The sequence below is a fragment of the Saccoglossus kowalevskii genome, unplaced genomic scaffold, assembly GCF_978046115.1.
Source record: "Saccoglossus kowalevskii unplaced genomic scaffold, keSacKowa6.1 SCAFFOLD_100, whole genome shotgun sequence".
Lineage (NCBI taxonomy): Eukaryota > Metazoa > Hemichordata > Enteropneusta > Harrimaniidae > Saccoglossus > Saccoglossus kowalevskii.
The window spans coordinates 82,331-154,419 of record NW_028188636.1 but is presented as its reverse complement, the minus strand read 5'-3'; the positions used below and the strand labels follow the sequence as shown (position 1 = coordinate 154,419).

Sequence of the window (72,089 nt, the reverse complement as noted above, 5' to 3'; positions counted from 1 at the left end):
AATTCATAACCATTTTAACACGTAGCCAGGGTAATGAAATTAAACGGTACCCACCGAAAAATACACAGGGTCTGAACCCTGACCAACATATTGAAATAAAGTCCAAGATTGGTCGGTTATGTACGTACTTATCCAAAATGAATTCATAACCATTTTAACACGTAGCCAGGGTAGTGAAATTAAACGGTACCCACCGAAAAATACACAGGGTCAGAACCCTGACCAACACATTGAATTAAAGTCCAAGATTGGTCGGTTACGTACGTACTTATCCAGAGTGACTTCAGACCCATTTTAACACGTAGCCAGGGTAATGAAATTAAACGGTACCCACCGAAAAATACACAGGGTCAGAACCCTGACCAACATATTGAAATAAAGTCCAAGATTGGTCGGTTACGTACGTACTTATCCAAAATGAATTCATAACCATTTTAACACGTAGCCAGGGTAATGAACCAATGCATTGCCTGATATTAAATGTTAACTAACGTTTTAGTACATATGTATAAGCATAATGTCCACAGTTATGTCTGTAGGTGTACCTTACCTGCATGCAAAATAAAGTCCAAGATTGGTCGGTTATGTACGTACTCATCCAAAATGAATTCATAACCATTTTAACACGTAGCCAGGGTAATGAAATTAAACGGTACCCACCGAAAAATACACAGGGTCTGAACCCTGACCAACATATTGAAATAAAGTCCAAGATTGGTCGGTTATGTACGTACTTATCCAGAGTGAATTCATAACCATTTTAACACGTAGCCAGGGTAATGAAATTAAACGGTACCCACCGAAAAATACACAGGGTCAGAACCCTGACCAACATATTGAAATAAAGTCCAAGATTGGTCGGTTACGTACGTACTTATCCAGAGTGACTTCAGACCCATTTTAACACGTAGCCAGGGTAATGAAATTAAACGGTACCCACCGAAAAATACACAGGGTCTGAACCCTGACCAACATATTGAAATAAAGTCCAAGATTGGTCGGTTATGTACGTACTTATCCAAAATGAATTCATAACCATTTTAACACGTAGCCAGGGTAGTGAAATTAAACGGTACCCACCGAAAAATACACAGGGTCAGAACCCTGACCAACACATTGAATTAAAGTCCAAGATTGGTCGGTTACGTACGTACTTATCCAGAGTGACTTCAGACCCATTTTAACACGTAGCCAGGGTAATGAAATTAAACGGTACCCACCGAAAAATACACAGGGTCAGAACCCTGACCAACATATTGAAATAAAGTCCAAGATTGGTCGGTTACGTACGTACTTATCCAAAATGAATTCATAACCATTTTAACACGTAGCCAGGGTAATGAACCAATGCATTGCCTGATATTAAATGTTAACTAACGTTTTAGTACATATGTATAAGCATTCAGTAATTTTAATGAAAAAAAAGTACATTTATCTTAGTAATAGTGACACCTGTTGTTTAGTGTGATGAACCCCCACGGTTGGGTACAGGAGCATAGAAGTTTTTAATTAAAATTGTTTTCCATAAGAAAAATGAAACCATCATACATGGCCTTATAAACAGCCTTTTACTTCATAGTGGGGTGGGTGGAGTAAAGCTGTGATTATTTTTATTACTTTCTGACCATCTAGTTTGCCATTTACCATGTCCATATAAACTAAAGCTCCAGCCAATATCAGATTTGACTACTTGTTTCAAGCTATGGCACTTGGAAATGAGTGTTGTGACATGTGGCAAATGTCCAACTGTCTTGGTTAATAAGATTGGCTATATTTCAACTAGAAACAGGTAAACCAGTATACCTGTATGTACGAAGCCAGTGATCGTTATTCAAGCCAAAGAAACTGCATCTATTTATATAAATACACATGGACAGAGAATATTTTCTTGGAGCACTAAATGTGACAATTGCCCTACTGTCTGTGATAAATATACCACACCAGCTACATAGTGCCCGACGAGGAGTTGGGTAGGTAGTGAAGAAAAACATTGACTGAAGCCTGGCAGAGGACTGAATTGTTGTCAACAGCAACAAACATACTGGGAAAGTCAAAGACAGTGAAAAAACAAACAAACAAAAAACACACAGGCATATAAATACTAACTTTCTAGGATCTTTATTGACTCCAAGTAATCCAGAGTAGAACGAGATGAATCAACGCTATACTCCGCCATCTTTATTTTAATATTAGATGCAACCATTATTCTGTAGGGGACAACGGGTCATAACTTGAGGGGAGTTAACACCCATGATTTTTAAAATGCCTTGATCAATAAGAGTCTAAGTTACAGGGAACATTATTTTCATTTTTCAGTGGACCAATAAATGCATTTGACAGGAAAATAGAAAAACTCTACCACAACAGCAATTAGAACAGCTTGCTGCATTATAAGTATCACTTCCCTGTCAAATTAGTGGTTCATGCTTATTTGAATCTGAACATAACAGGCCAATTCTATCACACCTTGCTAGGCTTGAACTTCCATCCAATCAGAGCATTCCAAATGAACATGATTCTCCACAAAACTAGAGGGCGCTCTGACCAAAAAATTGCCATGATCTAAATAAAAAGAACTGAATGTCCACAGTTATGTCTGTAGGTGTACCTTACCTGCATGCAAAATAAAGTCCAAGATTGGTCGGTTATGTACGTAACTTATCCAAAATGAATTCATAACCATTTTAACACGTAGCCAGGGTAATGAAATTAAACGGTACCCACCGAAAAATACACAGGGTCTGAACCCTGACCAACATATTGAAATAAAGTCCAAGATTGGTCGGTTATGTACGTACTTATCCAGAGTGAATTCATAACCATTTTAACACGTAGCCAGGGTAATGAAATTAAACGGTACCCACCGAAAAATACACAGGGTCAGAACCCTGACCAACACATTGAAATATAAAGTCCAAGATTGGTCGGTTATGTACGTACTTATCCAAAATGAATTCATAACCATTTTAACACGTAGCCAGGGTAATGAAATTAAACGGTACCCACCGAAAAATACACAGGGTCAGAACCCTGACCAACATATTGAAATAAAGTCCAAGATTGGTCGGTTATGTACGTACTTATCCAAAATGAATTCATAACCATTTTAACACGTAGCCAGGGTAATGAAATTAAACGGTACCCACCGAAAAATACACAGGGTCAGAACCCTGACCAACACATTGAAATATAAAGTCCAAGATTGGTCGGTTATGTACGTACTTATCCAAAATGAATTCATAACCATTTTAACACGTAGCCAGGGTAATGAAATTAAACGGTACCCACCGAAAAATACACAGGGTCTGAACCCTGACCAACATATTGAAATAAAGTCCAAGATTGGTCGGTTATGTACGTACTTATCCAAAATGAATTCATAACCATTTTAACACGTAGCCAGGGTAGTGAAATTAAACGGTACCCACCGAAAAATACACAGGGTCAGAACCCTGACCAACACATTGAATTAAAGTCCAAGATTGGTCGGTTACGTACGTACTTATCCAGAGTGACTTCAGACCCATTTTAACACGTAGCCAGGGTAATGAAATTAAACGGTACCCACCGAAAAATACACAGGGTCAGAACCCTGACCAACATATTGAAATAAAGTCCAAGATTGGTCGGTTATGTATATACTAATGGCATATAATATGGTAATTCTGGAACGCCCATTGGCCAATTCAAGACGTGAATGATACTCGTCCTCTGGCTGAAAAAATCTTCGTTGTTCGATCTACTCACACATAGATTCTTATATTATAACATTATATTTCGTAAACTTACCATTGCATTGTTTAAGCTCATTTCATCATTCTTCCGTTCTCGTCTGGATTTGACTTCGCACACAAAGTAAGCAATTTAACGACTAAATTGGTTGACAGTGCAGCAGTGCGGCAATCAATTTGCCTCTAAGTTTGTTACTAGTGTTTTCCTGAAAGCTGCATTGCTTTTAAAACTACTGTCTTGTTAGCCAATACCATTGCTGACGTAGTGTACAAAACAAAAGTAACCCAACTGCGTCTTGGTCAGTCTGAGCTTGTTGTGACGTTCGTTTGTTTGTTAATGTCTTCTCGCAACTAGTCAATCATACTATTTAAGGTTTTTTTGTGTAAACATTTATTTGATCAAATTATCGTGAATAAAAGACTTGTATGTATTTAATTTGTTCATTTTCGTGATTTGTCGAAAGTTGACGAAGGGCGTATATGCATGCGAAATCGAGGCTCATTATCGTGCTAAGAAAAGCATACGCGCATGCGTATTGATTCAGCGACAATCGGCTACCCAAGCCGGAGGGAGATCGTAGTATGAAGATAAAACAACTCATTTAGATCTAAATTAATTAATCACGGTTTGCATTTTATCCGATGCATATTGGAATTTATAATGATCACTCCGATACCAGAATACCGGTGGCTATACAGTATAATTTAGTAATGTCCGCCCTCTCACACAGTGGGGGAGATTGTGCCCTGTACCAGTAAGTTCCAGGTTCCAGGGAAAGTTACAGAATACTACCAGAGTCAATAAAAAAATAGTTGTGGCCAAACAACACGGGCAGCTGACAATTTGTGTCCTGACTAAATGATTTCGTGCTGCTGGTTACATGAGAGTACCAAACATGACACTCACAATGTGATTTTAGGGCACGTTTTTGTTAAAATATGTAACATCTGCTCTACTAATCTGAAAGTGACGATTGATAGCTTGTTTTAATGGTATTCAACTAATATCCACGACAGTGCAAATTAAGGGATGGTCATGAATTTCGGTTTTCAATTCAGAATTGTCTCAAAGACAGGAAACAGATGTTGCTATGTCAAGAATTCGAAAAACGCTTGTCGTCTTTGTCAAGGACGGGTAGGCGTTAGATTGACTTAAAACATATGTGATATGTCATGTCCCATTGGGGGGTAAAATATATATTTTGACTTTGTATATAAATAATGTTGTCAATGAAATAATCAAGCAATGTTAGGGAGTTACAATTACAGAAATAGTTTGACAAATGCAACATGGAATACTTCAAATGGGTATGCTAATCATTATTACAAATTATCGTGATTCGTTGAAATGATATATGGGTCCTTCTTGACAGGGGTGAACGTAAGTGTGTTTACAAAGTATACCCGTGAAGAAACATATATAAAAAATAAGAAAACTTGTTCGTCTACATACATGTATTTATTTAAAATAGTGAGCACTTCTCGCAAATTACCAACCTCTACAATTATCATTTAGTTTTTGGTAAAAATACAACTAATTTGTCATATATATAAAACTTCTTATTGTGTTTCCTTCAAGTCACACAAGTCCCATATAGTGGTTGCAATGCCCATTGATCAGTAGACTGCGTTACCGGGTCTACTAAATATTAAAATTACTATTTGCAAAGATAAGATCAGAAAATTTCACGTACAATGTTATTAAAAATAACCACAAATACACACATTTGTATATGCAAATATTTACGATTCCGTGACTTTTGGCAAAGCCTGATACCATTCTTGTGCGCGTGGGGATAAATATTTTATCGCCAATTCATTCACGTCTTGAAACATCTTTCCAGGCAATGGTTTTAATTCTCTACTAAGAGTATGTAAATGACAATCTGTTATTCTTGTCATTTGCTTAATTTTCCTGAACGACACAACAATCGGAGTTTCTTTCGGATCAAGAGTCTTACGCACCCAGGCTGTTTCCGGATGAGAAAATGTTTTGACAGTACCATCAATTAATCGTTCACCAATTCCAAAATTAAAATAGTGAGCCTCGTCAAACGAAAATTTGATTCCGTTGACATCTTTGTACCTGTATGTAAACTCATTTTTTAAGTATGAAGAATAATCATAAATGTCATCAATTGTCAACAGTTTGGCTTTATAGTGGCCCGCAAATGACGACTGTTCTATCACATTTAACCAATCTGTAGGAAGCTCTATGACATCGTGTTTCCGTGAATTCTTTTCAATCAGCCCAAAGTGACGATCTGCAAAGCTGTATGAATGTCCCTCTAACAGCGTTTTATAATCTATTCGCTGGAAAGTTCCCTGGTCAATTAAACTCTGAAGATACCACATAAATTTATTGTTTAAACATTCACCTGCAAATGGCAAAAAAGAAAGTCAGGAAAGACAAACTTGTCACTCAATGCCCGAAATTATTGTCTAGCACAAATATACTATATATAAAAAAGATATTCACCTGGATGGTTATCCGAACTCAAAATAGCATGCCGTGAGGTTATATTCTGTTGCACGAGAAGGCTTTGGAATGCAGAGATGATTTCATTTGGACCTTTACCTCCGTTCATTTCATCCCAAAGAAAACAATGAAAAGTTCTTGTCTTAGCAACGTCCACTCCAAGACATCTCAGATGTAATTTACTGCGAAAGTGCCAGTCTTGAGTGGAGACCTAGTGGTTGAAATAAACAAATAGATCAGATAAGGCACTAGATATGATATATCGTCTATGAACGGTAATTCGAATCATCAATTTTGGTCAGCTGAGGAAAGCAGGGATCGATATGATATCAATAATTTATCGACTGTTTAAATATGGAAATTTACGTCCGATATTAGATCGATATTAGACAGGCTTGATGTTGGGTCTTAATCAGGATTTTTGGAATCGCGAGCTCCCTGATAAACATATGGTACTATAATCTATAATTATCAAATTATCCGATAATAAAAAAAAATAAGCAATATCCCACCTTCATGCTAGAATTATTTTATATGAAGTAATCTAAATCAAATTCTATGTGAAGTAATCTAGATAACAACATGAAAGTGTACGGCATTATAGAGAGCATGTAATTTAACATTAAAACTAATATGTCTTACCTTTGGACATGGAAGGCTTTTTGAGAAATCTAAGTGAAATACAGCAACGTCATTCGTTGAACAAAAATTATCCATCTTTAGTTCCGACAAGCAAGATGTCTGTTTCCAACTAACCACCACGCATTTATATTGCAGAGCAAGTGGTTCGTCTTCTGTAACATAGTGCCCTCCCTCGGCGGTTGAACACATGATGAGATCAAATTCAGTCCGCTACGAAAATACTTCGGGAATTTCCCAGTTTTGTGTGTCGGGTGGTTTCATTGCCAAAACTGTAAAATCGTAATTTATATTACCATAATGTGTTTCGGCAATTGACAAATGATCCTGTAGGGCCTTCTGGAAACGCCGTTTGTCCTCGGTCGTTCTTGCATATTTAATTTTTTTGGCCATCACATCACATCGCTGACAAGTATCTCGCCGAGGCCGTTTAAAATGGATATCAATGTTTTTTAAAACGTGTGTTCGAAAAGTTGAAAAGGAAACGTATCGTCTGTTATTATTTCGTTGTTTCTTCAGATAATCGCGATAGCAACTACTAATACTATTTGAAGCTGGCATATATTTTGTTTCAGTGTTTCCAATATTACAATAATGGGGGGATTCGAATGTATAACTTGCCATATGATTGTCGATGTCCATAACGCATTGTCTGTCAACAGATCTGTGGTGCAGTCCGTGTTTTCCGCGGCGGTCGGATTGAATTGTCGAAAGTGGTCTTCTTTTCCCCATAAGAGTTGCAATACGTTGCTTGCTGATTCCGAAGATTTTCAAAAATCCCAGACGGCAGATACGCTTTCTGTTCATTGTAACATCAATAATATGATAAGTGCGTGAATTGTATCGGCGTACCGTCCGTATATCCATTAGTTGTATTAAAATGAGATTCTGCTCATCATAGCATTTAAGGTCAAAATCACGGCGAATCATTCTGATATTTCGAACGCCTGTTTGGATTAAACAGTCATTGTTACACGAACAGGAGAGCGACATCCGGTCAACAAAAGGAAATGCTCTGTTTTTCCTCGCTGTAGTAGATTTTGCAAACTTTCTCGTGATAGTTACTTTTCGTTTATATAACCCTTTACGAGGTAGTCTTTGAACTGTTCTATGAGCCCATGGTTGTTCAAATGACCAGGTATTATAACAGAATCCTCCACGTACGGCCATCGTTCAATACATATGCGTACTAAGTGTAGCGTGGCACAAAGATTCACATTCCTTGACAGAGGAAGTTGACGTTGCATTTGTGTACGACCTTGTGAATATATTAAAGAAACAAATATGCAACCTGAGGTTCGCGGTTCCACAATCCCAGTTTAGCACTGGTGCATCATGGGAGACATAATTAAATGGGCTGTTCAACTCACAGATCAATTTATATAGTTGTTGATAATGACGATAACTTTTCCTCGACCTCGTGTAAGTTACAAAATTCTGATTCCAACAACGTAGTTTAGAATTATAGACCCTACAATAATACGAAACCAGTTTAATCTCGAAGTACTGTAGACTATATAGTACTAGTCAAAAGTTTAATGTAAACTATAATTTGCATGTGTATCGCTAACCACAGTTCCTCCACTGAGATGAACATCTCCTCGGCACTTATGCATAAATTAATAAATATTATCCAACAATTCAAGTATTAAATCACAAATAAAGAATGTGATTGTTTTGGGTGTGGTAACGCGATTTACCAGGGTTGAAACTTTCCGTCGTGGTATAATGAATATGAATTTTAAACTACACGTGCATTTTCATGAAACCGATATGATCACATAGAGACTTGTAACTTTAAATAAAATTTACCGACTTTACTTAAAAACACGCAATATTTGTAGACGTGACACAGAACAGAAGTGCTCCCAACGAGAATGATATGACGTCACCGCTGTCTCCCCACTGAAGAGCAACGCGCACTGTATGCGATTCACACCTTAGAACAACAGCGTTCCCCAACTGGCTGTTGGGTACTGTGCGCTAACTATGTCATCTGGCTACACCAAGCACGGGCTAAAATTTAAGCTAATCTCATATGTTTTCATATAGGCTAGTCCGAGTTGCGTCCATGTAAGGATGAAACAGTGTTTAGCACTGGCTAAGAGACGCCCAAACTCATTGTTCGTCGTGACTATGAGTACCAATCACAATCCTATCCTCATTCTCAGCGTGATTACCATATTGATAATTTTTCAAGTCACTATAACTATGCATATGATTATACAAGTCCATGCTACAATGACACTCGCTCTCATAAAGAATCAAATCTCAATCATTTTAACTATGATTTACGGGAGTTCGGACCAATTTCCCGTGTATTAATTTTACGATCTGTCACAGCGGCTTACAGTGATATATTTTGAGTTTGTTCTTTGTTTGATACATACCAATCAACGTGAACATTATACTAGTGTTTGGCAAAAGAAATAGAAAAAGAAAAAAACGTCTACATCTAAATGCTTGGTTCATGTTGAATCCGTAGGACTCGTACAGTTACGATCACACGGTAATCGCGGAACTTTCACACTCAGGCAATAACACAAGAATGCATTTAATAAACCCGTAACGAAACGTAACTTAAATCAATTTACATACAAAACATATGTTTGGCGGTATTAACAATTATCAGTATCGATCATCGGTTCCATATATTCGGACACATTCAATGACCTAATACGTGAATGCAATTTTGACCCTTTATCATATTCGATGCGTAATATCACAAGATTCTTTCGTTTAAATTATATTTCTAACGAAACAGTACCAGTTGCTGAATGCAAACCCTGTTCGGCATTTGTTTGAGCTGCTTTCGTTGACATTATCTAATATAGAAAGACAAATTCACGGTTGACGAAAATTCAGGGCGATGTGTTCGTGTAAAATATAGCGCCCGCACTCAGTGGGGGGGGGGGAAATAACGCACACATACAAGTTTAATTGTTGTATTTTGTACGCAGTTCAAAATTGTTAATTATCATTTGCATACTTTTCATTTGCATAACTTCGTTTGTTTGTTTAATTGCTCCACTGCGCATGTTTCTTGTAGCCAATTCGCTTCGTTCTGTTTACATGCACTGTTTACATCGCACGCTGTTCGTGCCCAGTCATTTGTGTTCGGGTTATTTTCAATTTACTTTCTCGCTATGCCAAGAAGTAAGCGGCGCTCAACATGCTCTGGCTGCAAGCTCGATGTGGAAGCTCACAACTGGGGCAAGCACGGAAAATTCTGCACCGGTCCACCGCCGGAGGAAGAGAATTGCCGTTCACCGAACAGCTCAACTGCCGTCCACCGACGTCACTCGCCCACAGTCTCACACGCGGAACCACATGGATATTTTGACGAGTTTTCAGACGGGGATGAAGACGACCAAGCCGAGTTAGCTATTTTGCAGCGCCGGAAACAATCCTTGTTGGCGAGAATCGCGAAGCAAAAATTACAGGCGGAAATCTCCCAGCTAGAAACGGAATTCAAAAGTTGTTCCTTGAACGCACATCCACCAACCGCAGGCCTATCATCCACGCGCCATCAGGGCACATCATCTTCTGATCACCAAATCTCTGACATTTCACTAGCGGAACTTCGCAAAATGACTAATCTCCGATCGCAGGTTGATCACGATTCGTCACCATACTTCGACGCCATTGGAGCGAACAAAGGACACGAGGCTGAGAACAAAGGACCAGCCGGTGAGTACATTATTCGCGACAGTCTCGTTAATTCCCCCGGGCGTCACGCCGGGAAAAAGTTGCCTGGTTTGAAATCTCCAGAACAGTTTGTTCCATCATTCTTTTCTTCACATGAACTGAAATACGACGACTTATCACTTGAACAATTTCTACAGGGCTACACGCTCTTACTGCAGGACCCATCCATGCCCAAAGCAGAACAAAAGGGCCGGTTACGTCTCCTGCACGATTTGTTTGTTAAACTACCATTGTACAGATGGCCCATTGTCCGGAGCTATCACGCGGCAGTGGCTCGTTTAATCGATGATAACAGACGTACATGGGACAGCGATTACTCAGACGTGAAAGATCTGTTTTTCGATTTCTCAGCCGACAAGTTGAAATCAGTCACCCAGAAACGGACGTCAAACAACGGCAACAGAAATACCCCCAACCCGGACGATTCGCCCGTATTAGTGTGCACAGCTTTCAACGAGAAAGGTTCTTGCTCATTTGATCCATGCAAATTTAAACACATTTGCAATCATTGCTATGTCACCCGCAATCGTTTTAATAATCACAGCGAAAAAGACTGCAAACAGAAGTCCATGTCACCTCTGCACCGCGACAAACCAATCTCCTCGTGACTCCACGCGCAGCCCTCAGACAGCACGTCAACCACCTGTGACCTCCCCGTTAGATTAACGCCTTTACACGTATCTCCGGACGATAGTGTTATCTTGCTCGATTCGGTTAGCAACAACATCACCGGGTCTGACCCAACACTTTCAGTCATCACAAGTGTGTCAGGGGGCTCCACACCTACGCCACCAGCAGCTACATCACCGCTGTCTCTTACGCACACAGCATTACCCAAGCTCAGCACCACAGTCTTCATCAATAATAACAAGTTCGAATCCCTCGCTCTCGCCGGTCAGTCAACAACCACACTGACATCAAGCATGATCAAAGCGCCAACATCGCAGGCGGTCCTCAGCGACATCAACTTCGACCCCACACCTCTTCACAACACAAGCAGGTTGAGGGCTACACACTCGTCATTGACATCATCATCAACTACAACAACAACAACAACTTCTCCATCATCAGCTGATCATTCGTCACCGTCGCCCAGAAACTCTGTGCCGCCAGATCACATTATTTCTAACATTGACGGCAGTATTGCACAACATTACATTGATTTACATCGCAGAATCTCCGCTTCAGGCCTTTATAACTTTCAAGGTTGTCGCATCCCGGTCTCTTCCGGTCTGAACATTCAGTCATGGCGCCATCTTCTACGCAATTACGACGATGACATCTGCGACTTCTTAGAATTTAGTTGGCCCATCTACTACTCGCGCGACTTTCTTCCTACTTCGCATGCAACGAATCACACCTCGGCTTTACAGTTTGCTGAGCACGCGGACAGTTTTCTGGAATCGGAGCTACCTCTCGGCGCATCTGTTGGACCGTTCGACACTCCGCCATTGTCACACCCGCTCATTACCTCACCATTAACGACCGTGGCTAAGAAGGGCTCATCTTCCCGTTGCGTGGTCGTGGACTTAAGTTTTCCAGAAGGCTACTCGGTCAACGACGGCATCCCAGGGGACAGTTACATCGGGGATGATTACAAGCTCAGATATCCTACAGTTGACTCCACGTTAGATCACATCCGTACACTTGGTTCCGTTTGCCTCCTTTATAAACGAGACCTCAGCAGGGCATACCGTCAACTTCGCGTGGATCCGAGAGACTACCACCTTCTCGGCTATTCTTGGAAAGGGAAATACTACTTTGATGTTTCACCACCTTTCGGGTTATGCACAGCGGCCTTAATGTGTGAACGGTCAACCAACGCAGTGCGTCACATCCTACGCAACCGAGGGCACGAGGTGATCAATTATATTGACGATTTTGGCGAAGCCCGCTCACTCCACTCAGCTTTTGCTTCTGGTTCATCGCGCAACATTACAACTCAATGGCGTGCTTTTTTCCTCTTCTGCCGTTTCTTTTGCACCCAGCCAGTTCCGGCCACAACACGATCGATTATTCGCTACACACAGTTCCTCGCCCACTCGTTTTCAAGCACGGCATCTATCCGCAACTACCTCAACGGTGTTCAGCTGCTGCATCTTTTCGTCACCGAGACCCCATCTTCACTCGACTCATTCGAACTGCGCCTTGTCCTCCGGGGATTACAGCGTATAACAGTGCACCAGCCTCGCCGCAAGTTGTCTATCACACCGGATATCCTTCTTCGAATTCATCGTCTCTTGGACTTTACACGCGCGCTGCACGCTACGCTGTGGTCCGCTTTCCTCATCGCATTTTTTTTTCGTTCCTGCGTAAGTCCAACCTGGTGCCCCCTTCAGATACAGCTTATGTCGCCCGCATTCATCTCTCGCGGGGCAGCGTCGGATACAACACCACAGGTTAGATCATTCGTATCACATGGTCCAAGACCATACAGTTCGGCGAACGGGTTCTGCACATTCCCATCCTGGCTATCCCTGGCTCCGCCCTCTGCCCAGTATCAGCCTACAAGCAGATGGTGGACATGTTGCCAGCACCTTCAGAAGCTCCCCTGTTCCTCGCGCCGTCATCTACCAGCAGACTGCATCCTTTGACCTACCAGTCTCTTGTTCGACATCTGCGATCATTGCTCAGCTCCACAGGGCTGGACCCAAACAGCTACTCCGGTCACAGCTTTCGTCGCGGCGGTGCCTCCTTCGCATTTCAGCCGGGTGCCGACCCTGAAGCAATTAAAGCGCAAGGCGACTGGCGCTCACAAGCTTACCTGCTCTACACGGAATCTTCATTCGGTCGTCGCCTCAGGACGGCATCATGCATTCGCGCTGCTATCAAGTCTGGCCAAGTCGATCTGACACTTTGAACATTTGCTTTTGGCGGCTTTCATTTTTGGCCTTTTAATGCTGTATTTCACTGTATGCCAGAAATGTAATTTTAGATTCAACAGAATTAAACTAACTTTTTATTTTCTTTTGCCGCCAATTCGCTTGAGTCGGGTTCGTTCTTTGCCAGTGAATAATTGTTGTATTTTGTACGCAGTTCAAAATTGTTAATTATTCATTTGCATACTTTTCATTTGCATAACTTCGTTTGTTTGTTTAATTGCTCCACTGCGCATGTTTCTTGTAGCCAATTCGCTTCGTTCTGTTTACATGCACTGTTTACATCGCACGCTGTTCGTGCCCAGTCATTTGTGTTCGGGTTATTTTCACCCACCCACCCACCCATTTTTCTATCATTTTGTATTAGTATCACGCTTTGTTTTGTTTCGTTCTTGTTTTTGAGTGCTTTTTATCGTTTTGACACAGTTCTGTTTTTGCCTTTTAATGCTGTATTTCACTGTATGCCAGAAATGTAATTTTAGATTCAACAGAATTAAACTAACTTTTTATTTTCTTTTGCCGCCAATTCGCTTGAGTCGGGTTCGTTCTTTGCCAGTGAATAATTATGATTACATCGCGTTCTACCTTATCTTCATTTTGGGTCTCGTGGAGACCACAGTCTATTGATCAGATCAAACATGACGGGCGGTGCCAGCAAGACGATCCACTCACGCAACTCTTACGGCTATTATTCTGGATTCGGCTTTCTAGTACAAGATGGAAAGGGTTAAAACACGCCCGAGTATGGCACAGGTGTGACACTTCTAAAGACAGATTTAGCATTCCACCATGCACAACGAAACTAATTTGATGGACAGTACGAACTGCTCCATTCGGAGTTATCCTACAAGTCCCGTACCCTCTGCTTGTAGAACCACTCCAAACCCAACACCCATACTTGCCACAAACTATTCGTTTTTCCAAAATTTTGAGTTTTAGAGCAGATTTTTCGTTGGCTGAGAGATCGCTGATTGAGGTTGCCATATCTATTGCGCTCATACGCGAGTGCCCTACAAGAGTTTCAGTCTTGTAGTAGTAGCGGTGACAGTATTATGCAAATGCATGGGATCGACGTCTCAAATACTAGTGAAATTGTAGCAATAAGAGAGACTGTCAATTATTCGATTTACGGAGATCGTATTACAAAAACATCGAAATACGAAAAATGACCACGCCCAAATATTTCATCACCACAGCAATAAGATAGCATTGCATTAGAAGGGAGGGGGCAATTTGAAATTAAAACTGGGCGATTTGCACGAAACACCTTGTATATTGTTTGTTTATGAAAGCTTCCCTATTGTTATGTATATTAGTAAACACCACGGTTACATTGTTATACAAACAGGTTAACCAGTGTAACTGTAAATGTTTATTAGTTTGCATATGAGAAATGAACGATGAGAACTATAGAGCACCTGATATTGAGTGGTATAATCGAATGGAAAATGTTACCCGAGATAGAATGTTTCCGATGGACAATTATGACCATAGGTGAAACCCGTATTTTTAGCATCAAAATAAGTTTGAAGGTTGCCCTCGTGTTTTATAACATTTTTCGTTTGAAAATTGTGGCATAGGTCTGCTTTCCAAATAAGAATTGCGTGCAAAATTGTTTACAAGACTCATTGAAGGATTTCAAATGTATAAGAAATGGAATAAGTTTCTAAACCAAACACTATTACCCGACCCTCCTGCGTTTCCCAATTTGATTGCATATGCCCTCCCAAGTATATCTACAGTTATATCTAGAGTGGACGTTCACAAATTAATTGAGGGGTGAAAGTTAGTGTTAGGATTAGTGGTGGGTGCAAAAGGTACTCTTTCCTGAGAAATTCCTTAAAATATATCACATATCTATATGTTTTCTCAAGAATCGTGATCAGTCATCATGACCATCGTATTGCTATTAACTGATAGAAACATTGTATTTCTAAGGATGCAATAAAGTTATTATTATTATTATTATTATAATGACCCACAATAATCTATATTACATACCACATAACACACCCTTTATTGCTTTAAGTATTGTTGGTTTTATCAATGTAACGCGATTCCATCTGTTCCCTTTGATATATAATGAATAACGTTAAAAACATTTCGTTGCATGGACGTATTTAGCCAAGCAAATAGAAAACAACGTCACAACCATATGTTGACGTGACCAATTATTTTGATAACAAATACAAGGTCATGATCGGTCAACCGTAGGACACTTTCGTGAACATCAACGTTAGGAGATGGACTTCATTTTCGTATAAAAGTGATTACTTGCAAATTTCTACAGGATGAGTGAACGAGTGTGTATTGATATTTGTTTTACTGATTTTCAAAATGCTCGTAAGTGCGTTATGCATTATTTGATCTTAATTTTTCCCGATCCTTATACGACGGCAACGATTGGTCACGGAGTTTTAAGTCCTAGTCGAACTCTTCTGATATGAAGCCCTCGCCGATGTATATTACAGAAAATCTCTCGTAGTCTTACTTCATCCTATGCACGGAGTAGCTGGTGTTCAATTTGATCAAGTCTAAAAGTAGCCCAGGTCCAGTTGACTCACTGTTAGACTGATAACTTTGTCTGGGTAATATTATAATGGAAGCTAACTTTAGCAAATCGGAATTGTCACCACACACTCGACTCGACAAATTATAGTGATTCTTTTTTCATAAATTTGTTTTTTGGAGAAATTAAATAATGCATTTTTTTTATCATTGCGTACCAAGGAATTGTTCTAAAAGAAGTGATTTTTATGACAAGTTTCTCAAAATACATTACTGTAACACACACAAGAATGTTATTTCAAGGTGCCATCTTAAAAATTATGTGTAGGCTCTACTATAACGCTTCGAGTTCGAGCCGAATTCAAAGTTCCACTACCAGCGGGGAAGTGAGCGGCAGTCGCGCCCCCCAAAAATGCGCGACCACTTGCGCCTACTGACTACCGAGCATGTTGCAGCACATATACATATATATATAATCTTTAATTCGGTTCGGACCTCGTTACTATCATAACGGGTTATTATTCATTTTATAAAAGCTAATTTTCTGCGCACTGTTGTGTGTGTGTTTGCAAATATGTTGATTTGAAAAAAAAATATTTGATCATTTACTAGTAAACTAACGGTCCTGTGGAGTGGCTAAATTGAAAAGTAATTACGTGCTGGTGCACGGACGCGACAACTTTTGTCTCTTGTCGTACACACGTGTAGATGTTGTGCTAAAAATAGGTCATCATCTAGGTGACGCAGACCAAAATAGAAATTTGCAACAGTGTTTAAATTGCGTTGAGAACGAACGCGAATGTATTAGACCATTTCAGAAATTATATGCCGTGGTTTCTGAAACCCAAGGTCATTCAATTATGTGTGTCGTTCTGAATGTAATCACGTGTGAAAGGTATACAACCATTATCCTTTCTAGAGTGGGTGACAAATTGAAGGCAAAATTATGTTTTTAATTGAATTTGCATTTATATATTTATTATGCGAAGAAAATAAAATGAACATATATACACATGAATAGTAGTAACATTACATTTTATTTTATTTATTTATTGAATACTCGTGTATATTTATCACCCACATTCTGATTTTTACGCAAATCGTTCCACCCAGTCAAATTCATGACAAGTGAGTCTTATTATTTCAAGATGGCTAGCAAAGGCAACGTACGCAAACTCATCAACGGAGTAAAAATAGGAATCAAGTGCCCATTTCTGAGCTTATTTGTAGAGGAGTATTTGTGCTTCACACGAGAACCTGGTGACATCATTACATCAAAGGAGCTGTTTTTTCATTATGAAAATTTTATATCATTAATGACAAAAAATGATCGCCAGACACAGTCAATGATTAGTGAGACTCGTTTTCATAAGGTACGTGCTTTTGTGTGGCCGGGTGATCGATGATTGAATTTGTCATATCACCACAAATTAAGGAAATACAGACGAGAAATATTTCACAATGACAAGTTTCTTTCTTTTTTTCATTGTGTTTGGATTTGTTACATAAATATTGTAAACGTTATACAAATTCAGAAAACTATACATTGCTTACATCGGTTATACATGTGCAGGGAATATTGTGAAACGCTAGTGTAATTCGGGATCAGTCTTATATATTATTTGTGTTTTGTAAAGAAACTACACACCAGATTAAAAGTACGACAATTGATTAAAACTAGTCAGCTATAAAGAAATAAAATACATGCGTTGACATAACTACTAATGGAAAGATTACACAATAAAAAAATGGGCAAGGGGTCACCCTTCATAACTTCCACTGGTGTTTAAATTTTATAATTATATCATAAATTGTATCTCATTTGACATGTGGTATTTTACAGCAAATCAAGGTTACACTTGTCCATAATGGCATATCGCCAGTCACCTCGGGTGGTAAGCGAGGTTATCGCGGGTTGAATATGCGGCAACATCGGCTAAGAAGGGAACAATCCTCGATGTCTATTAAAGAAAAAACAGAACACTTTTTGAAACGAAAAAAATGGGATGAATATATACAGGTACAATGCGGAACGTAATTACAAAAAAATAAGCAGAGTTATTAAGCAAAATATATTAAACGTGGAGATCCACATCTGTGGAAAGTTCACACCTTTATATTTAAATTTGACGAGTTCTCTCCTGATAATGAGGGAATATCTCAATCTAGAATAAAAGTCTTAGTATTTGTAATGGTTTAATATTTTGTACATCCATAGTATAATGATTTAACATCTCACTATAATGAGATTATATATATTGTTATGGGGTGCATGTTGCTATACTGAAATATAATTACTATGTCACATGTAGCTCATTTTAATCAATGCATAATCGTTTGCAATTTCAAAATATGTTTGCATAGCATAATTGACGAATCCTTCCTTGCTCTGTATATTCCTGAACGAGTTTGTCCCGAAATTATTTAGCATTTCTTTTCACCCATGTTTTCATTAAAATGAGTTACACTTTCATAACAAAATACTCTGTTTATTATAGGAGTTTCTATCTCGAATTCGAAATAGGAAATAAATGAGTAAATTAAACATGTTTTACGAATCAAATGCTATTATACATGAGTGTTATCTCATGGAAAACTGACAACGAGTTAATAATAAGAATACATTATTTGTGTTAGAATATAGAGAGCTGCTAAGTTGTTCGAGTTACGGACATCGAAGTACGAACATCGAATTACAAAAAAAGTTACATTTTGGAAACCACACCCACTTTTGTGAGACCTCGTCCAAACTGTAACTCGATTAACTAGTCAACAGAATTCCGAGTTACAGGTAAAATACATTTTTAGTTGTTGAAGGTCCACATTTAGTAACTTGAACTTTAAGTAACAGTTAACCAAACATCGAGTTACAGGCAGCATGATTTTTTTTAACGTTCAACTATTAAGTATGTTGCCCATAACGCGAAGTTTTGTTACTAGTAACTGTTGATTGGCCATAGTTACAATTTGGGTGTGGTTTCGCAAAAGGGGCGTGATTTATAAAATATGGGCGTGGTAATATTTGTAACTCAATGTTTTCGTAACTCGATGCTCGTAACTCTAACAGTTCAGTATATAGAATAGATATTTTGTTGTTTAATGTATTATGACGATAAGATTTGGTACATGATCTTCCCAGGGGATCACTGGTAAAACTCACGGAAAAGCGAGGCACCCAAGTGTTCTAGAAATTATGCTTCATAACAGGGTCCCTTTTCGACATTCTCAGAAATCAAAAAGAATGATATCGTTGCTAGCTTTATATATTGTGTAATATGCGGCAATGATAGTTTAATTTAACAATTATTTGTAACTAGTATAGTGTACATGTAATAAAAGAGTGTTTTTATATCGAAAATATATTTCGAGGGCCGATTTTTGAATTTGATTTTTACTAAAAGACCCCCAGAATAGTCTAGTGAAATCAAAACAAAAAACAATATTTGTTTACATTGAAATTAAGGTTGAAGTCGTTAACAGAGATTTTAGAGAAGCGGGAAAGTGCGCCTTTGCAAAACAAGATATAAAAGCAAATGAGATAATTGGGGTGTACGACGGAGAAATAATTGACAGAGCAGAGGCTGAACAACTAGAACGACAGTATGCGGTAACAGGTGAACGTTGTGGCATGTATCACCTGGAATATTCCGGCATGGTGTGAGTATATAATCAGCCACAATATTTGCCATAATATTTTCTTAGTGTTAGTAGTTATATGTAACACTACTTTCATACAATTTAATGTAAAACTAATGAAATGAATTATGCACTTGCTGTCACACACTCGCTCTTATCAACTAGCTCGCTCACACACACACACACACACACGCACAATGGCAATTCACCCATTCTCACGCACTCGCTTACCCTCTCCCACCCCAATTCATTGAACTCAAACACTCCACCCACTGACACACACAAACTCGCACACAAACTCACTCACCCACCCATTTGATCATCCTCCAACAAACTCACTCACAACTAAATCTAATTCACCCACAACTCTTACATTATCAAGCCACCCTTTCATTAGGTCAACCGCAATTCACTCATTACTCTCAACTGATTGACTAAATGAGTGACTCATTGTTTAATAAATTCCTTTCTACTCACCCACTTAACAACGAAATAATTCAGTAACAATCAGACATATATTATTAACTCACCAACCAAATGACTTGCTGAGTGAAACATTGATTTCTCTCTGACTTGCCCACATTTCATTAACCCATTTTAACTCGCACACGCTATAACTTAACTGTCCCACCTTACCACTAGCTCACTGATTTGTCAACCCAAAGATAGCTTCATTCGCTCACTTAATCAACACTAAATCTAGTTAATTCACTCAGTCATATGTACATTATATCAACTTACTCATTACACACTTGCCAACTCAAGCACCCATTCGCTCACCAACAGATTGACTCACTGTTGTATATATAAACACATCCATCCAACCAACCACCCACCCATCCATTCACTGTCATACTCAAATGACGCATCAATTAACCCTTTCACTCACTCACACACACATCTTCACTCACTCACCCTCACCCACTCAGCTTTACTCCCTCAGCCTCACCTTCACTCACTTTCTCACCTTCACTCATCTTCATTCACTCACTCACTCACTCACTCACCTTCATTCACTCACTCTCACCCACTCACCTTCATGCTCACCTTCATTCACCCACCCTCACCTTCATTCACCCATCCTCAGCCTCACCTTCACTCACTCACCTCACCCACTCACTCACTCACCCTTACCTTCACTAACTTACCTTTACCTTCACTCACTCACTCCTTCACCCACTCACCCTCATCTTCATTTACTCACTCGCCCTCATCTTCAATCACTCGCCTTCTCAAACTCACTCTCACCTTCACTCACTCACTCGCTCACCTTCGCTCACTCACTCACCTTCATTCACTCACCCTTACCTTCACTCCCCCTTATCTTCACTCACTCTCATCCACACCTCCATTCACTCACCCTCGTCTTCACTCACTCACCTTCTCTAACTCACTCCCATCTTCACCCACTCACCTTCACTCACTCATCTTTACTCCCACTCACTCACCCTCAGCTTTACTTACTCACTCACCCTCAGTCTCATCTTCACTCACCCTCATTCACTCACTCACTCACCCTCATTCACTCACTCACCTTCAGTCACACACTTTCACTCACTCACTCACCCACCCACCCTCACCTTCACTCACACTCAGCTTCACTTCCATCAGCCTCACCTTCACTCACACACCTTCACTCACTCGCTCACCTTCACTCACTCACTCACCCACCCACCCTTACCTTCACTCACTCGCCTTCTCTAACTCACTCTCTCCTTCAATCACCCACCCTCATCTTCACTCACTCGTCTTCTCTAACTCACTCTCACCTTCAATCACTCGCCCTCATCCACACACCTTCACTCACTCACCCTCACCTTTTCTCACTCGCCCTCATCTTCACTCCCTCACTCACTCACCCTCATCTTCATTTACTCACTCGCCCTCATCTTCACTCACTCGCCTTCACTCACTCACTCACTCGCTCGCTCACCTTCGCTCACTCACTCACTCACCTTCATTCACTCCCCCTTATCTTCACTCACTCTCATCCACACCTCCATTCACTCACCCTCGTCTTCACTCACTCACCTTCTCTAACTCACTCCCATCTTCACCCACTCACTCACCTTCACTCACTCATCTTTACTCCCACTCACTCACCCTCAGCTTTACTTACTCACTCACCCTCAGTCTCATCTTCACTCACCCTCATTCACTCACTCACTCACTCACCCTCATTCATTCACACACTTTCACTCACTCACTCACTCACACACCCACCCACCCTCACCTTCACTCACACACTCACCCTCAGCTTCACTTCCATCAGCCTCACCTTCACTCACTCACCCACTCCCACCTTCACTCACACACCTTCACTCACTCGCTCACCTTCACTCACCCTCTCCTTCACTCACACACCTTCACTCACTCACTCACCTTCACTCACTCACTCTCACTCACCCTTACCTTCACTCACTCGCCTTCTCTAACTCACTCTCACCTTCGCTCACTCACTCGCTCACCTTCGCTCACTCACTCACTCACCTCATTCACTCACCCTTACCTTCACTCCCCCTTATCTTCACTTACTCTCATCCACACCTCCATTCACTCACCCTCGTCTTCACTCACTCACCTTCTCTAACTCACTCCCATCTTCAGCCACTCACTCACCTTCACTCACTCGTCTTTACTCCCACTCACTCACCCTCAGCTTTACTTACTCACTCACCCTCAGTCTCATCTTCACTCACCCTCATTCACTCACTCACTCACCTTCAGTCACACACTTTCACTCACTCACTCACCCACCCTCACCCTTACCTTCACTCACACACTCACCCTCAGCTTCACTTCCATCAGCCTCACCTTCACTCACTCACCCACCTTCACTCACACACCTTCACTCACTCGCTCACCTTCACTCACCCTCTCCTTCACTCACACACCTTCACTCACTCGTTCACCTTCACTCAATCACTCTCACTCACCCTTCACTCACTCGCCTTCTCTAACTCACTCTCTCCTTGAATCACCCACCCTCATCTTCACTCACTCGTCTTCTCTAACTCACTCTCACCTTCAATCACTCACCCTCACCTTCAATCACTCACCCTCATCCACACACCTTCACTCACTCACCCTCACCTTTTCTCACTCGCCCTCATCTTCACTCCCTCACTCACTCACCCACCCTCACCTTCATTCACTCACACTCACTCACCCTCACCCACCCTCACCCACCCTCACCTTCATTCACTCACCCTCATCTTCACTCACTGCCCTCATCTTCACTCACTCACCCACCCTCACCTTCAATCACTCACCCTCATCCACACACCGTCACTCACTCACCCACCATCACCTTCATTCACTCACTCACTCACCCTCACCCACCCTCACCTTCATTCACTTACCCTCACTCGCCCTCATCTTCACTCACTTGTCCTCATCTTCACTCACTCACCCACCCTCACCTTCATTCACTCACTCACTCACTCTCTCATGTTAATATCATCATGGCCATATATTTTCAGAATAAATCCACACAGTGAAAAGAAGATGTGGGAAACAAGTGGAATTACCTTTTTCCTGAACCATTCCAAAAAGCATTCCAACATTGTCACAAAACAACTGAAGATTAATGACAGGCCGTGTGTGGTTATGATTTCCAAATATTACATACCAGAAGGGGCAGAATTGTTATATAATTATGGTGATGAGAAAGCACCATTTTTTGCAAATTCACAAACTTTTCCAAATTAAAGTAATTTATGATCTATGTTCGAGTTGAGTTGTGTTGTGTTGTGTTGTGAACATGTAAAATAACAATAAAATTCAATATTTCCTTGACAAGAAATTAAAACACAGTGAACATGCTAAAAACATCAAAACATTAAAATTAAATGTCAGTTAAATTAAATAGTTTTACAGCATTCAAAAGTCAGGAAATACACAATTGAATATATGAAGTTTCACACGCAAGTGCCACATGACAGACTAATTGCTGAACATTTTCAAAATCGCTAAATAAATGAAATTTATGGTATATGCAAAATAAGGTTTATGTAAACGTAATGAAACTAATTTTCTTTTAAATTTACAACTATTCCCCATCCCAGTAATGAACTACTAGTAAATACCTTATTATTTTGACACAGATCAATGTATTTAAAACACCTTCATCTCTTTTTTTAACTTGCAGGTCATTACTACAGTAATTCATATGACAGGGGTTCCAGAGAAATAATTACATTCAAATGTGGGAAAATATTAGTTAATTAATAAACACAAATTATTTGTTTCATTATTTTAACAAACTAAAAATGAATGGTGCATAGTACTACTGTAGAACATATTATTCAAGCTGTTAATTGAATAATTTAACACAAAAAGGTGCCAATTGGGCAAAAGCAATGTACATATCACCAGTGGTATGTTGGTATCCATTGTCAGGTATATTTACTAATCTATTAACAATCAATTGACAAGTTTCAAACAAAACTATTTTTTTAATTAACAATGTTGATTCATTTTAGTTTCAATAAACATTTTCAAATTATTGAAAAAACACTTCCCAAGATAGAATTTAAACACAGCTTTACATTTCAACTTATAATAAACATAGTCATGCACAGAGCATACAATTTCTAAGCACATGTCCTTGTAAGTGTATATGATCCACTGTTGACGCAATTCTTGTATTTTATTCATCAGCCAATGACGTCCTGGTTTGTGTCCTGATTAATTATAGAGTAATAATACATCATATTGGATACTGGCACTATAAAAATGGACACCCTAAAGTACATTCCAGGGTTCTTGCGTTCCTGCGTTTTGCAAAAGAAAAACAATATATCAAGTACAATTAGATTCATTTAGCTTTAGTCAGATATGAATTTTAAATATAAAACAAAAGTCAATGAAAATATAACATTGTTGCAAACACAATTAAAGTAGGAATTTGGAAGGTAAGTCATGCAATGATCAAATAAGATTGAGACAGTTGGGGATTTCCAAATTACAAGGCCCCCATGAATTCAGACCCATTTTAACACGTAGCCAGGGTAGTGAAATTAAACGGTACCCACCGAAAAATACACAGCGTCAGAACCCTGACCAACACATTGAATTAAAGTCCAAGATTGGTCGGTTATGTACGTACTTATCCAGAGTGACTTCAGACCCATTTTAACACGTAGCCAGGGTAATGAAATTAAACGGTACCCACCGAAAAATACACAGAGTCAGAACCCTGACCAACACATTGAATTAAAGTCCAAGATTGGTCGGTTATGTACGTACTTATCCAGAGTGACTTCAGACCCATTTTAACACGTAGCCAGGGTAATGAAATTAAACGGTACCCACCGAAAAATACACAGGGTCAGAACCCTGACCAACACATTGAATTAAAGTCCAAGATTGGTCGGTTATGTACGTACTTATCCAGAGTGACTTCAGACCCATTTTAACACGTAGCCAGGGTAATGAAATTAAACGGTACCCACCGAAAAATACACAGGGTCAGAACCCTGACCAACACATTGAATTAAAGTCCAAGATTGGTTGGTTACGTACGTACTTATCCAGAGTGACTTCAGACCCATTTTAACACGTAGCCAGGGTAATGAAATTAAACGGTACCCACCGAAAAATACACAGGGTCAAAACCCTGACCAACACATTGAAATAAAGTCTAAGATTGGTCGGTTATGTACGTACTTATCCAAAATGAATTCATAACCATTTTAACACGTAGCCAGGGTAATGAAATTAAACGGTACCCACCGAAAAATACACAGGGTCAGAACCCTGACCAACACATTGAATTAAAGTCCAAGATTGGTCGGTTATGTACGTACTTATCCAGAGTGACTTCAGACCCATTTTAACACGTAGCCAGGGTAATGAAATTAAACGGTACCCACCGAAAAATACACAGGGTCAGAACCCTGACCAACATATTGAAATAAAGTCCAAGATTGGTCGGTTATGTACGTACTTATCCAGAGTGACTTCAGACCCATTTTAACACGTAGCCAGGGTAATGAAATTAAACGGTACCCACCGAAAAATACACAGGGTCAGAACCCTGACCAACACATTGAATTAAAGTCCAAGATTGGTCGGTTATGTACGTACTTATCCAGAGTGACTTCAGACCCATTTTAACACGTAGCCAGGGTAATGAAATTAAACGGTACCCACCAAAAAATACACAGGGTCAAAACCCTGACCAACACATTGAAATAAAGTCTAAGATTGGTCGGTTATGTACGTACTTATCCAAAATGAATTCATAACCATTTTAACACGTAGCCAGGGTAGTGAAATTAAACGGTACCCACCGAAAAATACACAGGGTCAGAACCCTGACCAACACATTGAATTAAAGTCCAAGATTGGTCGGTTACGTACGTACTTATCCAGAGTGACTTCAGACCCATTTTAACACGTAGCCAGGGTAATGAAATTAAACGGTACCCACCGAAAAATACACAGGGTCAGAACCCTGACCAACACATTGAAATAAAGTCCAAGATTGGTCGGTTATGTACGTACTTATCCAAAATGAATTCATAACCATTTTAACACGTAGCCAGGGTAATGAAATTAAACGGTACCCACCGAAAAATACACAGGGTCAGAACCCTGACCAACATATTGAAATAAAGTCCAAGATTGGTCGGTTATGTACGTACTTATCCAAAATGAATTCATAACCATTTTAACACGTAGCCAGGGTAATGAAATTAAACGGTACCCACCGAAAAATACACAGGGTCAGAACCCTGACCAACACATTGAAATATAAAGTCCAAGATTGGTCGGTTATGTACGTACTTATCCAAAATGAATTCATAACCATTTTAACACGTAGCCAGGGTAATGAAATTAAACGGTACCCACCGAAAAATACACAGGGTCAGAACCCTGACCAACATATTGAAATAAAGTCCAAGATTGGTCGGTTATGTACGTACTTATCCAGAGTGAATTCATAACCATTTTAACACGTAGCCAGGGTAATGAAATTAAACGGTACCCACCGAAAAATACACAGGGTCAGAACCCTGACCAACATATTGAAATAAAGTCCAAGATTGGTCGGTTATGTACGTACTTATCCAGAGTGAATTCATAACCATTTTAACACGTAGCCAGGGTAATGAAATTAAACGGTACCCACCGAAAAATACACAGGGTCAGAACCCTGACCAACATATTGAAATAAAGTCCAAGATTGGTCGGTTATGTACGTACTTATCCAGAGTGACTTCAGACCCATTTTAACACGTAGCCAGGGTAATGAAATTAAACGGTACCCACCGAAAAATACACAGGGTCTGAACCCTGACCAACATATTGAAATAAAGTCCAAGATTGGTCGGTTATGTACGTACTTATCCAAAATGAATTCATAACCATTTTAACACGTAGCCAGGGTAATGAAATTAAACGGTACCCACCGAAAAATACACAGGGTCTGAACCCTGACCAACATATTGAAATAAAGTCCAAGATTGGTCGGTTATGTACGTACTTATCCAAAATGAATTCATAACCATTTTAACACGTAGCCAGGGTAGTGAAATTAAACGGTACCCACCGAAAAATACACAGGGTCAGAACCCTGACCAACACATTGAATTAAAGTCCAAGATTGGTCGGTTACGTACGTACTTATCCAGAGTGACTTCAGACCCATTTTAACACGTAGCCAGGGTAATGAAATTAAACGGTACCCACCGAAAAATACACAGGGTCAGAACCCTGACCAACATATTGAAATAAAGTCCAAGATTGGTCGGTTACGTACGTACTTATCCAAAATGAATTCATAACCATTTTAACACGTAGCCAGGGTAATGAACCAATGCATTGCCTGATATTAAATGTTAACTAACGTTTTAGTACATATGTATAAGCATAATGTCCACAGTTATGTCTGTAGGTGTACCTTACCTGCATGCAAAATAAAGTCCAAGATTGGTCGGTTATGTACGTACTCATCCAAAATGAATTCATAACCATTTTAACACGTAGCCAGGGTAATGAAATTAAACGGTACCCACCGAAAAATACACAGGGTCAGAACCCTGACCAACACATTGAAATAAAGTCCAAGATTGGTCGGTTATGTACGTACTTATCCAAAATGAATTCATAACCATTTTAACACGTAGCCAGGGTAATGAAATTAAACGGTACCCACCGAAAAATACACAGGGTCAGAACCCTGACCAACATATTGAAATAAAGTCCAAGATTGGTCGGTTATGTACGTACTTATCCAAAATGAATTCATAACCATTTTAACACGTAGCCAGGGTAATGAAATTAAACGGTACCCACCGAAAAATACACAGGGTCAGAACCCTGACCAACACATTGAAATATAAAGTCCAAGATTGGTCGGTTATGTACGTACTTATCCAAAATGAATTCATAACCATTTTAACACGTAGCCAGGGTAATGAAATTAAACGGTACCCACCGAAAAATACACAGGGTCAGAACCCTGACCAACATATTGAAATAAAGTCCAAGATTGGTCGGTTATGTACGTACTTATCCAGAGTGAATTCATAACCATTTTAACACGTAGCCAGGGTAATGAAATTAAACGGTACCCACCGAAAAATACACAGGGTCAGAACCCTGACCAACATATTGAAATAAAGTCCAAGATTGGTCGGTTATGTACGTACTTATCCAGAGTGAATTCATAACCATTTTAACACGTAGCCAGGGTAATGAAATTAAACGGTACCCACCGAAAAATACACAGGGTCAGAACCCTGACCAACATATTGAAATAAAGTCCAAGATTGGTCGGTTATGTACGTAACTTATCCAAAATGAATTCATAACCATTTTAACACGTAGCCAGGGTAATGAAATTAAACGGTACCCACCGAAAAATACACAGGGTCTGAACCCTGACCAACATATTGAAATAAAGTCCAAGATTGGTCGGTTATGTACGTACTTATCCAGAGTGAATTCATAACCATTTTAACACGTAGCCAGGGTAATGAAATTAAACGGTACCCACCGAAAAATACACAGGGTCAGAACCCTGACCAACATATTGAAATAAAGTCCAAGATTGGTCGGTTATGTACGTACTTATCCAAAATGAATTCATAACCATTTTAACACGTAGCCAGGGTAATGAAATTAAACGGTACCCACCGAAAAATACACAGGGTCAGAACCCTGACCAACACATTGAAATAAAGTCCAAGATTGGTCGGTTATGTACGTACTTATCCAAAATGAATTCATAACCATTTTAACACGTAGCCAGGGTAATGAAATTAAACGGTACCCACCGAAAAATACACAGGGTCAGAACCCTGACCAACACATTGAAATATAAAGTCCAAGATTGGTCGGTTATGTACGTACTTATCCAAAATGAATTCATAACCATTTTAACACGTAGCCAGGGTGGTGAAATTAAACGGTACCCACCGAAAAATACACAGGGTCAGAACCCTGACCAACATATTGAAATAAAGTCCAAGATTGGTCGGTTATGTACGTACTTATCCAGAGTGACTTCAGACCCATTTTAACACGTAGCCAGGGTAATGAAATTAAACGGTACCCACCGAAAAATACACAGGGTCTGAACCCTGACCAACATATTGAAATAAAGTCCAAGATTGGTCGGTTATGTACGTACTTATCCAAAATGAATTCATAACCATTTTAACACGTAGCCAGGGTAATGAAATTAAACGGTACCCACCGAAAAATACACAGGGTCAGAACCCTGACCAACATATTGAAATAAAGTCCAAGATTGGTCGGTTATGTACGTAACTTATCCAAAATGAATTCATAACCATTTTAACACGTAGCCAGGGTAATGAAATTAAACGGTACCCACCGAAAAATACACAGGGTCTGAACCCTGACCAACATATTGAAATAAAGTCCAAGATTGGTCGGTTATGTACGTACTTATCCAGAGTGAATTCATAACCATTTTAACACGTAGCCAGGGTAATGAAATTAAACGGTACCCACCGAAAAATACACAGGGTCAGAACCCTGACCAACATATTGAAATAAAGTCCAAGATTGGTCGGTTATGTACGTACTTATCCAAAATGAATTCATAACCATTTTAACACGTAGCCAGGGTAATGAAATTAAACGGTACCCACCGAAAAATACACAGGGTCAGAACCCTGACCAACATATTGAAATAAAGTCCAAGATTGGTCGGTTACGTACGTACTTATCCAGAGTGACTTCAGACCCATTTTAACACGTAGCCAGGGTAATGAAATTAAACGGTACCCACCGAAAAATACACAGGGTCTGAACCCTGACCAACATATTGAAATAAAGTCCAAGATTGGTCGGTTATGTACGTACTTATCCAAAATGAATTCATAACCATTTTAACACGTAGCCAGGGTAATGAAATTAAACGGTACCCACCGAAAAATACACAGGGTCTGAACCCTGACCAACATATTGAAATAAAGTCCAAGATTGGTCGGTTATGTACGTACTTATCCAAAATGAATTCATAACCATTTTAACACGTAGCCAGGGTAGTGAAATTAAACGGTACCCACCGAAAAATACACAGGGTCAGAACCCTGACCAACACATTGAATTAAAGTCCAAGATTGGTCGGTTACGTACGTACTTATCCAGAGTGACTTCAGACCCATTTTAACACGTAGCCAGGGTAATGAAATTAAACGGTACCCACCGAAAAATACACAGGGTCAGAACCCTGACCAACATATTGAAATAAAGTCCAAGATTGGTCGGTTACGTACGTACTTATCCAAAATGAATTCATAACCATTTTAACACGTAGCCAGGGTAATGAACCAATGCATTGCCTGATATTAAATGTTAACTAACGTTTTAGTACATATGTATAAGCATTCAGTAATTTTAATGAAAAAAAAGTACATTTATCTTAGTAATAGTGACACCTGTTGTTTAGTGTGATGAACCCCCACGGTTGGGTACAGGAGCATAGAAGTTTTTAATTAAAATTGTTTTCCATAAGAAAAATGAAACCATCATACATGGCCTTATAAACAGCCTTTTACTTCATAGTGGGGTGGGTGGAGTAAAGCTGTGATTATTTTTATTACTTTCTGACCATCTAGTTTGCCATTTACCATGTCCATATAAACTAAAGCTCCAGCCAATATCAGATTTGACTACTTGTTTCAAGCTATGGCACTTGGAAATGAGTGTTGTGACATGTGGCAAATGTCCAACTGTCTTGGTTAATAAGATTGGCTATATTTCAACTAGAAACAGGTAAACCAGTATACCTGTATGTACGAAGCCAGTGATCGTTATTCAAGCCAAAGAAACTGCATCTATTTATATAAATACACATGGACAGAGAATATTTTCTTGGAGCACTAAATGTGACAATTGCCCTACTGTCTGTGATAAATATACCACACCAGCTACATAGTGCCCGACGAGGAGTTGGGTAGGTAGTGAAGAAAAACATTGACTGAAGCCTGGCAGAGGACTGAATTGTTGTCAACAGCAACAAACATACTGGGAAAGTCAAAGACAGTGAAAAAACAAACAAACAAAAAACACACAGGCATATAAATACTAACTTTCTAGGATCTTTATTGACTCCAAGTAATCCAGAGTAGAACGAGATGAATCAACGCTATACTCCGCCATCTTTATTTTAATATTAGATGCAACCATTATTCTGTAGGGGACAACGGGTCATAACTTGAGGGGAGTTAACACCCATGATTTTTAAAATGCCTTGATCAATAAGAGTCTAAGTTACAGGGAACATTATTTTCATTTTTCAGTGGACCAATAAATGCATTTGACAGGAAAATAGAAAAACTCTACCACAACAGCAATTAGAACAGCTTGCTGCATTATAAGTATCACTTCCCTGTCAAATTAGTGGTTCATGCTTATTTGAATCTGAACATAACAGGCCAATTCTATCACACCTTGCTAGGCTTGAACTTCCATCCAATCAGAGCATTCCAAATGAACATGATTCTCCACAAAACTAGAGGGCGCTCTGACCAAAAAATTGCCATGATCTAAATAAAAAGAACTGAATGTCCACAGTTATGTCTGTAGGTGTACCTTACCTGCATGCAAAATAAAGTCCAAGATTGGTCGGTTATGTACGTAACTTATCCAAAATGAATTCATAACCATTTTAACACGTAGCCAGGGTAATGAAATTAAACGGTACCCACCGAAAAATACACAGGGTCTGAACCCTGACCAACATATTGAAATAAAGTCCAAGATTGGTCGGTTATGTACGTACTTATCCAGAGTGAATTCATAACCATTTTAACACGTAGCCAGGGTAATGAAATTAAACGGTACCCACCGAAAAATACACAGGGTCAGAACCCTGACCAACACATTGAAATAAAGTCCAAGATTGGTCGGTTATGTACGTACTTATCCAAAATGAATTCATAACCATTTTAACACGTAGCCAGGGTAATGAAATTAAACGGTACCCACCGAAAAATACACAGGGTCAGAACCCTGACCAACATATTGAAATAAAGTCCAAGATTGGTCGGTTATGTACGTACTTATCCAAAATGAATTCATAACCATTTTAACACGTAGCCAGGGTAATGAAATTAAACGGTACCCACCGAAAAATACACAGGGTCAGAACCCTGACCAACACATTGAAATATAAAGTCCAAGATTGGTCGGTTATGTACGTACTTATCCAAAATGAATTCATAACCATTTTAACACGTAGCCAGGGTAATGAAATTAAACGGTACCCACCGAAAAATACACAGGGTCTGAACCCTGACCAACATATTGAAATAAAGTCCAAGATTGGTCGGTTATGTACGTACTTATCCAAAATGAATTCATAACCATTTTAACACGTAGCCAGGGTAGTGAAATTAAACGGTACCCACCGAAAAATACACAGGGTCAGAACCCTGACCAACACATTGAATTAAAGTCCAAGATTGGTCGGTTACGTACGTACTTATCCAGAGTGACTTCAGACCCATTTTAACACGTAGCCAGGGTAATGAAATTAAACGGTACCCACCGAAAAATACACAGGGTCAGAACCCTGACCAACATATTGAAATAAAGTCCAAGATTGGTCGGTTATGTATATACTAATGGCATATAATATGGTAATTCTGGAACGCCCATTGGCCAATTCAAGACGTGAATGATACTCGTCCTCTGGCTGAAAAAATCTTCGTTGTTCGATCTACTCACACATAGATTCTTATATTATAACATTATATTTCGTAAACTTACCATTGCATTGTTTAAGCTCATTTCATCATTCTTCCGTTCTCGTCTGGATTTGACTTCGCACACAAAGTAAGCAATTTAACGACTAAATTGGTTGACAGTGCAGCAGTGCGGCAATCAATTTGCCTCTAAGTTTGTTACTAGTGTTTTCCTGAAAGCTGCATTGCTTTTAAAACTACTGTCTTGTTAGCCAATACCATTGCTGACGTAGTGTACAAAACAAAAGTAACCCAACTGCGTCTTGGTCAGTCTGAGCTTGTTGTGACGTTCGTTTGTTTGTTAATGTCTTCTCGCAACTAGTCAATCATACTATTTAAGGTTTTTTTGTGTAAACATTTATTTGATCAAATTATCGTGAATAAAAGACTTGTATGTATTTAATTTGTTCATTTTCGTGATTTGTCGAAAGTTGACGAAGGGCGTATATGCATGCGAAATCGAGGCTCATTATCGTGCTAAGAAAAGCATACGCGCATGCGTATTGATTCAGCGACAATCGGCTACCCAAGCCGGAGGGAGATCGTAGTATGAAGATAAAACAACTCATTTAGATCTAAATTAATTAATCACGGTTTGCATTTTATCCGATGCATATTGGAATTTATAATGATCACTCCGATACCAGAATACCGGTGGCTATACAGTATAATTTAGTAATGTCCGCCCTCTCACACAGTGGGGGAGATTGTGCCCTGTACCAGTAAGTTCCAGGTTCCAGGGAAAGTTACAGAATACTACCAGAGTCAATAAAAAAATAGTTGTGGCCAAACAACACGGGCAGCTGACAATTTGTGTCCTGACTAAATGATTTCGTGCTGCTGGTTACATGAGAGTACCAAACATGACACTCACAATGTGATTTTAGGGCACGTTTTTGTTAAAATATGTAACATCTGCTCTACTAATCTGAAAGTGACGATTGATAGCTTGTTTTAATGGTATTCAACTAATATCCACGACAGTGCAAATTAAGGGATGGTCATGAATTTCGGTTTTCAATTCAGAATTGTCTCAAAGACAGGAAACAGATGTTGCTATGTCAAGAATTCGAAAAACGCTTGTCGTCTTTGTCAAGGACGGGTAGGCGTTAGATTGACTTAAAACATATGTGATATGTCATGTCCCATTGGGGGGTAAAATATATATTTTGACTTTGTATATAAATAATGTTGTCAATGAAATAATCAAGCAATGTTAGGGAGTTACAATTACAGAAATAGTTTGACAAATGCAACATGGAATACTTCAAATGGGTATGCTAATCATTATTACAAATTATCGTGATTCGTTGAAATGATATATGGGTCCTTCTTGACAGGGGTGAACGTAAGTGTGTTTACAAAGTATACCCGTGAAGAAACATATATAAAAAATAAGAAAACTTGTTCGTCTACATACATGTATTTATTTAAAATAGTGAGCACTTCTCGCAAATTACCAACCTCTACAATTATCATTTAGTTTTTGGTAAAAATACAACTAATTTGTCATATATATAAAACTTCTTATTGTGTTTCCTTCAAGTCACACAAGTCCCATATAGTGGTTGCAATGCCCATTGATCAGTAGACTGCGTTACCGGGTCTACTAAATATTAAAATTACTATTTGCAAAGATAAGATCAGAAAATTTCACGTACAATGTTATTAAAAATAACCACAAATACACACATTTGTATATGCAAATATTTACGATTCCGTGACTTTTGGCAAAGCCTGATACCATTCTTGTGCGCGTGGGGATAAATATTTTATCGCCAATTCATTCACGTCTTGAAACATCTTTCCAGGCAATGGTTTTAATTCTCTACTAAGAGTATGTAAATGACAATCTGTTATTCTTGTCATTTGCTTAATTTTCCTGAACGACACAACAATCGGAGTTTCTTTCGGATCAAGAGTCTTACGCACCCAGGCTGTTTCCGGATGAGAAAATGTTTTGACAGTACCATCAATTAATCGTTCACCAATTCCAAAATTAAAATAGTGAGCCTCGTCAAACGAAAATTTGATTCCGTTGACATCTTTGTACCTGTATGTAAACTCATTTTTTAAGTATGAAGAATAATCATAAATGTCATCAATTGTCAACAGTTTGGCTTTATAGTGGCCCGCAAATGACGACTGTTCTATCACATTTAACCAATCTGTAGGAAGCTCTATGACATCGTGTTTCCGTGAATTCTTTTCAATCAGCCCAAAGTGACGATCTGCAAAGCTGTATGAATGTCCCTCTAACAGCGTTTTATAATCTATTCGCTGGAAAGTTCCCTGGTCAATTAAACTCTGAAGATACCACATAAATTTATTGTTTAAACATTCACCTGCAAATGGCAAAAAAGAAAGTCAGGAAAGACAAACTTGTCACTCAATGCCCGAAATTATTGTCTAGCACAAATATACTATATATAAAAAAGATATTCACCTGGATGGTTATCCGAACTCAAAATAGCATGCCGTGAGGTTATATTCTGTTGCACGAGAAGGCTTTGGAATGCAGAGATGATTTCATTTGGACCTTTACCTCCGTTCATTTCATCCCAAAGAAAACAATGAAAAGTTCTTGTCTTAGCAACGTCCACTCCAAGACATCTCAGATGTAATTTACTGCGAAAGTGCCAGTCTTGAGTGGAGACCTAGTGGTTGAAATAAACAAATAGATCAGATAAGGCACTAGATATGATATATCGTCTATGAACGGTAATTCGAATCATCAATTTTGGTCAGCTGAGGAAAGCAGGGATCGATATGATATCAATAATTTATCGACTGTTTAAATATGGAAATTTACGTCCGATATTAGATCGATATTAGACAGGCTTGATGTTGGGTCTTAATCAGGATTTTTGGAATCGCGAGCTCCCTGATAAACATATGGTACTATAATCTATAATTATCAAATTATCCGATAATAAAAAAAAATAAGCAATATCCCACCTTCATGCTAGAATTATTTTATATGAAGTAATCTAAATCAAATTCTATGTGAAGTAATCTAGATAACAACATGAAAGTGTACGGCATTATAGAGAGCATGTAATTTAACATTAAAACTAATATGTCTTACCTTTGGACATGGAAGGCTTTTTGAGAAATCTAAGTGAAATACAGCAACGTCATTCGTTGAACAAAAATTATCCATCTTTAGTTCCGACAAGCAAGATGTCTGTTTCCAACTAACCACCACGCATTTATATTGCAGAGCAAGTGGTTCGTCTTCTGTAACATAGTGCCCTCCCTCGGCGGTTGAACACATGATGAGATCAAATTCAGTCCGCTACGAAAATACTTCGGGAATTTCCCAGTTTTGTGTGTCGGGTGGTTTCATTGCCAAAACTGTAAAATCGTAATTTATATTACCATAATGTGTTTCGGCAATTGACAAATGATCCTGTAGGGCCTTCTGGAAACGCCGTTTGTCCTCGGTCGTTCTTGCATATTTAATTTTTTTGGCCATCACATCACATCGCTGACAAGTATCTCGCCGAGGCCGTTTAAAATGGATATCAATGTTTTTTAAAACGTGTGTTCGAAAAGTTGAAAAGGAAACGTATCGTCTGTTATTATTTCGTTGTTTCTTCAGATAATCGCGATAGCAACTACTAATACTATTTGAAGCTGGCATATATTTTGTTTCAGTGTTTCCAATATTACAATAATGGGGGGATTCGAATGTATAACTTGCCATATGATTGTCGATGTCCATAACGCATTGTCTGTCAACAGATCTGTGGTGCAGTCCGTGTTTTCCGCGGCGGTCGGATTGAATTGTCGAAAGTGGTCTTCTTTTCCCCATAAGAGTTGCAATACGTTGCTTGCTGATTCCGAAGATTTTCAAAAATCCCAGACGGCAGATACGCTTTCTGTTCATTGTAACATCAATAATATGATAAGTGCGTGAATTGTATCGGCGTACCGTCCGTATATCCATTAGTTGTATTAAAATGAGATTCTGCTCATCATAGCATTTAAGGTCAAAATCACGGCGAATCATTCTGATATTTCGAACGCCTGTTTGGATTAAACAGTCATTGTTACACGAACAGGAGAGCGACATCCGGTCAACAAAAGGAAATGCTCTGTTTTTCCTCGCTGTAGTAGATTTTGCAAACTTTCTCGTGATAGTTACTTTTCGTTTATATAACCCTTTACGAGGTAGTCTTTGAACTGTTCTATGAGCCCATGGTTGTTCAAATGACCAGGTATTATAACAGAATCCTCCACGTACGGCCATCGTTCAATACATATGCGTACTAAGTGTAGCGTGGCACAAAGATTCACATTCCTTGACAGAGGAAGTTGACGTTGCATTTGTGTACGACCTTGTGAATATATTAAAGAAACAAATATGCAACCTGAGGTTCGCGGTTCCACAATCCCAGTTTAGCACTGGTGCATCATGGGAGACATAATTAAATGGGCTGTTCAACTCACAGATCAATTTATATAGTTGTTGATAATGACGATAACTTTTCCTCGACCTCGTGTAAGTTACAAAATTCTGATTCCAACAACGTAGTTTAGAATTATAGACCCTACAATAATACGAAACCAGTTTAATCTCGAAGTACTGTAGACTATATAGTACTAGTCAAAAGTTTAATGTAAACTATAATTTGCATGTGTATCGCTAACCACAGTTCCTCCACTGAGATGAACATCTCCTCGGCACTTATGCATAAATTAATAAATATTATCCAACAATTCAAGTATTAAATCACAAATAAAGAATGTGATTGTTTTGGGTGTGGTAACGCGATTTACCAGGGTTGAAACTTTCCGTCGTGGTATAATGAATATGAATTTTAAACTACACGTGCATTTTCATGAAACCGATATGATCACATAGAGACTTGTAACTTTAAATAAAATTTACCGACTTTACTTAAAAACACGCAATATTTGTAGACGTGACACAGAACAGAAGTGCTCCCAACGAGAATGATATGACGTCACCGCTGTCTCCCCACTGAAGAGCAACGCGCACTGTATGCGATTCACACCTTAGAACAACAGCGTTCCCCAACTGGCTGTTGGGTACTGTGCGCTAACTATGTCATCTGGCTACACCAAGCACGGGCTAAAATTTAAGCTAATCTCATATGTTTTCATATAGGCTAGTCCGAGTTGCGTCCATGTAAGGATGAAACAGTGTTTAGCACTGGCTAAGAGACGCCCAAACTCATTGTTCGTCGTGACTATGAGTACCAATCACAATCCTATCCTCATTCTCAGCGTGATTACCATATTGATAATTTTTCAAGTCACTATAACTATGCATATGATTATACAAGTCCATGCTACAATGACACTCGCTCTCATAAAGAATCAAATCTCAATCATTTTAACTATGATTTACGGGAGTTCGGACCAATTTCCCGTGTATTAATTTTACGATCTGTCACAGCGGCTTACAGTGATATATTTTGAGTTTGTTCTTTGTTTGATACATACCAATCAACGTGAACATTATACTAGTGTTTGGCAAAAGAAATAGAAAAAGAAAAAAACGTCTACATCTAAATGCTTGGTTCATGTTGAATCCGTAGGACTCGTACAGTTACGATCACACGGTAATCGCGGAACTTTCACACTCAGGCAATAACACAAGAATGCATTTAATAAACCCGTAACGAAACGTAACTTAAATCAATTTACATACAAAACATATGTTTGGCGGTATTAACAATTATCAGTATCGATCATCGGTTCCATATATTCGGACACATTCAATGACCTAATACGTGAATGCAATTTTGACCCTTTATCATATTCGATGCGTAATATCACAAGATTCTTTCGTTTAAATTATATTTCTAACGAAACAGTACCAGTTGCTGAATGCAAACCCTGTTCGGCATTTGTTTGAGCTGCTTTCGTTGACATTATCTAATATAGAAAGACAAATTCACGGTTGACGAAAATTCAGGGCGATGTGTTCGTGTAAAATATAGCGCCCGCACTCAGTGGGGGGGGGGGAAATAACGCACACATACAAGTTTAATTGTTGTATTTTGTACGCAGTTCAAAATTGTTAATTATCATTTGCATACTTTTCATTTGCATAACTTCGTTTGTTTGTTTAATTGCTCCACTGCGCATGTTTCTTGTAGCCAATTCGCTTCGTTCTGTTTACATGCACTGTTTACATCGCACGCTGTTCGTGCCCAGTCATTTGTGTTCGGGTTATTTTCAATTTACTTTCTCGCTATGCCAAGAAGTAAGCGGCGCTCAACATGCTCTGGCTGCAAGCTCGATGTGGAAGCTCACAACTGGGGCAAGCACGGAAAATTCTGCACCGGTCCACCGCCGGAGGAAGAGAATTGCCGTTCACCGAACAGCTCAACTGCCGTCCACCGACGTCACTCGCCCACAGTCTCACACGCGGAACCACATGGATATTTTGACGAGTTTTCAGACGGGGATGAAGACGACCAAGCCGAGTTAGCTATTTTGCAGCGCCGGAAACAATCCTTGTTGGCGAGAATCGCGAAGCAAAAATTACAGGCGGAAATCTCCCAGCTAGAAACGGAATTCAAAAGTTGTTCCTTGAACGCACATCCACCAACCGCAGGCCTATCATCCACGCGCCATCAGGGCACATCATCTTCTGATCACCAAATCTCTGACATTTCACTAGCGGAACTTCGCAAAATGACTAATCTCCGATCGCAGGTTGATCACGATTCGTCACCATACTTCGACGCCATTGGAGCGAACAAAGGACACGAGGCTGAGAACAAAGGACCAGCCGGTGAGTACATTATTCGCGACAGTCTCGTTAATTCCCCCGGGCGTCACGCCGGGAAAAAGTTGCCTGGTTTGAAATCTCCAGAACAGTTTGTTCCATCATTCTTTTCTTCACATGAACTGAAATACGACGACTTATCACTTGAACAATTTCTACAGGGCTACACGCTCTTACTGCAGGACCCATCCATGCCCAAAGCAGAACAAAAGGGCCGGTTACGTCTCCTGCACGATTTGTTTGTTAAACTACCATTGTACAGATGGCCCATTGTCCGGAGCTATCACGCGGCAGTGGCTCGTTTAATCGATGATAACAGACGTACATGGGACAGCGATTACTCAGACGTGAAAGATCTGTTTTTCGATTTCTCAGCCGACAAGTTGAAATCAGTCACCCAGAAACGGACGTCAAACAACGGCAACAGAAATACCCCCAACCCGGACGATTCGCCCGTATTAGTGTGCACAGCTTTCAACGAGAAAGGTTCTTGCTCATTTGATCCATGCAAATTTAAACACATTTGCAATCATTGCTATGTCACCCGCAATCGTTTTAATAATCACAGTGAAAAAGACTGCAAACAGAAGTCCATGTCACCTCTGCACCGCGACAAACCAATCTCCTCGTGACTCCACGCGCAGCCCTCAGACAGCACGTCAACCACCTGTGACCTCCCCGTTAGATTAACGCCTTTACACGTATCTCCGGACGATAGTGTTATCTTGCTCGATTCGGTTAGCAACAACATCACCGGGTCTGACCCAACACTTTCAGTCATCACAAGTGTGTCAGGGGGCTCCACACCTACGCCACCAGCAGCTACATCACCGCTGTCTCTTACGCACACAGCATTACCCAAGCTCAGCACCACAGTCTTCATCAATAATAACAAGTTCGAATCCCTCGCTCTCGCCGGTCAGTCAACAACCACACTGACATCAAGCATGATCAAAGCGCCAACATCGCAGGCGGTCCTCAGCGACATCAACTTCGACCCCACACCTCTTCACAACACAAGCAGGTTGAGGGCTACACACTCGTCATTGACATCATCATCAACTACAACAACAACAACAACTTCTCCATCATCAGCTGATCATTCGTCACCGTCGCCCAGAAACTCTGTGCCGCCAGATCACATTATTTCTAACATTGACGGCAGTATTGCACAACATTACATTGATTTACATCGCAGAATCTCCGCTTCAGGCCTTTATAACTTTCAAGGTTGTCGCATCCCGGTCTCTTCCGGTCTGAACATTCAGTCATGGCGCCATCTTCTACGCAATTACGACGATGACATCTGCGACTTCTTAGAATTTAGTTGGCCCATCTACTACTCGCGCGACTTTCTTCCTACTTCGCATGCAACGAATCACACCTCGGCTTTACAGTTTGCTGAGCACGCGGACAGTTTTCTGGAATCGGAGCTACCTCTCGGCGCATCTGTTGGACCGTTCGACACTCCGCCATTGTCACACCCGCTCATTACCTCACCATTAACGACCGTGGCTAAGAAGGGCTCATCTTCCCGTTGCGTGGTCGTGGACTTAAGTTTTCCAGAAGGCTACTCGGTCAACGACGGCATCCCAGGGGACAGTTACATCGGGGATGATTACAAGCTCAGATATCCTACAGTTGACTCCACGTTAGATCACATCCGTACACTTGGTTCCGTTTGCCTCCTTTATAAACGAGACCTCAGCAGGGCATACCGTCAACTTCGCGTGGATCCGAGAGACTACCACCTTCTCGGCTATTCTTGGAAAGGGAAATACTACTTTGATGTTTCACCACCTTTCGGGTTATGCACAGCGGCCTTAATGTGTGAACGGTCAACCAACGCAGTGCGTCACATCCTACGCAACCGAGGGCACGAGGTGATCAATTATATTGACGATTTTGGCGAAGCCCGCTCACTCCACTCAGCTTTTGCTTCTGGTTCATCGCGCAACATTACAACTCAATGGCGTGCTTTTTTCCTCTTCTGCCGTTTCTTTTGCACCCAGCCAGTTCCGGCCACAACACGATCGATTATTCGCTACACACAGTTCCTCGCCCACTCGTTTTCAAGCACGGCATCTATCCGCAACTACCTCAACGGTGTTCAGCTGCTGCATCTTTTCGTCACCGAGACCCCATCTTCACTCGACTCATTCGAACTGCGCCTTGTCCTCCGGGGATTACAGCGTATAACAGTGCACCAGCCTCGCCGCAAGTTGTCTATCACACCGGATATCCTTCTTCGAATTCATCGTCTCTTGGACTTTACACGCGCGCTGCACGCTACGCTGTGGTCCGCTTTCCTCATCGCATTTTTTTTTCGTTCCTGCGTAAGTCCAACCTGGTGCCCCCTTCAGATACAGCTTATGTCGCCCGCATTCATCTCTCGCGGGGCAGCGTCGGATACAACACCACAGGTTAGATCATTCGTATCACATGGTCCAAGACCATACAGTTCGGCGAACGGGTTCTGCACATTCCCATCCTGGCTATCCCTGGCTCCGCCCTCTGCCCAGTATCAGCCTACAAGCAGATGGTGGACATGTTGCCAGCACCTTCAGAAGCTCCCCTGTTCCTCGCGCCGTCATCTACCAGCAGACTGCATCCTTTGACCTACCAGTCTCTTGTTCGACATCTGCGATCATTGCTCAGCTCCACAGGGCTGGACCCAAACAGCTACTCCGGTCACAGCTTTCGTCGCGGCGGTGCCTCCTTCGCATTTCAGCCGGGTGCCGACCCTGAAGCAATTAAAGCGCAAGGCGACTGGCGCTCACAAGCTTACCTGCTCTACACGGAATCTTCATTCGGTCGTCGCCTCAGGACGGCATCATGCATTCGCGCTGCTATCAAGTCTGGCCAAGTCGATCTGACACTTTGAACATTTGCTTTTGGCGGCTTTCATTTTTGGCCTTTTAATGCTGTATTTCACTGTATGCCAGAAATGTAATTTTAGATTCAACAGAATTAAACTAACTTTTTATTTTCTTTTGCCGCCAATTCGCTTGAGTCGGGTTCGTTCTTTGCCAGTGAATAATTGTTGTATTTTGTACGCAGTTCAAAATTGTTAATTATTCATTTGCATACTTTTCATTTGCATAACTTCGTTTGTTTGTTTAATTGCTCCACTGCGCATGTTTCTTGTAGCCAATTCGCTTCGTTCTGTTTACATGCACTGTTTACATCGCACGCTGTTCGTGCCCAGTCATTTGTGTTCGGGTTATTTTCACCCACCCACCCACCCATTTTTCTATCATTTTGTATTAGTATCACGCTTTGTTTTGTTTCGTTCTTGTTTTTGAGTGCTTTTTATCGTTTTGACACAGTTCTGTTTTTGCCTTTTAATGCTGTATTTCACTGTATGCCAGAAATGTAATTTTAGATTCAACAGAATTAAACTAACTTTTTATTTTCTTTTGCCGCCAATTCGCTTGAGTCGGGTTCGTTCTTTGCCAGTGAATAATTATGATTACATCGCGTTCTACCTTATCTTCATTTTGGGTCTCGTGGAGACCACAGTCTATTGATCAGATCAAACATGACGGGCGGTGCCAGCAAGACGATCCACTCACGCAACTCTTACGGCTATTATTCTGGATTCGGCTTTCTAGTACAAGATGGAAAGGGTTAAAACACGCCCGAGTATGGCACAGGTGTGACACTTCTAAAGACGGATTTAGCATTCCACCATGCACAACGAAACTAATTTGATGGACAGTACGAACTGCTCCATTCGGAGTTATCCTACAAGTCCCGTACCCTCTGCTTGTAGAACCACTCCAAACCCAACACCCATACTTGCCACAAACTATTCGTTTTTCCAAAATTTTGAGTTTTAGAGCAGATTTTTCGTTGGCTGAGAGATCGCTGATTGAGGTTGCCATATCTATTGCGCTCATACGCGAGTGCCCTACAAGAGTTTCAGTCTTGTAGTAGTAGCGGTGACAGTATTATGCAAATGCATGGGATCGACGTCTCAAATACTAGTGAAATTGTAGCAATAAGAGAGACTGTCAATTATTCGATTTACGGAGATCGTATTACAAAAACATCGAAATACGAAAAATGACCACGCCCAAATATTTCATCACCACAGCAATAAGATAGCATTGCATTAGAAGGGAGGGGGCAATTTGAAATTAAAACTGGGCGATTTGCACGAAACACCTTGTATATTGTTTGTTTATGAAAGCTTCCCTATTGTTATGTATATTAGTAAACACCACGGTTACATTGTTATACAAACAGGTTAACCAGTGTAACTGTAAATGTTTATTAGTTTGCATATGAGAAATGAACGATGAGAACTATAGAGCACCTGATATTGAGTGGTATAATCGAATGGAAAATGTTACCCGAGATAGAATGTTTCCGATGGACAATTATGACCATAGGTGAAACCCGTATTTTTAGCATCAAAATAAGTTTGAAGGTTGCCCTCGTGTTTTATAACATTTTTCGTTTGAAAATTGTGGCATAGGTCTGCTTTCCAAATAAGAATTGCGTGCAAAATTGTTTACAAGACTCATTGAAGGATTTCAAATGTATAAGAAATGGAATAAGTTTCTAAACCAAACACTATTACCCGACCCTCCTGCGTTTCCCAATTTGATTGCATATGCCCTCCCAAGTATATCTACAGTTATATCTAGAGTGGACGTTCACAAATTAATTGAGGGGTGAAAGTTAGTGTTAGGATTAGTGGTGGGTGCAAAAGGTACTCTTTCCTGAGAAATTCCTTAAAATATATCACATATCTATATGTTTTCTCAAGAATCGTGATCAGTCATCATGACCATCGTATTGCTATTAACTGATAGAAACATTGTATTTCTAAGGATGCAATAAAGTTATTATTATTATTATTATTATAATGACCCACAATAATCTATATTACATACCACATAACACACCCTTTATTGCTTTAAGTATTGTTGGTTTTATCAATGTAACGCGATTCCATCTGTTCCCTTTGATATATAATGAATAACGTTAAAAACATTTCGTTGCATGGACGTATTTAGCCAAGCAAATAGAAAACAACGTCACAACCATATGTTGACGTGACCAATTATTTTGATAACAAATACAAGGTCATGATCGGTCAACCGTAGGACACTTTCGTGAACATCAACGTTAGGAGATGGACTTCATTTTCGTATAAAAGTGATTACTTGCAAATTTCTACAGGATGAGTGAACGAGTGTGTATTGATATTTGTTTTACTGATTTTCAAAATGCTCGTAAGTGCGTTATGCATTATTTGATCTTAATTTTTCCCGATCCTTATACGACGGCAACGATTGGTCACGGAGTTTTAAGTCCTAGTCGAACTCTTCTGATATGAAGCCCTCGCCGATGTATATTACAGAAAATCTCTCGTAGTCTTACTTCATCCTATGCACGGAGTAGCTGGTGTTCAATTTGATCAAGTCTAAAAGTAGCCCAGGTCCAGTTGACTCACTGTTAGACTGATAACTTTGTCTGGGTAATATTATAATGGAAGCTAACTTTAGCAAATCGGAATTGTCACCACACACTCGACTCGACAAATTATAGTGATTCTTTTTTCATAAATTTGTTTTTTGGAGAAATTAAATAATGCATTTTTTTTATCATTGCGTACCAAGGAATTGTTCTAAAAGAAGTGATTTTTATGACAAGTTTCTCAAAATACATTACTGTAACACACACAAGAATGTTATTTCAAGGTGCCATCTTAAAAATTATGTGTAGGCTCTACTATAACGCTTCGAGTTCGAGCCGAATTCAAAGTTCCACTACCAGCGGGGAAGTGAGCGGCAGTCGCGCCCCCCAAAAATGCGCGACCACTTGCGCCTACTGACTACCGAGCATGTTGCAGCACATATACATATATATATAATCTTTAATTCGGTTCGGACCTCGTTACTATCATAACGGGTTATTATTCATTTTATAAAAGCTAATTTTCTGCGCACTGTTGTGTGTGTGTTTGCAAATATGTTGATTTGAAAAAAAAATATTTGATCATTTACTAGTAAACTAACGGTCCTGTGGAGTGGCTAAATTGAAAAGTAATTACGTGCTGGTGCACGGACGCGACAACTTTTGTCTCTTGTCGTACACACGTGTAGATGTTGTGCTAAAAATAGGTCATCATCTAGGTGACGCAGACCAAAATAGAAATTTGCAACAGTGTTTAAATTGCGTTGAGAACGAACGCGAATGTATTAGACCATTTCAGAAATTATATGCCGTGGTTTCTGAAACCCAAGGTCATTCAATTATGTGTGTCGTTCTGAATGTAATCACGTGTGAAAGGTATACAACCATTATCCTTTCTAGAGTGGGTGACAAATTGAAGGCAAAATTATGTTTTTAATTGAATTTGCATTTATATATTTATTATGCGAAGAAAATAAAATGAACATATATACACATGAATAGTAGTAACATTACATTTTATTTTATTTATTTATTGAATACTCGTGTATATTTATCACCCACATTCTGATTTTTACGCAAATCGTTCCACCCAGTCAAATTCATGACAAGTGAGTCTTATTATTTCAAGATGGCTAGCAAAGGCAACGTACGCAAACTCATCAACGGAGTAAAAATAGGAATCAAGTGCCCATTTCTGAGCTTATTTGTAGAGGAGTATTTGTGCTTCACACGAGAACCTGGTGACATCATTACATCAAAGGAGCTGTTTTTTCATTATGAAAATTTTATATCATTAATGACAAAAAATGATCGCCAGACACAGTCAATGATTAGTGAGACTCGTTTTCATAAGGTACGTGCTTTTGTGTGGCCGGGTGATCGATGATTGAATTTGTCATATCACCACAAATTAAGGAAATACAGACGAGAAATATTTCACAATGACAAGTTTCTTTCTTTTTTTCATTGTGTTTGGATTTGTTACATAAATATTGTAAACGTTATACAAATTCAGAAAACTATACATTGCTTACATCGGTTATACATGTGCAGGGAATATTGTGAAACGCTAGTGTAATTCGGGATCAGTCTTATATATTATTTGTGTTTTGTAAAGAAACTACACACCAGATTAAAAGTACGACAATTGATTAAAACTAGTCAGCTATAAAGAAATAAAATACATGCGTTGACATAACTACTAATGGAAAGATTACACAATAAAAAAATGGGCAAGGGGTCACCCTTCATAACTTCCACTGGTGTTTAAATTTTATAATTATATCATAAATTGTATCTCATTTGACATGTGGTATTTTACAGCAAATCAAGGTTACACTTGTCCATAATGGCATATCGCCAGTCACCTCGGGTGGTAAGCGAGGTTATCGCGGGTTGAATATGCGGCAACATCGGCTAAGAAGGGAACAATCCTCGATGTCTATTAAAGAAAAAACAGAACACTTTTTGAAACGAAAAAAATGGGATGAATATATACAGGTACAATGCGGAACGTAATTACAAAAAAATAAGCAGAGTTATTAAGCAAAATATATTAAACGTGGAGATCCACATCTGTGGAAAGTTCACACCTTTATATTTAAATTTGACGAGTTCTCTCCTGATAATGAGGGAATATCTCAATCTAGAATAAAAGTCTTAGTATTTGTAATGGTTTAATATTTTGTACATCCATAGTATAATGATTTAACATCTCACTATAATGAGATTATATATATTGTTATGGGGTGCATGTTGCTATACTGAAATATAATTACTATGTCACATGTAGCTCATTTTAATCAATGCATAATCGTTTGCAATTTCAAAATATGTTTGCATAGCATAATTGACGAATCCTTCCTTGCTCTGTATATTCCTGAACGAGTTTGTCCCGAAATTATTTAGCATTTCTTTTCACCCATGTTTTCATTAAAATGAGTTACACTTTCATAACAAAATACTCTGTTTATTATAGGAGTTTCTATCTCGAATTCGAAATAGGAAATAAATGAGTAAATTAAACATGTTTTACGAATCAAATGCTATTATACATGAGTGTTATCTCATGGAAAACTGACAACGAGTTAATAATAAGAATACATTATTTGTGTTAGAATATAGAGAGCTGCTAAGTTGTTCGAGTTACGGACATCGAAGTACGAACATCGAATTACAAAAAAAGTTACATTTTGGAAACCACACCCACTTTTGTGAGACCTCGTCCAAACTGTAACTCGATTAACTAGTCAACAGAATTCCGAGTTACAGGTAAAATACATTTTTAGTTGTTGAAGGTCCACATTTAGTAACTTGAACTTTAAGTAACAGTTAACCAAACATCGAGTTACAGGCAGCATGATTTTTTTTAACGTTCAACTATTAAGTATGTTGCCCATAACGCGAAGTTTTGTTACTAGTAACTGTTGATTGGCCATAGTTACAATTTGGGTGTGGTTTCGCAAAAGGGGCGTGATTTATAAAATATGGGCGTGGTAATATTTGTAACTCAATGTTTTCGTAACTCGATGCTCGTAACTCTAACAGTTCAGTATATAGAATAGATATTTTGTTGTTTAATGTATTATGACGATAAGATTTGGTACATGATCTTCCCAGGGGATCACTGGTAAAACTCACGGAAAAGCGAGGCACCCAAGTGTTCTAGAAATTATGCTTCATAACAGGGTCCCTTTTCGACATTCTCAGAAATCAAAAAGAATGATATCGTTGCTAGCTTTATATATTGTGTAATATGCGGCAATGATAGTTTAATTTAACAATTATTTGTAACTAGTATAGTGTACATGTAATAAAAGAGTGTTTTTATATCGAAAATATATTTCGAGGGCCGATTTTTGAATTTGATTTTTACTAAAAGACCCCCAGAATAGTCTAGTGAAATCAAAACAAAAAACAATATTTGTTTACATTGAAATTAAGGTTGAAGTCGTTAACAGAGATTTTAGAGAAGCGGGAAAGTGCGCCTTTGCAAAACAAGATATAAAAGCAAATGAGATAATTGGGGTGTACGACGGAGAAATAATTGACAGAGCAGAGGCTGAACAACTAGAACGACAGTATGCGGTAACAGGTGAACGTTGTGGCATGTATCACCTGGAATATTCCGGCATGGTGTGAGTATATAATCAGCCACAATATTTGCCATAATATTTTCTTAGTGTTAGTAGTTATATGTAACACTACTTTCATACAATTTAATGTAAAACTAATGAAATGAATTATGCACTTGCTGTCACACACTCGCTCTTATCAACTAGCTCGCTCACACACACACACACACACACGCACAATGGCAATTCACCCATTCTCACGCACTCGCTTACCCTCTCCCACCCCAATTCATTGAACTCAAACACTCCACCCACTGACACACACAAACTCGCACACAAACTCACTCACCCACCCATTTGATCATCCTCCAACAAACTCACTCACAACTAAATCTAATTCACCCACAACTCTTACATTATCAAGCCACCCTTTCATTAGGTCAACCGCAATTCACTCATTACTCTCAACTGATTGACTAAATGAGTGACTCATTGTTTAATAAATTCCTTTCTACTCACCCACTTAACAACGAAATAATTCAGTAACAATCAGACATATATTATTAACTCACCAACCAAATGACTTGCTGAGTGAAACATTGATTTCTCTCTGACTTGCCCACATTTCATTAACCCATTTTAACTCGCACACGCTATAACTTAACTGTCCCACCTTACCACTAGCTCACTGATTTGTCAACCCAAAGATAGCTTCATTCGCTCACTTAATCAACACTAAATCTAGTTAATTCACTCAGTCATATGTACATTATATCAACTTACTCATTACACACTTGCCAACTCAAGCACCCATTCGCTCACCAACAGATTGACTCACTGTTGTATATATAAACACATCCATCCAACCAACCACCCACCCATCCATTCACTGTCATACTCAAATGACGCATCAATTAACCCTTTCACTCACTCACACACACATCTTCACTCACTCACCCTCACCCACTCAGCTTTACTCCCTCAGCCTCACCTTCACTCACTTTCTCACCTTCACTCATCTTCATTCACTCACTCACTCACTCACTCACCTTCATTCACTCACTCTCACCCACTCACCTTCATGCTCACCTTCATTCACCCACCCTCACCTTCATTCACCCATCCTCAGCCTCACCTTCACTCACTCACCTCACCCACTCACTCACTCACCCTTACCTTCACTAACTTACCTTTACCTTCACTCACTCACTCCTTCACCCACTCACCCTCATCTTCATTTACTCACTCGCCCTCATCTTCAATCACTCGCCTTCTCAAACTCACTCTCACCTTCACTCACTCACTCGCTCACCTTCGCTCACTCACTCACCTTCATTCACTCACCCTTACCTTCACTCCCCCTTATCTTCACTCACTCTCATCCACACCTCCATTCACTCACCCTCGTCTTCACTCACTCACCTTCTCTAACTCACTCCCATCTTCACCCACTCACCTTCACTCACTCATCTTTACTCCCACTCACTCACCCTCAGCTTTACTTACTCACTCACCCTCAGTCTCATCTTCACTCACCCTCATTCACTCACTCACTCACCCTCATTCACTCACTCACCTTCAGTCACACACTTTCACTCACTCACTCACCCACCCACCCTCACCTTCACTCACACTCAGCTTCACTTCCATCAGCCTCACCTTCACTCACACACCTTCACTCACTCGCTCACCTTCACTCACTCACTCACCCACCCACCCTTACCTTCACTCACTCGCCTTCTCTAACTCACTCTCTCCTTCAATCACCCACCCTCATCTTCACTCACTCGTCTTCTCTAACTCACTCTCACCTTCAATCACTCGCCCTCATCCACACACCTTCACTCACTCACCCTCACCTTTTCTCACTCGCCCTCATCTTCACTCCCTCACTCACTCACCCTCATCTTCATTTACTCACTCGCCCTCATCTTCACTCACTCGCCTTCACTCACTCACTCACTCGCTCGCTCACCTTCGCTCACTCACTCACTCACCTTCATTCACTCCCCCTTATCTTCACTCACTCTCATCCACACCTCCATTCACTCACCCTCGTCTTCACTCACTCACCTTCTCTAACTCACTCCCATCTTCACCCACTCACTCACCTTCACTCACTCATCTTTACTCCCACTCACTCACCCTCAGCTTTACTTACTCACTCACCCTCAGTCTCATCTTCACTCACCCTCATTCACTCACTCACTCACTCACCCTCATTCATTCACACACTTTCACTCACTCACTCACTCACACACCCACCCACCCTCACCTTCACTCACACACTCACCCTCAGCTTCACTTCCATCAGCCTCACCTTCACTCACTCACCCACTCCCACCTTCACTCACACACCTTCACTCACTCGCTCACCTTCACTCACCCTCTCCTTCACTCACACACCTTCACTCACTCACTCACCTTCACTCACTCACTCTCACTCACCCTTACCTTCACTCACTCGCCTTCTCTAACTCACTCTCACCTTCGCTCACTCACTCGCTCACCTTCGCTCACTCACTCACTCACCTTCATTCACTCACCCTTACCTTCACTCCCCCTTATCTTCACTTACTCTCATCCACACCTCCATTCACTCACCCTCGTCTTCACTCACTCACCTTCTCTAACTCACTCCCATCTTCAGCCACTCACTCACCTTCACTCACTCGTCTTTACTCCCACTCACTCACCCTCAGCTTTACTTACTCACTCACCCTCAGTCTCATCTTCACTCACCCTCATTCACTCACTCACTCACCTTCAGTCACACACTTTCACTCACTCACTCACCCACCCTCACCCTTACCTTCACTCACACACTCACCCTCAGCTTCACTTCCATCAGCCTCACCTTCACTCACTCACCCACCTTCACTCACACACCTTCACTCACTCGCTCACCTTCACTCACCCTCTCCTTCACTCACACACCTTCACTCACTCGTTCACCTTCACTCAATCACTCTCACTCACCCTTCACTCACTCGCCTTCTCTAACTCACTCTCTCCTTGAATCACCCACCCTCATCTTCACTCACTCGTCTTCTCTAACTCACTCTCACCTTCAATCACTCACCCTCACCTTCAATCACTCACCCTCATCCACACACCTTCACTCACTCACCCTCACCTTTTCTCACTCGCCCTCATCTTCACTCCCTCACTCACTCACCCACCCTCACCTTCATTCACTCACACTCACTCACCCTCACCCACCCTCACCCACCCTCACCTTCATTCACTCACCCTCATCTTCACTCACTGCCCTCATCTTCACTCACTCACCCACCCTCACCTTCAATCACTCACCCTCATCCACACACCGTCACTCACTCACCCACCATCACCTTCATTCACTCACTCACTCACCCTCACCCACCCTCACCTTCATTCACTTACCCTCACTCGCCCTCATCTTCACTCACTTGTCCTCATCTTCACTCACTCACCCACCCTCACCTTCATTCACTCACTCACTCACTCTCTCATGTTAATATCATCATGGCCATATATTTTCAGAATAAATCCACACAGTGAAAAGAAGATGTGGGAAACAAGTGGAATTACCTTTTTCCTGAACCATTCCAAAAAGCATTCCAACATTGTCACAAAACAACTGAAGATTAATGACAGGCCGTGTGTGGTTATGATTTCCAAATATTACATACCAGAAGGGGCAGAATTGTTATATAATTATGGTGATGAGAAAGCACCATTTTTTGCAAATTCACAAACTTTTCCAAATTAAAGTAATTTATGATCTATGTTCGAGTTGAGTTGTGTTGTGTTGTGTTGTGAACATGTAAAATAACAATAAAATTCAATATTTCCTTGACAAGAAATTAAAACACAGTGAACATGCTAAAAACATCAAAACATTAAAATTAAATGTCAGTTAAATTAAATAGTTTTACAGCATTCAAAAGTCAGGAAATACACAATTGAATATATGAAGTTTCACACGCAAGTGCCACATGACAGACTAATTGCTGAACATTTTCAAAATCGCTAAATAAATGAAATTTATGGTATATGCAAAATAAGGTTTATGTAAACGTAATGAAACTAATTTTCTTTTAAATTTACAACTATTCCCCATCCCAGTAATGAACTACTAGTAAATACCTTATTATTTTGACACAGATCAATGTATTTAAAACACCTTCATCTCTTTTTTTAACTTGCAGGTCATTACTACAGTAATTCATATGACAGGGGTTCCAGAGAAATAATTACATTCAAATGTGGGAAAATATTAGTTAATTAATAAACACAAATTATTTGTTTCATTATTTTAACAAACTAAAAATGAATGGTGCATAGTACTACTGTAGAACATATTATTCAAGCTGTTAATTGAATAATTTAACACAAAAAGGTGCCAATTGGGCAAAAGCAATGTACATATCACCAGTGGTATGTTGGTATCCATTGTCAGGTATATTTACTAATCTATTAACAATCAATTGACAAGTTTCAAACAAAACTATTTTTTTAATTAACAATGTTGATTCATTTTAGTTTCAATAAACATTTTCAAATTATTGAAAAAACACTTCCCAAGATAGAATTTAAACACAGCTTTACATTTCAACTTATAATAAACATAGTCATGCACAGAGCATACAATTTCTAAGCACATGTCCTTGTAAGTGTATATGATCCACTGTTGACGCAATTCTTGTATTTTATTCATCAGCCAATGACGTCCTGGTTTGTGTCCTGATTAATTATAGAGTAATAATACATCATATTGGATACTGGCACTATAAAAATGGACACCCTAAAGTACATTCCAGGGTTCTTGCGTTCCTGCGTTTTGCAAAAGAAAAACAATATATCAAGTACAATTAGATTCATTTAGCTTTAGTCAGATATGAATTTTAAATATAAAACAAAAGTCAATGAAAATATAACATTGTTGCAAACACAATTAAAGTAGGAATTTGGAAGGTAAGTCATGCAATGATCAAATAAGATTGAGACAGTTGGGGATTTCCAAATTACAAGGCCCCCATGAATTCAGACCCATTTTAACACGTAGCCAGGGTAGTGAAATTAAACGGTACCCACCGAAAAATACACAGCGTCAGAACCCTGACCAACACATTGAATTAAAGTCCAAGATTGGTCGGTTATGTACGTACTTATCCAGAGTGACTTCAGACCCATTTTAACACGTAGCCAGGGTAATGAAATTAAACGGTACCCACCGAAAAATACACAGAGTCAGAACCCTGACCAACACATTGAATTAAAGTCCAAGATTGGTCGGTTATGTACGTACTTATCCAGAGTGACTTCAGACCCATTTTAACACGTAGCCAGGGTAATGAAATTAAACGGTACCCACCGAAAAATACACAGGGTCAGAACCCTGACCAACACATTGAATTAAAGTCCAAGATTGGTCGGTTATGTACGTACTTATCCAGAGTGACTTCAGACCCATTTTAACACGTAGCCAGGGTAATGAAATTAAACGGTACCCACCGAAAAATACACAGGGTCAGAACCCTGACCAACACATTGAATTAAAGTCCAAGATTGGTTGGTTACGTACGTACTTATCCAGAGTGACTTCAGACCCATTTTAACACGTAGCCAGGGTAATGAAATTAAACGGTACCCACCGAAAAATACACAGGGTCAAAACCCTGACCAACACATTGAAATAAAGTCTAAGATTGGTCGGTTATGTACGTACTTATCCAAAATGAATTCATAACCATTTTAACACGTAGCCAGGGTAATGAAATTAAACGGTACCCACCGAAAAATACACAGGGTCAGAACCCTGACCAACACATTGAATTAAAGTCCAAGATTGGTCGGTTATGTACGTACTTATCCAGAGTGACTTCAGACCCATTTTAACACGTAGCCAGGGTAATGAAATTAAACGGTACCCACCGAAAAATACACAGGGTCAGAACCCTGACCAACATATTGAAATAAAGTCCAAGATTGGTCGGTTATGTACGTACTTATCCAGAGTGACTTCAGACCCATTTTAACACGTAGCCAGGGTAATGAAATTAAACGGTACCCACCGAAAAATACACAGGGTCAGAACCCTGACCAACACATTGAATTAAAGTCCAAGATTGGTCGGTTATGTACGTACTTATCCAGAGTGACTTCAGACCCATTTTAACACGTAGCCAGGGTAATGAAATTAAACGGTACCCACCGAAAAATACACAGGGTCAAAACCCTGACCAACACATTGAAATAAAGTCTAAGATTGGTCGGTTATGTACGTACTTATCCAAAATGAATTCATAACCATTTTAACACGTAGCCAGGGTAGTGAAATTAAACGGTACCCACCGAAAAATACACAGGGTCAGAACCCTGACCAACACATTGAATTAAAGTCCAAGATTGGTCGGTTACGTACGTACTTATCCAGAGTGACTTCAGACCCATTTTAACACGTAGCCAGGGTAATGAAATTAAACGGTACCCACCGAAAAATACACAGGGTCAGAACCCTGACCAACACATTGAAATAAAGTCCAAGATTGGTCGGTTATGTACGTACTTATCCAAAATGAATTCATAACCATTTTAACACGTAGCCAGGGTAATGAAATTAAACGGTACCCACCGAAAAATACACAGGGTCAGAACCCTGACCAACACATTGAAATAAAGTCCAAGATTGGTCGGTTATGTACGTACTTATCCAAAATGAATTCATAACCATTTTAACACGTAGCCAGGGTAATGAAATTAAACGGTACCCACCGAAAAATACACAGGGTCAGAACCCTGACCAACATATTGAAATAAAGTCCAAGATTGGTCGGTTATGTACGTACTTATCCAAAATGAATTCATAACCATTTTAACACGTAGCCAGGGTAATGAAATTAAACGGTACCCACCGAAAAATACACAGGGTCAGAACCCTGACCAACATATTGAAATAAAGTCCAAGATTGGTCGGTTATGTACGTAACTTATCCAAAATGAATTCATAACCATTTTAACACGTAGCCAGGGTAATGAAATTAAACGGTACCCACCGAAAAATACACAGGGTCTGAACCCTGACCAACATATTGAAATAAAGTCCAAGATTGGTCGGTTATGTACGTACTTATCCAGAGTGAATTCATAACCATTTTAACACGTAGCCAGGGTAATGAAATTAAACGGTACCCACCGAAAAATACACAGGGTCAGAACCCTGACCAACATATTGAAATAAAGTCCAAGATTGGTCGGTTATGTACGTACTTATCCAGAGTGAATTCATAACCATTTTAACACGTAGCCAGGGTAATGAAATTAAACGGTACCCACCGAAAAATACACAGGGTCAGAACCCTGACCAACATATTGAAATAAAGTCCAAGATTGGTCGGTTACGTACGTACTTATCCAGAGTGACTTCAGACCCATTTTAACACGTAGCCAGGGTAATGAAATTAAACGGTACCCACCGAAAAATACACAGGGTCAGAACCCTGACCAACATATTGAAATAAAGTCCAAGATTGGTCGGTTATGTACGTAACTTATCCAAAATGAATTCATAACCATTTTAACACGTAGCCAGGGTAATGAAATTAAACGGTACCCACCGAAAAATACACAGGGTCTGAACCCTGACCAACATATTGAAATAAAGTCCAAGATTGGTCGGTTATGTACGTACTTATCCAGAGTGAATTCATAACCATTTTAACACGTAGCCAGGGTAATGAAATTAAACGGTACCCACCGAAAAATACACAGGGTCAGAACCCTGACCAACATATTGAAATAAAGTCCAAGATTGGTCGGTTATGTACGTACTTATCCAGAGTGAATTCATAACCATTTTAACACGTAGCCAGGGTAATGAAATTAAACGGTACCCACCGAAAAATACACAGGGTCAGAACCCTGACCAACATATTGAAATAAAGTCCAAGATTGGTCGGTTACGTACGTACTTATCCAGAGTGACTTCAGACCCATTTTAACACGTAGCCAGGGTAATGAAATTAAACGGTACCCACCGAAAAATACACAGGGTCTGAACCCTGACCAACATATTGAAATAAAGTCCAAGATTGGTCGGTTATGTACGTACTTATCCAAAATGAATTCATAACCATTTTAACACGTAGCCAGGGTAATGAAATTAAACGGTACCCACCGAAAAATACACAGGGTCTGAACCCTGACCAACATATTGAAATAAAGTCCAAGATTGGTCGGTTATGTACGTACTTATCCAAAATGAATTCATAACCATTTTAACACGTAGCCAGGGTAGTGAAATTAAACGGTACCCACCGAAAAATACACAGGGTCAGAACCCTGACCAACACATTGAATTAAAGTCCAAGATTGGTCGGTTACGTACGTACTTATCCAGAGTGACTTCAGACCCATTTTAACACGTAGCCAGGGTAATGAAATTAAACGGTACCCACCGAAAAATACACAGGGTCAGAACCCTGACCAACATATTGAAATAAAGTCCAAGATTGGTCGGTTACGTACGTACTTATCCAAAATGAATTCATAACCATTTTAACACGTAGCCAGGGTAATGAACCAATGCATTGCCTGATATTAAATGTTAACTAACGTTTTAGTACATATGTATAAGCATTCAGTAATTTTAATGAAAAAAAAGTACATTTATCTTAGTAATAGTGACACCTGTTGTTTAGTGTGATGAACCCCCACGGTTGGGTACAGGAGCATAGAAGTTTTTAATTAAAATTGTTTTCCATAAGAAAAATGAAACCATCATACATGGCCTTATAAACAGCCTTTTACTTCATAGTGGGGTGGGTGGAGTAAAGCTGTGATTATTTTTATTACTTTCTGACCATCTAGTTTGCCATTTACCATGTCCATATAAACTAAAGCTCCAGCCAATATCAGATTTGACTACTTGTTTCAAGCTATGGCACTTGGAAATGAGTGTTGTGACATGTGGCAAATGTCCAACTGTCTTGGTTAATAAGATTGGCTATATTTCAACTAGAAACAGGTAAACCAGTATACCTGTATGTACGAAGCCAGTGATCGTTATTCAAGCCAAAGAAAGTGCATCTATTTATATAAATACACATGGACAGAGAATATTTTCTTGGAGCACTAAATGTGACAATTGCCCTACTGTCTGTGATAAATATACCACACCAGCTACATAGTGCCCGACGAGGAGTTGGGTAGGTAGTGAAGAAAAACATTGACTGAAGCCTGGCAGAGGACTGAATTGTTGTCAACAGCAACAAACATACTGGGAAAGTCAAAGACAGTGAAAAAACAAACAAACAAAAAACACACAGGCATATAAATACTAACTTTCTAGGATCTTTATTGACTCCAAGTAATCCAGAGTAGAACGAGATGAATCAACGCTATACTCCGCCATCTTTATTTTAATATTAGATGCAACCATTATTCTGTAGGGGACAACGGGTCATAACTTGAGGGGAGTTAACACCCATGATTTTTAAAATGCCTTGATCAATAAGAGTCTAAGTTACAGGGAACATTATTTTCATTTTTCAGTGGACCAATAAATGCATTTGACAGGAAAATAGAAAAACTCTACCACAACAGCAATTAGAACAGCTTGCTGCATTATAAGTATCACTTCCCTGTCAAATTAGTGGTTCATGCTTATTTGAATCTGAACATAACAGGCCAATTCTATCACACCTTGCTAGGCTTGAACTTCCATCCAATCAGAGCATTCCAAATGAACATGATTCTCCACAAAACTAGAGGGCGCTCTGACCAAAAAATTGCCATGATCTAAATAAAAAGAACTGAATGTCCACAGTTATGTCTGTAGGTGTACCTTACCTGCATGCAAAATAAAGTCCAAGATTGGTCGGTTATGTACGTAACTTATCCAAAATGAATTCATAACCATTTTAACACGTAGCCAGGGTAATGAAATTAAACGGTACCCACCGAAAAATACACAGGGTCAGAACCCTGACCAACATATTGAAATAAAGTCCAAGATTGGTCGGTTATGTACGTAACTTATCCAAAATGAATTCATAACCATTTTAACACGTAGCCAGGGTAATGAAATTAAACGGTACCCACCGAAAAATACACAGGGTCTGAACCCTGACCAACATATTGAAATAAAGTCCAAGATTGGTCGGTTATGTACGTACTTATCCAGAGTGAATTCATAACCATTTTAACACGTAGCCAGGGTAATGAAATTAAACGGTACCCACCGAAAAATACACAGGGTCAGAACCCTGACCAACATATTGAAATAAAGTCCAAGATTGGTCGGTTATGTACGTACTTATCCAGAGTGAATTCATAACCATTTTAACACGTAGCCAGGGTAATGAAATTAAACGGTACCCACCGAAAAATACACAGGGTCAGAACCCTGACCAACATATTGAAATAAAGTCCAAGATTGGTCGGTTACGTACGTACTTATCCAGAGTGACTTCAGACCCATTTTAACACGTAGCCAGGGTAATGAAATTAAACGGTACCCACCGAAAAATACACAGGGTCTGAACCCTGACCAACATATTGAAATAAAGTCCAAGATTGGTCGGTTATGTACGTACTTATCCAAAATGAATTCATAACCATTTTAACACGTAGCCAGGGTAATGAAATTAAACGGTACCCACCGAAAAATACACAGGGTCTGAACCCTGACCAACATATTGAAATAAAGTCCAAGATTGGTCGGTTATGTACGTACTTATCCAAAATGAATTCATAACCATTTTAACACGTAGCCAGGGTAGTGAAATTAAACGGTACCCACCGAAAAATACACAGGGTCAGAACCCTGACCAACACATTGAATTAAAGTCCAAGATTGGTCGGTTACGTACGTACTTATCCAGAGTGACTTCAGACCCATTTTAACACGTAGCCAGGGTAATGAAATTAAACGGTACCCACCGAAAAATACACAGGGTCAGAACCCTGACCAACATATTGAAATAAAGTCCAAGATTGGTCGGTTACGTACGTACTTATCCAAAATGAATTCATAACCATTTTAACACGTAGCCAGGGTAATGAACCAATGCATTGCCTGATATTAAATGTTAACTAACGTTTTAGTACATATGTATAAGCATTCAGTAATTTTAATGAAAAAAAAGTACATTTATCTTAGTAATAGTGACACCTGTTGTTTAGTGTGATGAACCCCCACGGTTGGGTACAGGAGCATAGAAGTTTTTAATTAAAATTGTTTTCCATAAGAAAAATGAAACCATCATACATGGCCTTATAAACAGCCTTTTACTTCATAGTGGGGTGGGTGGAGTAAAGCTGTGATTATTTTTATTACTTTCTGACCATCTAGTTTGCCATTTACCATGTCCATATAAACTAAAGCTCCAGCCAATATCAGATTTGACTACTTGTTTCAAGCTATGGCACTTGGAAATGAGTGTTGTGACATGTGGCAAATGTCCAACTGTCTTGGTTAATAAGATTGGCTATATTTCAACTAGAAACAGGTAAACCAGTATACCTGTATGTACGAAGCCAGTGATCGTTATTCAAGCCAAAGAAAGTGCATCTATTTATATAAATACACATGGACAGAGAATATTTTCTTGGAGCACTAAATGTGACAATTGCCCTACTGTCTGTGATAAATATACCACACCAGCTACATAGTGCCCGACGAGGAGTTGGGTAGGTAGTGAAGAAAAACATTGACTGAAGCCTGGCAGAGGACTGAATTGTTGTCAACAGCAACAAACATACTGGGAAAGTCAAAGACAGTGAAAAAACAAACAAACAAAAAACACACAGGCATATAAATACTAACTTTCTAGGATCTTTATTGACTCCAAGTAATCCAGAGTAGAACGAGATGAATCAACGCTATACTCCGCCATCTTTATTTTAATATTAGATGCAACCATTATTCTGTAGGGGACAACGGGTCATAACTTGAGGGGAGTTAACACCCATGATTTTTAAAATGCCTTGATCAATAAGAGTCTAAGTTACAGGGAACATTATTTTCATTTTTCAGTGGACCAATAAATGCATTTGACAGGAAAATAGAAAAACTCTACCACAACAGCAATTAGAACAGCTTGCTGCATTATAAGTATCACTTCCCTGTCAAATTAGTGGTTCATGCTTATTTGAATCTGAACATAACAGGCCAATTCTATCACACCTTGCTAGGCTTGAACTTCCATCCAATCAGAGCATTCCAAATGAACATGATTCTCCACAAAACTAGAGGGCGCTCTGACCAAAAAATTGCCATGATCTAAATAAAAAGAACTGAATGTCCACAGTTATGTCTGTAGGTGTACCTTACCTGCATGCAAAATAAAGTCCAAGATTGGTCGGTTATGTACGTAACTTATCCAAAATGAATTCATAACCATTTTAACACGTAGCCAGGGTAATGAAATTAAACGGTACCCACCGAAAAATACACAGGGTCAGAACCCTGACCAACATATTGAAATAAAGTCCAAGATTGGTCGGTTATGTACGTACTTATCCAAAATGAATTCATAACCATTTTAACACGTAGCCAGGGTAATGAAATTAAACGGTACCCACCGAAAAATACACAGGGTCTGAACCCTGACCAACATATTGAAATAAAGTCCAAGATTGGTCGGTTATGTACGTACTTATCCAAAATGAATTCATAACCATTTTAACACGTAGCCAGGGTAGTGAAATTAAACGGTACCCACCGAAAAATACACAGGGTCAGAACCCTGACCAACACATTGAATTAAAGTCCAAGATTGGTCGGTTACGTACGTACTTATCCAGAGTGACTTCAGACCCATTTTAACACGTAGCCAGGGTAATGAAATTAAACGGTACCCACCGAAAAATACACAGGGTCAGAACCCTGACCAACATATTGAAATAAAGTCCAAGATTGGTCGGTTACGTACGTACTTATCCAAAATGAATTCATAACCATTTTAACACGTAGCCAGGGTAATGAACCAATGCATTGCCTGATATTAAATGTTAACTAACGTTTTAGTACATATGTATAAGCATTCAGTAATTTTAATGAAAAAAAAGTACATTTATCTTAGTAATAGTGACACCTGTTGTTTAGTGTGATGAACCCCCACGGTTGGGTACAGGAGCATAGAAGTTTTTAATTAAAATTGTTTTCCATAAGAAAAATGAAACCATCATACATGGCCTTATAAACAGCCTTTTACTTCATAGTGGGGTGGGTGGAGTAAAGCTGTGATTATTTTTATTACTTTCTGACCATCTAGTTTGCCATTTACCATGTCCATATAAACTAAAGCTCCAGCCAATATCAGATTTGACTACTTGTTTCAAGCTATGGCACTTGGAAATGAGTGTTGTGACATGTGGCAAATGTCCAACTGTCTTGGTTAATAAGATTGGCTATATTTCAACTAGAAACAGGTAAACCAGTATACCTGTATGTACGAAGCCAGTGATCGTTATTCAAGCCAAAGAAAGTGCATCTATTTATATAAATACACATGGACAGAGAATATTTTCTTGGAGCACTAAATGTGACAATTGCCCTACTGTCTGTGATAAATATACCACACCAGCTACATAGTGCCCGACGAGGAGTTGGGTAGGTAGTGAAGAAAAACATTGACTGAAGCCTGGCAGAGGACTGAATTGTTGTCAACAGCAACAAACATACTGGGAAAGTCAAAGACAGTGAAAAAACAAACAAACAAAAAACACACAGGCATATAAATACTAACTTTCTAGGATCTTTATTGACTCCAAGTAATCCAGAGTAGAACGAGATGAATCAACGCTATACTCCGCCATCTTTATTTTAATATTAGATGCAACCATTATTCTGTAGGGGACAACGGGTCATAACTTGAGGGGAGTTAACACCCATGATTTTTAAAATGCCTTGATCAATAAGAGTCTAAGTTACAGGGAACATTATTTTCATTTTTCAGTGGACCAATAAATGCATTTGACAGGAAAATAGAAAAACTCTACCACAACAGCAATTAGAACAGCTTGCTGCATTATAAGTATCACTTCCCTGTCAAATTAGTGGTTCATGCTTATTTGAATCTGAACATAACAGGCCAATTCTATCACACCTTGCTAGGCTTGAACTTCCATCCAATCAGAGCATTCCAAATGAACATGATTCTCCACAAAACTAGAGGGCGCTCTGACCAAAAAATTGCCATGATCTAAATAAAAAGAACTGAATGTCCACAGTTATGTCTGTAGGTGTACCTTACCTGCATGCAAAATAAAGTCCAAGATTGGTCGGTTATGTACGTAACTTATCCAAAATGAATTCATAACCATTTTAACACGTAGCCAGGGTAATGAAATTAAACGGTACCCACCGAAAAATACACAGGGTCTGAACCCTGACCAACATATTGAAATAAAGTCCAAGATTGGTCGGTTATGTACGTACTTATCCAGAGTGAATTCATAACCATTTTAACACGTAGCCAGGGTAATGAAATTAAACAGTACCCACCGAAAAATACACAGGGTCAGAACCCTGACCAACACATTGAAATATAAAGTCCAAGATTGGTCGGTTATGTACGTACTTATCCAAAATGAATTCATAACCATTTTAACACGTAGCCAGGGTAATGAAATTAAACGGTACCCACCGAAAAATACACAGGGTCAGAACCCTGACCAACATATTGAAATAAAGTCCAAGATTGGTCGGTTACGTACGTACTTATCCAGAGTGACTTCAGACCCATTTTAACACGTAGCCAGGGTAATGAAATTAAACGGTACCCACCGAAAAATACACAGGGTCTGAACCCTGACCAACATATTGAAATAAAGTCCAAGATTGGTCGGTTATGTACGTACTTATCCAAAATGAATTCATAACCATTTTAACACGTAGCCAGGGTAATGAAATTAAACGGTACCCACCGAAAAATACACAGGGTCTGAACCCTGACCAACATATTGAAATAAAGTCCAAGATTGGTCGGTTATGTACGTACTTATCCAAAATGAATTCATAACCATTTTAACACGTAGCCAGGGTAGTGAAATTAAACGGTACCCACCGAAAAATACACAGGGTCAGAACCCTGACCAACACATTGAATTAAAGTCCAAGATTGGTCGGTTACGTACGTACTTATCCAGAGTGACTTCAGACCCATTTTAACACGTAGCCAGGGTAATGAAATTAAACGGTACCCACCGAAAAATACACAGGGTCAGAACCCTGACCAACATATTGAAATAAAGTCCAAGATTGGTCGGTTACGTACGTACTTATCCAAAATGAATTCATAACCATTTTAACACGTAGCCAGGGTAATGAACCAATGCATTGCCTGATATTAAATGTTAACTAACGTTTTAGTACATATGTATAAGCATTCAGTAATTTTAATGAAAAAAAAGTACATTTATCTTAGTAATAGTGACACCTGTTGTTTAGTGTGATGAACCCCCACGGTTGGGTACAGGAGCATAGAAGTTTTTAATTAAAATTGTTTTCCATAAGAAAAATGAAACCATCATACATGGCCTTATAAACAGCCTTTTACTTCATAGTGGGGTGGGTGGAGTAAAGCTGTGATTATTTTTATTACTTTCTGACCATCTAGTTTGCCATTTACCATGTCCATATAAACTAAAGCTCCAGCCAATATCAGATTTGACTACTTGTTTCAAGCTATGGCACTTGGAAATGAGTGTTGTGACATGTGGCAAATGTCCAACTGTCTTGGTTAATAAGATTGGCTATATTTCAACTAGAAACAGGTAAACCAGTATACCTGTATGTACGAAGCCAGTGATCGTTATTCAAGCCAAAGAAAGTGCATCTATTTATATAAATACACATGGACAGAGAATATTTTCTTGGAGCACTAAATGTGACAATTGCCCTACTGTCTGTGATAAATATACCACACCAGCTACATAGTGCCCGACGAGGAGTTGGGTAGGTAGTGAAGAAAAACATTGACTGAAGCCTGGCAGAGGACTGAATTGTTGTCAACAGCAACAAACATACTGGGAAAGTCAAAGACAGTGAAAAAACAAACAAACAAAAAACACACAGGCATATAAATACTAACTTTCTAGGATCTTTATTGACTCCAAGTAATCCAGAGTAGAACGAGATGAATCAACGCTATACTCCGCCATCTTTATTTTAATATTAGATGCAACCATTATTCTGTAGGGGACAACGGGTCATAACTTGAGGGGAGTTAACACCCATGATTTTTAAAATGCCTTGATCAATAAGAGTCTAAGTTACAGGGAACATTATTTTCATTTTTCAGTGGACCAATAAATGCATTTGACAGGAAAATAGAAAAACTCTACCACAACAGCAATTAGAACAGCTTGCTGCATTATAAGTATCACTTCCCTGTCAAATTAGTGGTTCATGCTTATTTGAATCTGAACATAACAGGCCAATTCTATCACACCTTGCTAGGCTTGAACTTCCATCCAATCAGAGCATTCCAAATGAACATGATTCTCCACAAAACTAGAGGGCGCTCTGACCAAAAAATTGCCATGATCTAAATAAAAAGAACTGAATGTCCACAGTTATGTCTGTAGGTGTACCTTACCTGCATGCAAAATAAAGTCCAAGATTGGTCGGTTATGTACGTAACTTATCCAAAATGAATTCATAACCATTTTAACACGTAGCCAGGGTAATGAAATTAAACGGTACCCACCGAAAAATACACAGGGTCAGAACCCTGACCAACATATTGAAATAAAGTCCAAGATTGGTCGGTTATGTACGTAACTTATCCAAAATGAATTCATAACCATTTTAACACGTAGCCAGGGTAATGAAATTAAACGGTACCCACCGAAAAATACACAGGGTCTGAACCCTGACCAACATATTGAAATAAAGTCCAAGATTGGTCGGTTATGTACGTACTTATCCAGAGTGAATTCATAACCATTTTAACACGTAGCCAGGGTAATGAAATTAAACGGTACCCACCGAAAAATACACAGGGTCAGAACCCTGACCAACATATTGAAATAAAGTCCAAGATTGGTCGGTTATGTACGTACTTATCCAGAGTGAATTCATAACCATTTTAACACGTAGCCAGGGTAATGAAATTAAACGGTACCCACCGAAAAATACACAGGGTCAGAACCCTGACCAACATATTGAAATAAAGTCCAAGATTGGTCGGTTACGTACGTACTTATCCAGAGTGACTTCAGACCCATTTTAACACGTAGCCAGGGTAATGAAATTAAACGGTACCCACCGAAAAATACACAGGGTCTGAACCCTGACCAACATATTGAAATAAAGTCCAAGATTGGTCGGTTATGTACGTACTTATCCAAAATGAATTCATAACCATTTTAACACGTAGCCAGGGTAATGAAATTAAACGGTACCCACCGAAAAATACACAGGGTCTGAACCCTGACCAACATATTGAAATAAAGTCCAAGATTGGTCGGTTATGTACGTACTTATCCAAAATGAATTCATAACCATTTTAACACGTAGCCAGGGTAGTGAAATTAAACGGTACCCACCGAAAAATACACAGGGTCAGAACCCTGACCAACACATTGAATTAAAGTCCAAGATTGGTCGGTTACGTACGTACTTATCCAGAGTGACTTCAGACCCATTTTAACACGTAGCCAGGGTAATGAAATTAAACGGTACCCACCGAAAAATACACAGGGTCAGAACCCTGACCAACATATTGAAATAAAGTCCAAGATTGGTCGGTTACGTACGTACTTATCCAAAATGAATTCATAACCATTTTAACACGTAGCCAGGGTAATGAACCAATGCATTGCCTGATATTAAATGTTAACTAACGTTTTAGTACATATGTATAAGCATTCAGTAATTTTAATGAAAAAAAAGTACATTTATCTTAGTAATAGTGACACCTGTTGTTTAGTGTGATGAACCCCCACGGTTGGGTACAGGAGCATAGAAGTTTTTAATTAAAATTGTTTTCCATAAGAAAAATGAAACCATCATACATGGCCTTATAAACAGCCTTTTACTTCATAGTGGGGTGGGTGGAGTAAAGCTGTGATTATTTTTATTACTTTCTGACCATCTAGTTTGCCATTTACCATGTCCATATAAACTAAAGCTCCAGCCAATATCAGATTTGACTACTTGTTTCAAGCTATGGCACTTGGAAATGAGTGTTGTGACATGTGGCAAATGTCCAACTGTCTTGGTTAATAAGATTGGCTATATTTCAACTAGAAACAGGTAAACCAGTATACCTGTATGTACGAAGCCAGTGATCGTTATTCAAGCCAAAGAAAGTGCATCTATTTATATAAATACACATGGACAGAGAATATTTTCTTGGAGCACTAAATGTGACAATTGCCCTACTGTCTGTGATAAATATACCACACCAGCTACATAGTGCCCGACGAGGAGTTGGGTAGGTAGTGAAGAAAAACATTGACTGAAGCCTGGCAGAGGACTGAATTGTTGTCAACAGCAACAAACATACTGGGAAAGTCAAAGACAGTGAAAAAACAAACAAACAAAAAACACACAGGCATATAAATACTAACTTTCTAGGATCTTTATTGACTCCAAGTAATCCAGAGTAGAACGAGATGAATCAACGCTATACTCCGCCATCTTTATTTTAATATTAGATGCAACCATTATTCTGTAGGGGACAACGGGTCATAACTTGAGGGGAGTTAACACCCATGATTTTTAAAATGCCTTGATCAATAAGAGTCTAAGTTACAGGGAACATTATTTTCATTTTTCAGTGGACCAATAAATGCATTTGACAGGAAAATAGAAAAACTCTACCACAACAGCAATTAGAACAGCTTGCTGCATTATAAGTATCACTTCCCTGTCAAATTAGTGGTTCATGCTTATTTGAATCTGAACATAACAGGCCAATTCTATCACACCTTGCTAGGCTTGAACTTCCATCCAATCAGAGCATTCCAAATGAACATGATTCTCCACAAAACTAGAGGGCGCTCTGACCAAAAAATTGCCATGATCTAAATAAAAAGAACTGAATGTCCACAGTTATGTCTGTAGGTGTACCTTACCTGCATGCAAAATAAAGTCCAAGATTGGTCGGTTATGTACGTAACTTATCCAAAATGAATTCATAACCATTTTAACACGTAGCCAGGGTAATGAAATTAAACGGTACCCACCGAAAAATACACAGGGTCAGAACCCTGACCAACATATTGAAATAAAGTCCAAGATTGGTCGGTTATGTACGTAACTTATCCAAAATGAATTCATAACCATTTTAACACGTAGCCAGGGTAATGAAATTAAACGGTACCCACCGAAAAATACACAGGGTCTGAACCCTGACCAACATATTGAAATAAAGTCCAAGATTGGTCGGTTATGTACGTACTTATCCAGAGTGAATTCATAACCATTTTAACACGTAGCCAGGGTAATGAAATTAAACGGTACCCACCGAAAAATACACAGGGTCAGAACCCTGACCAACATATTGAAATAAAGTCCAAGATTGGTCGGTTATGTACGTACTTATCCAGAGTGAATTCATAACCATTTTAACACGTAGCCAGGGTAATGAAATTAAACGGTACCCACCGAAAAATACACAGGGTCAGAACCCTGACCAACATATTGAAATAAAGTCCAAGATTGGTCGGTTACGTACGTACTTATCCAGAGTGACTTCAGACCCATTTTAACACGTAGCCAGGGTAATGAAATTAAACGGTACCCACCGAAAAATACACAGGGTCTGAACCCTGACCAACATATTGAAATAAAGTCCAAGATTGGTCGGTTATGTACGTACTTATCCAAAATGAATTCATAACCATTTTAACACGTAGCCAGGGTAATGAAATTAAACGGTACCCACCGAAAAATACACAGGGTCTGAACCCTGACCAACATATTGAAATAAAGTCCAAGATTGGTCGGTTATGTACGTACTTATCCAAAATGAATTCATAACCATTTTAACACGTAGCCAGGGTAGTGAAATTAAACGGTACCCACCGAAAAATACACAGGGTCAGAACCCTGACCAACACATTGAATTAAAGTCCAAGATTGGTCGGTTACGTACGTACTTATCCAGAGTGACTTCAGACCCATTTTAACACGTAGCCAGGGTAATGAAATTAAACGGTACCCACCGAAAAATACACAGGGTCAGAACCCTGACCAACATATTGAAATAAAGTCCAAGATTGGTCGGTTACGTACGTACTTATCCAAAATGAATTCATAACCATTTTAACACGTAGCCAGGGTAATGAACCAATGCATTGCCTGATATTAAATGTTAACTAACGTTTTAGTACATATGTATAAGCATTCAGTAATTTTAATGAAAAAAAAGTACATTTATCTTAGTAATAGTGACACCTGTTGTTTAGTGTGATGAACCCCCACGGTTGGGTACAGGAGCATAGAAGTTTTTAATTAAAATTGTTTTCCATAAGAAAAATGAAACCATCATACATGGCCTTATAAACAGCCTTTTACTTCATAGTGGGGTGGGTGGAGTAAAGCTGTGATTATTTTTATTACTTTCTGACCATCTAGTTTGCCATTTACCATGTCCATATAAACTAAAGCTCCAGCCAATATCAGATTTGACTACTTGTTTCAAGCTATGGCACTTGGAAATGAGTGTTGTGACATGTGGCAAATGTCCAACTGTCTTGGTTAATAAGATTGGCTATATTTCAACTAGAAACAGGTAAACCAGTATACCTGTATGTACGAAGCCAGTGATCGTTATTCAAGCCAAAGAAAGTGCATCTATTTATATAAATACACATGGACAGAGAATATTTTCTTGGAGCACTAAATGTGACAATTGCCCTACTGTCTGTGATAAATATACCACACCAGCTACATAGTGCCCGACGAGGAGTTGGGTAGGTAGTGAAGAAAAACATTGACTGAAGCCTGGCAGAGGACTGAATTGTTGTCAACAGCAACAAACATACTGGGAAAGTCAAAGACAGTGAAAAAACAAACAAACAAAAAACACACAGGCATATAAATACTAACTTTCTAGGATCTTTATTGACTCCAAGTAATCCAGAGTAGAACGAGATGAATCAACGCTATACTCCGCCATCTTTATTTTAATATTAGATGCAACCATTATTCTGTAGGGGACAACGGGTCATAACTTGAGGGGAGTTAACACCCATGATTTTTAAAATGCCTTGATCAATAAGAGTCTAAGTTACAGGGAACATTATTTTCATTTTTCAGTGGACCAATAAATGCATTTGACAGGAAAATAGAAAAACTCTACCACAACAGCAATTAGAACAGCTTGCTGCATTATAAGTATCACTTCCCTGTCAAATTAGTGGTTCATGCTTATTTGAATCTGAACATAACAGGCCAATTCTATCACACCTTGCTAGGCTTGAACTTCCATCCAATCAGAGCATTCCAAATGAACATGATTCTCCACAAAACTAGAGGGCGCTCTGACCAAAAAATTGCCATGATCTAAATAAAAAGAACTGAATGTCCACAGTTATGTCTGTAGGTGTACCTTACCTGCATGCAAAATAAAGTCCAAGATTGGTCGGTTATGTACGTAACTTATCCAAAATGAATTCATAACCATTTTAACACGTAGCCAGGGTAATGAAATTAAACGGTACCCACCGAAAAATACACAGGGTCAGAACCCTGACCAACATATTGAAATAAAGTCCAAGATTGGTCGGTTATGTACGTAACTTATCCAAAATGAATTCATAACCATTTTAACACGTAGCCAGGGTAATGAAATTAAACGGTACCCACCGAAAAATACACAGGGTCTGAACCCTGACCAACATATTGAAATAAAGTCCAAGATTGGTCGGTTATGTACGTACTTATCCAGAGTGAATTCATAACCATTTTAACACGTAGCCAGGGTAATGAAATTAAACGGTACCCACCGAAAAATACACAGGGTCAGAACCCTGACCAACATATTGAAATAAAGTCCAAGATTGGTCGGTTATGTACGTAACTTATCCAAAATGAATTCATAACCATTTTAACACGTAGCCAGGGTAATGAAATTAAACGGTACCCACCGAAAAATACACAGGGTCTGAACCCTGACCAACATATTGAAATAAAGTCCAAGATTGGTCGGTTATGTACGTACTTATCCAGAGTGAATTCATAACCATTTTAACACGTAGCCAGGGTAATGAAATTAAACGGTACCCACCGAAAAATACACAGGGTCAGAACCCTGACCAACATATTGAAATAAAGTCCAAGATTGGTCGGTTATGTACGTACTTATCCAGAGTGAATTCATAACCATTTTAACACGTAGCCAGGGTAATGAAATTAAACGGTACCCACCGAAAAATACACAGGGTCAGAACCCTGACCAACATATTGAAATAAAGTCCAAGATTGGTCGGTTACGTACGTACTTATCCAGAGTGACTTCAGACCCATTTTAACACGTAGCCAGGGTAATGAAATTAAACGGTACCCACCGAAAAATACACAGGGTCTGAACCCTGACCAACATATTGAAATAAAGTCCAAGATTGGTCGGTTATGTACGTACTTATCCAAAATGAATTCATAACCATTTTAACACGTAGCCAGGGTAATGAAATTAAACGGTACCCACCGAAAAATACACAGGGTCTGAACCCTGACCAACATATTGAAATAAAGTCCAAGATTGGTCGGTTATGTACGTACTTATCCAAAATGAATTCATAACCATTTTAACACGTAGCCAGGGTAGTGAAATTAAACGGTACCCACCGAAAAATACACAGGGTCAGAACCCTGACCAACACATTGAATTAAAGTCCAAGATTGGTCGGTTACGTACGTACTTATCCAGAGTGACTTCAGACCCATTTTAACACGTAGCCAGGGTAATGAAATTAAACGGTACCCACCGAAAAATACACAGGGTCAGAACCCTGACCAACATATTGAAATAAAGTCCAAGATTGGTCGGTTACGTACGTACTTATCCAAAATGAATTCATAACCATTTTAACACGTAGCCAGGGTAATGAACCAATGCATTGCCTGATATTAAATGTTAACTAACGTTTTAGTACATATGTATAAGCATTCAGTAATTTTAATGAAAAAAAAGTACATTTATCTTAGTAATAGTGACACCTGTTGTTTAGTGTGATGAACCCCCACGGTTGGGTACAGGAGCATAGAAGTTTTTAATTAAAATTGTTTTCCATAAGAAAAATGAAACCATCATACATGGCCTTATAAACAGCCTTTTACTTCATAGTGGGGTGGGTGGAGTAAAGCTGTGATTATTTTTATTACTTTCTGACCATCTAGTTTGCCATTTACCATGTCCATATAAACTAAAGCTCCAGCCAATATCAGATTTGACTACTTGTTTCAAGCTATGGCACTTGGAAATGAGTGTTGTGACATGTGGCAAATGTCCAACTGTCTTGGTTAATAAGATTGGCTATATTTCAACTAGAAACAGGT

At 39.3% G+C, this 72,089-nt stretch overlaps 3 protein-coding genes and 3 long non-coding RNA genes across 6 annotated transcripts; 3 read left to right on the top strand and 3 right to left on the bottom strand.

Annotated features, from left to right (window-relative positions):
* Positions 1–5,474: 5,474 nt before the first annotated feature.
* On the bottom strand, positions 5,475–6,955 carry LOC146726057 (uncharacterized). The gene is made up of 3 exons (XM_085496300.1): positions 6,853–6,955; positions 6,211–6,421; positions 5,475–6,109 (listed from the first exon to the last, which is right to left on the bottom strand). Exons 1-3 carry the CDS (start codon positions 6,925–6,927, stop codon positions 5,475–5,477), a joined length of 921 nt encoding a protein of 306 aa, XP_085352426.1. The 5' UTR covers positions 6,928–6,955.
* An 11,244-nt stretch (positions 6,956–18,199) lies between these two features.
* Positions 18,200–23,307, top strand: LOC146726056 (uncharacterized). Its single transcript, XR_014928670.1, has 2 exons — positions 18,200–19,601; positions 23,063–23,307. It is a non-coding gene; the product is annotated as an uncharacterized LOC146726056 (long non-coding RNA).
* A 710-nt stretch (positions 23,308–24,017) lies between these two features.
* On the bottom strand, positions 24,018–33,104 carry LOC146726055 (uncharacterized). The gene is made up of 2 exons (XR_014928671.1): positions 32,838–33,104; positions 24,018–24,355 (listed from the first exon to the last, which is right to left on the bottom strand). It is a non-coding gene; the product is annotated as an uncharacterized LOC146726055 (long non-coding RNA).
* Positions 33,105–34,522: 1,418 nt separating this feature from the next.
* On the bottom strand, positions 34,523–36,003 carry LOC146726054 (uncharacterized). The gene is made up of 3 exons (XM_085496299.1): positions 35,901–36,003; positions 35,259–35,469; positions 34,523–35,157 (listed from the first exon to the last, which is right to left on the bottom strand). The coding sequence occupies exons 1-3, from the start codon at positions 35,973–35,975 to the stop codon at positions 34,523–34,525; spliced, it is 921 nt and encodes a 306-aa protein (XP_085352425.1). The 5' UTR covers positions 35,976–36,003.
* A 4,230-nt stretch (positions 36,004–40,233) lies between these two features.
* Positions 40,234–43,010, top strand: LOC146726053 (uncharacterized). The gene has a single exon (XM_085496302.1). It carries the CDS (start codon positions 40,529–40,531, stop codon positions 42,197–42,199), a length of 1,671 nt encoding a protein of 556 aa, XP_085352428.1. The 5' UTR covers positions 40,234–40,528; the 3' UTR covers positions 42,200–43,010.
* A 4,237-nt stretch (positions 43,011–47,247) lies between these two features.
* LOC146726052 (uncharacterized) lies at positions 47,248–52,356 on the top strand. Its single transcript, XR_014928673.1, has 2 exons — positions 47,248–48,649; positions 52,112–52,356. It is a non-coding gene; the product is annotated as an uncharacterized LOC146726052 (long non-coding RNA).
* The last annotated feature ends 19,733 nt before the right edge of the window (positions 52,357–72,089 follow it).

Excerpts from the sequence above, each read along its gene's own strand:
- LOC146726057 (XM_085496300.1), bottom strand. The coding sequence starts at position 6,927 with ATGGATAATTTTTGTTCAACGAATGACGTTGCTGTATTTCACTTAGAT. Across the intron at positions 6,422-6,852 it reads AAAGCCTTCCATGTCCAAAG|GTCTCCACTCAAGACTGGCA; the intron begins GTAAGACATATT and ends TTCAACCACTAG. Across the intron at positions 6,110-6,210 it reads GAGTTCGGATAACCATCCAG|GTGAATGTTTAAACAATAAA; the intron begins GTGAATATCTTT and ends TGCCATTTGCAG.
- LOC146726053 (XM_085496302.1), top strand. The coding sequence starts at position 40,529 with ATGATCAAAGCGCCAACATCGCAGGCGGTCCTCAGCGACATCAACTTC.
- LOC146726054 (XM_085496299.1), bottom strand. The coding sequence starts at position 35,975 with ATGGATAATTTTTGTTCAACGAATGACGTTGCTGTATTTCACTTAGAT. Across the intron at positions 35,470-35,900 it reads AAAGCCTTCCATGTCCAAAG|GTCTCCACTCAAGACTGGCA; the intron begins GTAAGACATATT and ends TTCAACCACTAG. Across the intron at positions 35,158-35,258 it reads GAGTTCGGATAACCATCCAG|GTGAATGTTTAAACAATAAA; the intron begins GTGAATATCTTT and ends TGCCATTTGCAG.